Here is a 53268-nt window from a genome sequence, read left to right on the forward strand (position 1 = left end):
AAAATCGCCCTGGACGACTAAAATATCAACTTCAGCAGCTGAAAATTTCACCATGGGCTAGTCTCACCATGTGTATTAAAATGCCAAAATGATATGGGAAGTTTTGGTATGCGACCTGCGCTGACTATTTTTGCTCAGTTTTTCAAAATTGCTATGTGAAAATCGAAAAATTGCTCTGAAAACTCGAAATATTAACTTCAGCAGCTGAAAATTTCGTGGTAGACTATGTTCGATGTCTCCTATTCAATGGTGCAAGAATCATTGAAATCGGTGCATGTCACCTGGGGCACCTCCGTTGTCAGTAAAAACTTCATTAATTAGTTGAAAAATATCACAAGTGCAAGCACTGCCGCACGTCGTATCAGTTATCTAGTTTGTTAGCTCAAACGTATAAAAGATTAGACATAACCCATAATAAAGTAAAAATTTCAAACGAATAAATTACTCAACGTAGTTTAAAAATATCACAAGTGCAAGCACAACGTAAACAACGTGTATTAAGTATAAGTTTACTACGATAATACTTTTCGTTATTTGTTCATTTTGCAATAATGCAATTTCAACTCAACGATAGCTATGTAGTAAGTAGTATGTATATTATCTACCTACCTATGCCTTTTGTTTGTTTCAGGGCAGTTGGAAAAATTTCGTTCCGTTCCGTTTCGTTTTCACAGCCCTGGTTTATTTACTAACCTAAGTTATTCAAAATGCATAAAATTTGATAAATTTCATGTATTTTTATTATGTTTATAGGACAGGAATAATAGCTTTTCCATAGACTATAATAATAACATACTAACAGGTTTCGATGAGCAGTTCGTGCATACACATGATATTGGTGAAATTATTTTAAATACACTAAATAGCAAGCCGGATCATGTCGCTCAGGTTGGTATACCTAATATGTACATATTTACGTACCTAACTTAATTCTTGCAAGTTTCATTCAAATTCGTTGTTTACAAATTACAAATCATTTTTAAAAAAAAAAAATCAACTTAGATTGATGCAGCAACAGGAAAACAAACAACTTTTGCCGAGATGCGTGATGTCAGCGTGCGTTGCGGATTATGGCTAAGGAAGCAGGGAATCGGCAGTGGTGACCTGGTGACTCTGTGTACGCCCAATCACCTGGAAGTTTACGCTCCATTTCTGGCCATCTACTACAACGGCGCCATTTATAATGCTTGGAACCATGAAATCACTTTAGGTAATAGCCTTTCAAATAATTTGAAGTTAATTCAATCATTATAAGCGTAGGTGGGACTAAAATTTGCAGAGTCAGCGAGACACTTCATGCAACTGCTGCAGCCAAAAGTGATATTCGCCTGCGAAAGCGCCATTGAGACTCTGCTCGAGGCCGCAAAACTTGAAGGCGTAAACACTAAGATCATAGTTTTTGGCAATTTCCCGGGTATCCAGTCCCTACATGATATAACTCAGCAGCAATTCGAACAGGAAGTTCGTGAATTCTGTCCACGTGTGGTTGAGGACTCGCGTGAGACAGGGTTGGTCATTTTGTCGTCGGGCAGCTGCGGCATGCCTAAAGGTGTCATGCACTCCTATGGTAACATTCTGAAGATGGTTCAGTGTTCGCAGGATTCCATGACACAAGTGGCGTTCTGGTACACGCCTACCCATTTGATATCCGGTTTCGTATTCACCTTACACAGCATCCTGTCGCTGGGTACGCGTGTTTTACACTCAAGCACCGAGATTGAGGATACTTGCCGCATGATTGAAAAGTATAAGGTTCGATTACCTACCTACACTCGCTCATTGTTAAATAATGTTCTGTTTTTTAAAACCCATAGGATTTTAATCAGTTTTCTTCTCGTTTTAGATTAATAGATTGTATTTGTCGCCGATAACGATAACTCTCTTGTGCAAATCCCAAGCTTACAAAAAGTTTAAACTTGATTCAGTAATGTTTGCATCGACCGCAGGCAGTAAAATAAATATTAAGACTTTCGAAGAGTTAAAACAGATTATACCAAACGCTCTAGTGTTGCAAGTATACGGTGAGTTATTTGAAACGTAGCATTGTCAGGGCCAGCGAGAGCCAGTGCGGGCCTGGACACACCCACCCCCTGCTCCCCCTTCTTGACGGGCGTGATTAGGGAACCTCTTGAGGTGTCCGCCTCTGATTTGAACGGGACCGCGATTTTTGGAAAGAGCATGTTCTAAAACTCCCAAATCCAAATTTTCAGCTGCCCAAGTTCATTTTTCGATTTTTATTTTTTTGGACGTTTTTTTGCGAATTTTTGAAAATCCAAAATTGACTATTTTGGTGATTTATGCTTTTTTAAATAAAGTACGTAACTACATGATCAGTAAAAATGTTCAAAATAAGTCCTAAAACTGATATTAACCCCCCAAATCCAAAGTTCGCCATTTCCAGCCACTCTGGAGCCTGCAGTGCGATTTTTCAATTTCTCCAGAATTTTCAATTTCTCCAGAAGTTTCAATTTGCTCCAGAAGGTGTGAATATGAAGTTGGGCAGCTAAAAATCGAGTTGTGTGTTATACTCGATCTGTTTAACGAGTTTATTCACATTTGAGCCGATTCTGGAGTGGACACCTCAAGAGTGGGTTTTTTGACCAGTTTTTTTCATAATAAAAATACCCAAAAATTAAAGGGAGGCCCAAGAAAGGCTGGAAATGGCGAAATTCGCTCTCGTGTGGTTAATTAATGACAAAATACTGCGATTCGCACAAATTTCGAAAATTTTCTCGCAAACGGTAAAATTTTGATTTTTATGGATTCTTATAATGAAAAAAGCTGGTCAAAAAATAACCACTCTTGAGGTGTCCGCTCCAGAATCGGCTCAAATATGGATAAATTCGTTAAATAGGTCGAGTATAACACACAACTCGATTGTTAGCTGCTCAACTTCATATTCACGCCTTCTGGCCAGAGCACATTCAAAATTCTGGAGAAATTGAAAAATAGCGCTGGAGGCTCTAGAGTGGCTGGAAATGGCGAAATTTGGATTTGGGGGGTTAATATCAGTTTTAGGACTTATTTTGAACATTTTTACTGATCATGTACGTACTTTTTAAAAAAAAGCATAAATCACCAAAATAGTCAATTTTGGATTTTCAAAATTTCGCTAAAAATCGAAAAATGAACTTGGGCAGCTGAAAATTTGGATTTGGGGGTTTTAGAACATGCTCTTTCCAAAAATCGCGGTCCCGTTCAAATCGGAGGTTGACACCCCAAGAGGTTCCTTGTGAGTATTGTGATTGTGCACTGAATTTTTTTTTTTTTTTGCAACAGGAATGTCGGAAACAGGTTGCTGCATCACGAAACAAACCAACTTTACAAAAAACCCTAATTCGGTAGGTTTTCCTGCATCTGGCATACAATTGAAAATAGTGGATCTGAAAACTGGTCGAGCTCTCGAGCCCAACATGCCAGGTGAACTGTGCGTCAAATCACAGATTATGATGCTTGGCTACTACAAAAATCAAAAGGCGACAGAGGAGGCTTTCGACAACAAGGGTAAAACTACTTGGTACTATTCTTGAATTCACGAATTGCTTGGATCGCTGTTGTTACGGTCTGAAAAATGAAAAAGGGATACTGGAGACCATTGGCCAATTTGATTACAATTCACAACACAAAAATTAATAATCTAGTGGCTACAAATTTTTTTCTTCACTCAAAGACATCAAACGACTCTTTTTGCTGATGTACTATTTTCTCATTTTTGTTTAAAATACGTTTGCAAATTATTTCTGGCACCATACATTTTTTCAATCAAGTACCTACTCAAATTCGAATCATTTAGTTGCAAATTTGAGTTGAAAAATATTCACAATGGGTCATTCCACGTCAATTGGACCAAGAAGTGGTAGGGGGTTCAGCGATTTTTTTGAAATTTTTCCTGTGGAAAGACCTTTTGAAGGGATGACCCATTTCAGTAGTGGATTACTCGATAACAGCGATACTCATCAAAATAGAACATTTACTCCTCACAAAAAAATCAAAATTTGAAAAAATTCAAAAAATGAACAATTTTTTTTTGTTGTTGTGAGTGTAATTTTCATCAACTTTTCCATAAAATACGTCGGAATAGAGGTCAAAATAAGACAACTGAATAAATTCAAACTTTTTTTGATGTTTGAAATTGAAAATTGAATTTTTTTCGAATTTTGTTTTTTTTTTGTGAGGAGTTCATTTCATCGAGTGAAAGCGTTTTATCAACTTTTACAACAGATACGTAAAAATAGGGGTCAAATGGGTCAACTTCAGCTATCAAAACTTTTTTTCACGTTTTAAATAAAAAAATCGCATTTTTTCCGCAAACATTAAATTTTTTAAAATCAATTTTGCAACATGTTACCATCACAATTTTTTAATATGTTGTACAGCATGAAAAGCTGTCCATAATATATTTTTTTCAGAATTGTTGAGAGTTGGAACGATATAAAAACTACGTTTCAAAACTTTTTGAGCTAATTTTTTGTGCGAAAAAAAGTGGCAACACTGATTTTTATGATATCACCAAAAAGCCTTCCAAAACTCTTAACTATGGGAAAATGTTCCATTTTGGTAGGTATCGCGGTTATCGAGTTATCCACTGCTGAAATGTATGATATTTTAGGTCCACTGAAAACTTTGACACCCCCTGGCTGCCTTTAAAAATAGGCTGGAGGGCTGCGATTTGTGCCATTGTTCATCCCTTCGGAAGGTCTTTCCACAGGAAAAATTTCAAAAAAATCGCCAAAAACCCCTACCACTTCTTGGTCCAATTGACGTGGAATGACCCCATATAAAAATGTCTTATCACAATTGTGCACAGTATCCCCTTTTCAGAATTTATGCGAAAATCCGCCAGATGTCAGCCACTTTGCATGAATTCGCGAATACTTGATCATAGTGAACATTTTAGGTTGATTATTGACCTGATAATTTCTAATCGATAGGTTGGTTACACAGTGGGGACAAGGCATATTACGAGGATGGCGAGATTTTCATAGTGGACAGAATGACGGAAGTGATAATGTATCGACACAATGAAGTTTCCCCAAGCGAAATTGAGCAGGTTCTGCTCTCCCATCCGGACATTATTGAGGCGTCGGTGGTGGCGATCCCCCACCAGTATGACGGAGAATGGCCGGTAGCTTTTGTTAAAAAGTTTCCAGAATCCAAAGTTAGTACCTTGCCAATAGTTTCTACATACATAATACGTATGAGCTTGCAATGTGGCATTCATTTTTTCGTGTGTGCTTCAAGGTTACGGAAGATGAACTCGTGCAGCTGTCTTCGTCGACTCTTGGAGATGTTAAAAAATTGCGGGGAGGAGTCAAGTTCTTAGATAATCTACCAAAAACTTCACCTGGAAAATATGCTAGACCGATTCTAAAAGAAATGGCTAAAACATTGTCCTACAAAGAAATTTAAAGCATTGTTTAAGAAAAAAAAAAAATATCGACATGGACAAACTGTACTAACAATAAGTAAAATAAATATCTGTAGAAATAATTAGCTTTGCTTGCATTTTTTAAAAACTATGCACATTTAGGCGCTTAAATTATGTGTAGCTGGTATTTGAAAAAAGTAAGAAATTGGCTAGCTCCTAGCTCAAATTCAAATTCATAAATAAACTTGAAATTTGATAGTGATATTTATCTATTTTTCCCATTTGAAAAAAGCACTACACGATTTTGAAAAAAATACAATTGAAAAAAAAACAAGGCGAACTTCGAAAAAAAGCACAACGCGATTTAAAAAAAAAAAACACAACACGATTTTGAAAAAAAGCACAACATGATTTTGAAAAAAAGCACAACGCGATTTTGAAAAAAAGCACAACATGATTTTGAAAAAAGCACTACACGATTTTGAAAAAAAGCACAACATGATTTTGAAAAAAGCACTACACGATTTTGAAAAAAAGCACAACATGATTTCAAATAAAAAAAACAATTCGGAAAAAAACTCACAACGTGATTTTGAAATAAAAAGCTCAACACGATTTCAAAAAAAAATACAATTGAAAAAAAAGCACAAGGCAAACTTTGAAAAAAAGCACAACGCGATTTCAAAAAAAAAACACAACGCGATTTTGAAAAAAAGCACAACGCAATTTTGAAAAAACAGCACAACGCCATTCCGAATACAATATGCTATTCTGAAAGCGCCAGAGCACAATGGGATGTATCATGAAAGCCTTATGCGACTCCAAAAGCACTACAGTACTGAGTGAGTGAGAGAACCTCTTGGGAGCACAGCAAAATCACAAATGATGGGTGGGTTTTGATTCAGAAAGGATAACCACCTGCTTTTGGCATCTAGGTACTAAATGTGTGTAAATGAAACACCTGCAGGTGTTCTAAAATTGAACAATGGGAAAGATAACACTGTAGATAAGAATATTTTAGGACCCCTGCAGTGTTACAACAAGCATTGCCGAAATGTTTGGTCATTACGTACATGTGTTATCAATAAAATTGCATGTAATGTATTGCCTCAGTATTTTGAAAAAACTATAGGTACTTTAGTTGAAAAATATCACAAGTCCAAGCACAGAGTGTACATACTAAGGATATTACTTTTTGTTAGAATTTGTTCATTTTGCAACAATGCATTTGCAAATCAATGACAGCTATGAAGGAGTATGTATACCTTCTGTTTGTTAGTTTGTTTACTACCTATTCAAAATAAAATTTGAAAAGGTAAATTTCATGCATTTTTTTCATTTTTAGGACAGGAATGCGTTTGTCATAGATCATAATAATAACATTTTAATAGGTTTCGACGAGCAACTCGTGAATACACATAATATCGGTGAAATTATATTAAATACACTGAATAGCAAGCTCGATCATGTCGCGCAGGTAGGTAATACCTATTTTAATTTTCGCAAGTTTCATTCAAAATCGTTGTTTACAAATCATTCTTTTTAAAAAAAAAATTGACTTAGATTGATGCAGCAACCGGAAAACAAACAACTTTTGCCGAGATGCGTGATGTCAGCGTGCGCTGCGCATTATGGCTTAGGAAGCAGGGAATCGGCCGTGGTGACCGGGTGACTCTGTGTACGCACAATCACCTGGAAGTTTACGCTCCCTTTCTGGCAGTTTACTACAACGGCGCCATCTTTAATGCTTGGAACCATGAAATCACTTTAGGTAATAGCCTTTCAAATAATTTGAAGTTAATTCAATCATTATTTTATAAGCATGGGCGCGACTAAAATTTGTAGAGTCAGCGAGACACTTCATGCAGCTGCTGCAGCCAAAAGTGATATTCGCCTGCGAGAGCGCCATTGAGACTCTGCTCGAGGCCGCAAAACTTGAAGGGGTAAACACTAAGATCATAGTTTTTGGCAATTTCCCGGGTATCCAGTCCCTACATGATATAACTCGGCAGCAATTCGAACAGGAAGTTCGTGAATTCTGTCCACGTGTGGTTGAGGACCCGCGCGAGACTGGGTTGGTCATTTTATCGTCGGGCAGCTGCGGCATGCCCAAATGTGTCATGCACTCCTACGGTAACATTCTGAAGATGATTCAGTCCGCCTCGCCAAATTCCATGACACAAGTGGCGCTCTGGTACACAACTACCCATTGGATATCCGGTTTCATACTCACCTTACACAGCATCCTGTCGCTGGGTACGCGTGTTTTACACTCAAGCACCGAGATTGAGGATACTTGCCGCATGATTGAAAAGTATAAGGTTCGATTACCTACCTACACTCGCTCATTGTTAAATCATGTTCTGTTTTTTAAAACCCATAGGATTTTAATCAGTTTTCTTTTCATTTTAGATTAATAGATTGTTTTTGTCGCCGGTAGCGATAACTCTCTTGTGCAAATCCCGAGCTTACAAAAAGTTTAAACTTGATTCGTTAATGTTTGTAGCGACCGCAGGCAGTAAAATAAATATTAAGACTTTCGAAGAGTTAAAACAGATTATACCAAATGCTCTAGTGTTGCAAGTATACGGTGAGTTATTTGAAGGTCCATTTCCCCAGAAAGACCATTTTTAGGTAGGGGGTGAAAGTGGTGTCAATCGTTTGTGCTTCGTTTGTGTTCTTTTGTGCACTTACTCTTTTCTTTTGTGCTCCCCCCGCCTCTCAATTTTTAAAAAAACATTTTTGTCGACCTGGCGAAATGAAAATTGATGAAATCGACCACTTTGCGTTAGGGGGGTGAAAATGGTGTCAATCGTTTGTGCTTCGTTTGTGCTTTTTTATTCACGTTCTCTTTTTTTGCTCCCCCCTCCCCTCAATTTTAAAAAATCGTTTTGGATCGATTACACAAGATTAGCATCGAATAGGGAAAATCGAGGTGGCAAACTGATTTTTGGTCTACAGGTCCATTTTGATGTCCTAAAAATGAATCTGAGGAGTCCCCTACTGTCCCGTAGGAGCTTTCTCCGAATTGGAGAATTTAGCCCAGTAAATAAGGTTTTGCAGTCAATCAAATATGGGAATTTTTGAATATGAATCATGACAGATAATCATGAAATATTTTCCTTAAATCATTTTTGACCTCACTCAGGCGTAGTAAAATAGATAATTACATCAGTCGCAGTTACCGAACGAGTTAGCTCAATTACAATATTAATACATAGACATACATACATCTTCTGTGCAGTTTTCAGCACTTTCTTGACCATTTTATCTGACATGGGAACCTCTTGACGTGTCCGCCTCCGATTTGAACGGGACCGCGATTTTTGGAAAGATCATGTTCTAAAACCCCCAAATCCAAATTTTCAGCTGCCCAAGTTCATTTTTCGATTTTTGACTGTTTTTGACGATTTATGTGTTTTTTAAAAGAAGTACGTACTTGACCAATAAAAATGGTCAAAATAAGTCCCAAAACTAATATTAATTTCCCAAATCCAAATTTCACCATTTCCAGCCATTCCGGGGCCTCCAGCGCTATTTTTCAATTTCTCCAGAATTTTAAATTTGCTCCAGGAGGCGTGAATATGCAATTGGGCAACTAAAAATCGAGTTGTGTGTTATACTCGATCTGCTTAACGAGTTTATCTACATTCGAGACGATTCTGGAGTGGACACCTCAAGAGTGGGTTTTTGACCAGCTTTTTTCATAATAAAAATATCCAAAAAGGCGTGAATATACAATTGGGAAACTCAAATGTAGATAAACTCGTTGAACAGATCGAGTATAACACACAACTCGATTTTTAGCTGCCCAATTTCATATTCACGCCTTCTGGAGCAAATTCAAAATTCTGGAGAAATTTAAAAATCGCGCTGGAGGCTCTAGATCGGTGGGAAATTGCGGAATTCGTTCTCGGGAGGTTAGTTGTGGACAAAATACAACGATTCGCGCAAATTTTAAAAATTTCCTCGCAAATGGAAAACTTTTGATTTTTTTGGATGTTTTATTTGAAAAAAAAAACTGGTCAAAAAACCACTCTTGAGGTGTCCCTTCCAAATTGTTAAACAGATCGAGTATAACACACAACTCGATTTTTAGCTGCCCAACTTCATATTCGCGCCTTCTGGAGCATACCTATTCAAAATTCTGGAGAAATTGAAAAATAGCGTTGGAGGCTCCAGAATGGCTGGAAATGGTGAAATTTGGATTTGGGGAATTAATATTAGTTCTGGGACTTATTTTGACCATTTTTATTGGTCAAGTACGTACTTTTTAAAAAAAAGCATAAATCGCCAAAAACAGTCAATTTTGAATTTCCAAAAATTCGCCAAAATTCGAAAAATGAACTTGGGCAGCTGAAAATTTGGATTTGGGGGTTTTAGAACATGATCTTTCCAAAAATCGCGGTCCCGTTCAAATCGGAGGCGGGCACCTCAAGAGGTTCCCTTGTGAGCTGTGTACCTCTACCTATAACCCTTGAGCTGTATCCTTCTCCTTCCTGGCGTTTTAAAATACGATGTCAAATTTTAAATACAGTTGGTCCTCGTCACTTGAATACTTGGTGACGACTATTTGTATTGAAACAAAGTCTTCTATTCGAAGCAAACCAGTTACCCTACCTACTTACTTACTACCCAGCGTGAACTCACATCATCAACTTACAAAATATTAATAGACTTACAATAAATTATTTATTGATAATTTACTAAAAATTATAACTTGCAGTCAATTCACCAAAAATTATCATTGAAAATTACTCAAAATTGCCACCAATTTGTCAAAAATTAAATAACCAGTAATTTACCGAGAATCACGCAAACTCGCCCTTAGGAGCATGAGAAAAAAATTTGGCGTGGAACAACTTTCATAGACCCACTATTGATCAATGGCTCATCTGATAGGAAATTTGATGTGGAACAACATTTGTTCCAACCATTTTTGTGCTAAAGTCAATATTTTTTGAGATTTTGGGGGTCAAAGATCCACAATTTGGGGGGAAAGCTCATCCGAGACAGTAGGGGACTCCTCAGATTCATTTTTAGGGCATCAAAATGGGCCAGTAGACCAATAATCAGCTTGCCACCTTGCTTTTCCTTATTCGATGCTAATCTTGTGCAATCGATCCAAAACGATTTTTTAAAAATTGAGGGGGGGAGCGAAAAAAGAGTACGTGAATAAAAAAGCACAAACCAAGCAAAAACGATTGACACCATTTTTACCACTTTAACGCAAAGTGATCGATTTTCATTTACCCAGGCTGACCAAAATGATTTTTAAAAAATTGATGGAAGGGGGGAGCACGATAAAAAAGAGTACGTGCACAAAAGAGCACAAACGAAGCACAAACGATTGACACCATTTTCACCCCCCTAACGCAAAGTGGTTGATTTTCATTTCCCCAGACCGACCACCAAAAATTGAAGGGAGGGGGGAGCACAAAAAAATAGCACGTGCACAAAAGAGCACAAACGAAGCACAAACGATTGACACCACTTTCACCCCCCTAATGCAAAGTGGTCGATTTCATCAATTTTCATTTCGCCAGGTCGACAAAAATGTTTTTTTAAAAATTGAGAGGCGGGGGGAGCACAAAAGAAAAGAGTAAGTGCACAAAAGAACACAAACGAAGCACAAACGATTGACACCACTTTCACCCCCCTACCTGAAAATGGTCGTTCTGGGGAAATGGACCTGTTATTTGAAACGTAGCATTGTCAGGGCCAGTGAGAGCCAGTGCGGGCCTGGGCACGCGCACCCCCTCCTCCCCCCTCTCGCCGGGCCTGAGTATTGTGATTGTGCACTGAAATATATATATTATATATTTTTTTTTGCAACAGGAATGTCGGAAACAGGTGGCTTCATTACGAAACAAACAAACTTTACAAAAAACCCTAATTCGGTAGGTTTTCCTGCACCTGGCATACAATTGAAAATAGTGGATCCGAAAACTGGTCGAGCTCTCGAGCCCAACGTGCCTGGTGAACTGTGCGTCAAATCACAGGTTATGATGCTTGGCTACTACAAAAATCAAAAGGCGTCAGAGGAGGCTTTCGACAGCGAGGGTAAAACTACTTTGTTACTATTCGCGAATTCACAAATTGCTTGGATCGCTGTTGTTTTTGTCTGTAAACTGAAAAGGGGATACTGGAGACCATTGGCCAATTTGATTACAATTCACAACACAAAAATTAATAATCTAGTTGCTAAAAATTCTTTTCTTCACTCAAAGACATCAAACGACTCTTTTTGATGATAATTGATAAGTATACTATTTTCTCATTTCTGTTTAAAATACGTTTGCAAATTATTTCTGGCACCATAAATTTTTTCAATTAAGTTGAAGTGCTCAAATTCGAATCATTTAATTGAAAATTCGAGTTGAAAAATATTCACAATATAAAAATGTCTTATCACACAATTGTGCACACTTGCACAGTATCCCCTTTTCAGAACTTATGCGAAAATCCGCCAGATGTCTGCAGCCACTTTTCGTGAATTCGCGAATACATTGATCATAATGATTAATGAACGTTTTAGGTTGATTATTGACCTGATAATTTCTAATCGATAGGTTGGTTACACAGTGGGGACAAAGCATATTACAACGAGGATGGCGAGATTTTCATTGTGGACAGAATGACGGAAGTGATAATGTATCGACACAATGAAGTTTCCCCAAGCGAAATTGAGCAGGTTCTGCTCTCCCATCCGGACGTTATTGAGGCGTCGGTGGTGGCGATCCCACACGAGCACGACGGAGAATGGCCGGTAGCTTTTGTTAAAAAGTTTCCAGAATCCAAAGTTAATATACTTGCCAGTAGTTTCTACATACGTATGAGCTTGCAATGTGACATTCATTTTTTCGTGTGTGCTTCAAGGTTACGGAAGATGAACTCGTGCAGCTGTCTTCATCGACTCTTGGAGATGTTAAAAAATTGCGGGGAGGAGTCAAGTTCTTAGATAATATACCACATACGTTACCCGGAAAATATGCTAGACCGATTCTAAAAGAAATGGCTAAAACGCTGTCTTACAAAGAAATTTAAAGCATTGTTAAGGAAAAAAAAAATATCGATACGGACAAAAAACTATGCACATTTAGGCGCTTAAGGCCCTTAGGTAAGTACCTATTTAATCTTTACACAATGCGACAAACTCATCTCTAAACGATGCCACCAGTTATCTTAATTTACAGGAGTGCGCCACCATCATTCCCGGCTAACCGTAAGGTATATCTGATTGAAATTAGTTCTGGACATCCTAAAAGTGCTTGCTCCTTTATTACCTAGAATACATAACTCAATTTGAAAATTGGTGATATTCAATCTAAAAAAATTTACCCTGGAAAATAAATTGCAATTTCTCACTTCGTTTTTTGGGACCTACCTATGTTAAACTAATTTCGAGTGAAAAATAGCGAAAATTTTTCAAGTACGTGAATTACGAGTATGTAGTAATTTTCAATTTTTAAATAAAATATACATTATGTAGGTACTTAGAGCTAGTAATTTATTTCAAAATGTATAGCAAAAATTACTATAAGAGTAGTTAAATTTATATGTAATGGTAGTAAAAATCGTTAAGTTATCAGACTACATCCAAAATCTCATCATTTATAATAAAAACTGCGATGCATTTTTCTACGTGTGGTTTCGACTGAATGTTTTTTTCTCACATAGCACCTGACACCCACCCAACTACTTGTACCTATCATCAACCTGGATTGGTTTAAAATTTGTCAATTTCTTCTATCTTTTATAAAATATGTTGGGTAATAAAATTGAATTGCGTTTTCTCTTCTCAAAAATTAGAATAAAATGAAAATACTTAATATCTAGATAAAGGGTTGGTTCGTGTTGTGATTTTATCAATTTTATTAAGTAGGTAGTTACGTATTAAAAAATTTAAATAGGCCTCGATATAGGTATTGGTATACATATGTATTTTTTCAGTTTATTTGAAAATTTAAGCCCCCTTGACGCCAGCGATTGGTTTGCCATTCAGGCGAGGCAAGGGCAAGGGCACATTTGTTCATTGGCATTTCACTTTCGTAGATTCTCGATTGTTTGATTATATTATCAACGTGGAATCGTAGAAAACATGGTTTGTTTAATGAACCTTTTTTAAACCTTTAAATTGAAACATGAAAAAAATCATAAATGATCTGCACATGTGGAGGGTATCACAAATCATTCCCAACCTACACTAGCAAAAAAAAATATTGAAGTTTATTTGTCTAAAAATCTAATTTAACCATAACCTATGTTATTGAAATTAGTTCTGGACATCACAGAAGATCTACCTCATTAGAACAACTTAACTTGAAAGTTTGATTTAAATCTAACATTTTTTTTTGCTCCGGAAAATAAAAAATGAAATGGGGGATACTTCATATTTTTTTAGTCTATTTTTTTGGAAACAATGATCGACTGATTCCTTCTGAAAAATGACAATAATTTTCTCGTCAAATAACAAGCAAAAAATATTGCACAAGAAATAACAGTGATCAGAAAAGCGATGACGTCCAATAGTAAGTATCGATATAAGGGTAAATCTACAGCAGGAGAACGTAAGTGACGAGCTCCTTCGTGTCGAATTACATATATTCGATCCAATAAATTGCGGTATCCATGGCAGACATAGGTCTATCTTTGTATCTTCTCGACAATTTTTTCATATTTATTGCGTATCTGAAGAAAAATAGTCAAGAGAATCAATTTTAAATAAGTACCTATGAATTACTTAAGTGTCAGGTATGGTGCCTGCTTTTTAAATACTTATCCAGTTTTTGGACTTGGATACGTACTTAGGCTGTAAAACTTGTGTAATTTTATCGAGTACTGTTTCATTATTTATGTCAGAATAATCAAGAATCTCAGCTGCTCCGTGAGATTGTAAAAATTGTAAGTTGAGCATTTGGTCGGCAAACATTGGAATTCCCAAAACGGGAACCCCTTCGTGGATGGCTTCATTCGAGCCCAGAGCTCCACCATGGGCTATGAATAATTTCACTTTGGGATGTGCTTGAAAAAAAAACAAAAAAAAAACGAAAAATTGAGGTAAATAAAAAGCTTACTCAGATGGAATTTTTCAGACTGTGTTATTTCAAACACTGGCAGATTCAACAAACTAAATGTCAACTTACCTAATATATCTCTTTGAGGCAACCACTTGGAGGTGAAAATTTGATCAGTTTTACCTTGCAGGTCACCATCATATTTCCATACCACCCTTTGGGGTAGTTTACTGAACGCTGTCAAGAAAGCGACTCGTTTTGATTCGGACATGGTCTCCATTTTCAACAACGATCCCATTGAAAAATATATCACTCCATGTTCAGATCCATCAATGAATTTTTGAATGTCCTACGGATCAAACTCTTGGAGATCATTTCACCACTTTGAATTTTTTTGAACTGGTAAATATGTATACTTACACGTAATTCAAAGTCCCATAAATGATAAATTCTTACCTCAGGTAAAGCTTTCGCTGTAGAAATCTGTATTCCAGCTATTTCCACCACACCTGGCACAAGAGGAAGAGGAGGATTGAAAGTGAAATGCGAATACGATAATATTAGACTGGTATTCTTTGCTATTTCATCGAGCCTCGAGATATCAGTGCCAAATACATCTCTGGCAACAGCTTCCATTTCATAGGCATAATTCAAGTATAACATCTTGGCAAATAAGTAACAAACAGTGTTGTAAAGTCGCTGATAAAACGTCGGATGAAATCGATCAAATTCTTTGTCAGTGAAAATATACGGTAGATAAGAAGGATTGCTGGGATTACCCATACGATCGGCTGCCCATGGATACAGGGAACCTGGACAAAATGCAATATGATGTGCTTTGAATCTATCCACAAATCCCAAAACTGCATCACCGTTGAATACCTCAGTAATGACTAAATCGTAAGAAACGTTCGTCTGCAAGAATTGCTTTAGTTTTTCACATTGTAGCATTCGTCTAATTGGTTCGACACCGTCTGAAATCACTAAATGTGTCAAACGAAACGGGTTACTTAGTATTATTTGTACGTCATCCATAACGATATTAGGTTGCAAGTAGAAGCATTCCGATGTATCGATATCAGTGAAATTCTGTTGACTTGTATTTATTGGGAATGGATTAATCACCGTTACATTATGTCCTCTTCTAGCCAGCTCCATCATGACCGGTTGATATATATTGTAGTGGCTTCTGGTTTTCAAAGGAAATACTCCAAGAATATTTGCACATTGTGATTCGGCTAACAATGCTAATGAAATGAATACTGTCCACAACACTGGCTTCACTTTCATTGTTTTAAAATTATATATTTTAGGTACCAACGTATTGCAATAAACTCGCTGCGTTAATGTTCTAAGCATGTAAAATCGTTACTGTTTTATGTAGGTACCTACCTGTACTTGATAAGAATGAAATTGGTCATATCAAATTCACATCGATAAACTCTTTTATTTGAATGACGATATTGATAAATTTGATGTAGGCTATGTACGTACCTGAATTTCTTCATCACATCCATATACCTACCTATTTCATTCAAGAGGAATACATTTTGTAAGCCACTTAATCCTATAAGCTCAGGCGGCGCCTATATGTTCATTCTGTCTACAAGGATACAGCTGTTCGTTTAGCATACTTGATAAATACAATTGAAAAATTGTGAACCTTGAAGTCCCCCTTCCCTTAGATATTTTGTATAGGCAACCAAGCGTGTACAAAAGCACAATTACTTGCATTTTTCAATTTTTTTTTTTGCTAATCATCGAATTTAAACACCTAGTCAAGGTAATTAGGAAATTTCGACGTTATAGCTTGTTGTCTTTGTTTTTAAAAACATTATAGTAAATTAAAATTATCTACGTGATATAACCCAAAAAAATCTAGACAATTTCTCCTACAAGGCTCAGCATTCAAATTGCAGTCCATTTAATCAAACAGCACGATCGGTAAAAATGGCCAAGAGGCTTCATACAGCGTCTACAGCGACGATTTTGAAATTAACGAGTTGAAGTTGGTTCGTGTAGTCCTGAACCAGATTTCTATATCACCCTTCACCCCTTCACACATGGTGAAATTGACATTTCAGTCTTTGGTAGTTTCTTCTTGAAGGCACCAGATTCCATGGAAATGAGGAAATTGAGTTTTTGAAGCCAATTTCAAATGAATTCCTGACTTGACCACTTTTAAATATTGTAATGGATGTCCCAAATACGAATCCGTTGTTAATTAACCCAATACGACTATTTCTTGGGCTCCAGGAGTTCTCTAAGTTGTGAATAAAAAATAATTTTCAAGAACCACTGAGTATTATTTTCAAAAACTTGAGTTTTTTTGGGTCAAATTCTGAGATTTTACTTCGTTGAAAACCGTTGAAAGAACGTTAAAATCACGTTTTCACGATTTCAACGAAGTAAAATCTCAGAATTTGACCCAAAAAGCTCAATTATGAGAGTTACAGGAAAAATTAAATTAAAAATTATCGAGCACTTGCTAGTCTGTTTCAAATGTCAATTTATTTGAAGAAAAAAAAATGCATAAACGCTTTTTTTGGGGTGCCTAAAGTGGGGGGGGGCTCTATAAATAGGGTTCACAATTACAAATATACAGGAAGCATAATCAAACTTTTTCATCTAGATACTTGAATATATACCTCATAATCGTTGCATTTGGCAGGTTTCTAGTTTCCCAGGGGTTCCCAAAATATAGAAATTACGAAAAATTGGAAAATTAGATTTTTGAGTACCTGCAGCGGAAAATTTAATTTAGCTCAAAAATTAGTAGGATGGCGGTATTTTAAACACTAATAAACTATAAAAAGCTTTTTAGCGGGGTTCAAGGGTAGAAAATAGGAAAATTACCTCGCATAACGCGTATCGAGTTCAAACAGACAATTTACGCTAAAAAAGTTTTGAAAATAATACTCAGTGGTTTCTAAAATTCTTATTCTATTCACAACTTTGGGAACCCTTGGAGTCCAAAAAATGGTCATGTTGAGTTAATTAACTACAGATTCGTATTCGGGACATTTATTACTACATTTTAAGAGTGGTCAAGTCGATAACTGTCTGGTGCCAAAAATGACCCTATTATGATACTACTCCTTCAAAAAATTACCCACCTATATACAGGAATTCTGAGTTCTTTTGTTAAAATTTAAAATGAATTAAAACTCAAGTCTTGATGGGTGAAGTTGACCCGTGGACTTGACCCATATTGTTAAGATACCGTACCGTTGAAAAAGTTGAAGAAACCCTTTCACTCGATGAAATGAACTCATCAAAAAAATCAAAATTTGAAAAAATTCAATTTTCAATTCCAAACATCAAAAAAAGTTTAAATTTATTCAGATGTCTTATTTTGACCGGTTTCTGACGTATTTCATGAAAAAGTGTAGATAGGTATATATTTTGCACCTGAGTGCTTTACTCAATACATCAGCTCACTGTCTACTTACTTCAAGGCAGTGAGCAGTACCTAGCTTCCATGAGCTTCCTAGGTACCTGGCGAGTTACCAGCTCGTTACCTATTTTTCGGACACTGTTATTTGTTTACGTAATACACAACACAGAGACAATTACTTTATAAATAAACATTCAATTAGGTACTCTTAGTATACTGTTTATTGATGAATAAATCAATTAAGTAAATCAAAAAATTGAATTTTTTCGCAAACTTTCAATTTTTTTAAATCGACTTTACGATAAAATGTCATCTCAATTTTTCAATATGTTGTTCAACATGAAAAGTTGTCCATAATTATATTTTTTTCAGAATTTTTAAGAGTCGGAACGATATGAAAACTACGTTTTGAAACTTTTTGAGTTAAGTTCACTGAAAACTTTGACATCCCCTAGAAGACTTTTAAAAAAGGCTAGAGGACTGCGATTTGCGCCATTGGTCATCCCTTCGGAAAGTCTTTCCATAGGAAAATTTAAAAAAAAATCGCCGACCCCCTTACCACTTCTTGGTCAAGTTGAAGTGGAATGACTCTGCAGCGAACAACACGTATCAAAATTATAACTTATAACTTGAGAGGGCGATTAATAATCCGTTTTGATAATTATCGATTTTTCAACTTGATGCCTTAATAATATCTTCAATTATCTAGCTCGAGCATTGATAAAACATAACCCATCTTTAGTGGACGTTTTAAACGAATAAACTATAGGTACTTTATGTAGTTGAAAAATATCACAAGTGCAAGCACAGCGTGTACTAAGGATATTACTTTTTGTTAGAATTTGTTCATTTCGCAACAATGCATTTGCAAATCAATGACAGCTATGTACGAGTATGTATATCTTCTGTTTGTTATGTTTGTTTACTACCTATTCAAAAAAAATTTGAAAAGGTAAATTTCATGCATTTTTTTCATTTTTAGGACAGGAATGAGTTTGTCATAGATCATAATAATAACATTCTAATAGGTTTAGACGAGCAATTCGTGAATACACATAATATCGGTGAAATTATTTTAAATACACTAAATAGCAAGCTCGATCATGTCGCGCAGGTAGGTAATATTTCATTCTCGCAAGTTTCATTCAAATTCGTTGTTTATAAATCATTCTGTAAAAAAAAAATTGACTTAGATTGATGCAGCAACCGGAAAACAAACAACTTTTGACGAGATGCGTGATCTCAGCGTGCGCTGCGGATTGTGGCTAAGGAAGCAGGGAATCGGCCGTGGTGACCTGGTGACTCTGTGTACGCCCAATCACCTGGAAGTTTATGCTCCCTTTCTGGCAGTTTACTACAACGGCGCCATCTTTAATGCTTGGAATCATGAGATCACTTCAAGTAATAGCCTTTGAAATAATTTGAAGTTGATTCAATCATTATTTTATAAGCATGGGCGCGACTAAAATTTGTAGAGTCAGCAAGACATTTTATGCAGCTGCTGCAGCCAAAAGTGATATTCGCCTGCGAAAGCGCCGTCGAGACCCTGCTTGAGGCCGCAAAACTTGAGGACGTAAACACTAAGATCATAGTTTTTGGCAATTTCCCGGGTATCCAGTCCCTGCATGATATAACTCGACAGCAATTCGAACAGGAAGTTGGTGAATTTCGTCCACATGCGGTTGAGGACCCACGCGAGACAGCGTTGGTCATTTTATCGTCGGGCAGCAGTGGCATGCCCAAAGGTGTCATGCACTCCTATGGTAACATTCTGAAGATGGTTCAGTCCTTCTTGCCGATTTCCATGGCACAAGTGGCGCTCTGGTATTCAACCAACTATTGGATATCTGGTTTTATATTCACTTTACAAAGCATCCTGTCACTGGGTACGCGTATTTTACACGAATTCACAAAGATTGAGGATACTTGCAAAATGATTGAAGAGTATAAGGTATGATTATACTTACTCATCGTCGAATTACGGTCTGCTTTTTAAAACCTACCTATAGGATTTTTATCATTTTCATATTCATTTTAGATTAATAGATTATTTTTGATGCCGATAATGATAACTCACTTGTGCAAATCCCAAGCTTACAAAAAGTATAACCTTGATTCAGTAAAGTTTGCAAAGACAGGATGCAATAAAATTAATATTAAAGTTTTTGAAGAATTTAAACAGATTATACCAAACGCTATAGTGTTGCAGACATATGGTGAGTTATTTCAAGTTATTTGAAACGCAGTACATACTTAGGTAAGTATTGTGATTGTGCACTACAAATAATTTTTTTTCCAACAGGCATGACGGAAACAGGACGCAGCGTCACGAAACAAACCAACTTTACAAAAAACCCTAATTCAATAGGGTTTCCCGCATCTTGCATGCAATTAAAAATAGTGGATCCGGAAACCCGTCGAGCCCTCGGGCCCAACGAGCCCGGTGAACTGTGCATCAAATCGCCGTTTATAATGCTTGGCTACTACAAAAATCAAAAGGCGACAAAAGAAGCTTTCGACAACGAGGGTAAAACCACTCGGCACTCGTTCTTACATTATTATTATAAATAAATAATAAATCTTAGTTTAATAATTTGATTTGATATCATTTCTAATTGATAGGTTGGTTGCGCAGTGGAGACAAAGTATATTATAACGAGGATGGCGAGATTTTCTTTGTGGATAGACTGACCGAAATGATCAAGTATCGACACTATCAAATTTCCCCGAGTGAAATCGAGGAGATTCTGCTCTCCCATCCCGATGTTCTGGAGGCGTCGGTGGTGGCCATTCCCCATGAGTACGACGGAAATTGGCCTGTAGCTTTTGTTAAAAAGGTTCCAGAATCTAAAGTAATATCTTGCCAATAGTTTCTACATTATAATTATAAAGCTTTGCAATAGGGCATTCATTTTTTCTTGCGTGCTTTTACATATAGGTTACGGAAGATGAACTCGTGCAGCTGTCTTCATCGACTCTCGGAGAAGTTAAAAAACTGCGCGGAGGAGTCAAGTTCTTGGACAATCTACCAAAAACTGCATCCGGAAAAATTGCTAGACCGATTCTAAAAGAAATGGCTAAAACGTTGTCTAACAAAGAAATTTAAAAAAAAATATCGACATGCTCAAAATGTACCAAGTAAAATAAACACTGTAGACTCGCTAGGTACCTACTATGGGTTGTGTATTGTAGGTATTTGAGAGAGAAATAAATCGACTGGCTTAAATTCGAATTGATAGATAAACTTGACATATACCTAACATTAAAAATTGTGTCAAAACGTGAAGTACGAGTAGGTATCAAGGTGTCCGTGAATTATTCAAGTACCTACATAATATTTGCTTCAAGATTAAAGATTTTATGGATACAGATAGATTTTAGATAGGTAGATACGTAAGTAACACTAGGCAACGGCATATTTGTGTTCGGGTTGAAAATGGGCTTAATCGATAGTTTAGACCCTAAAACAAAAAACAGAGTGGGGTTTTTCAATTTGAGTTGTTTTTGTAGTCAGGAGAGATGATCAAAGTATCGCCCTATTTCAAGAGTTTTTAGTGACATCAGTATTGTTTTGCGAAAAAAACCAAGGTCATTTTCGGATTCTACGCACTTTTCTAAGTAAACTACTTTCCCCGATTTTCGAATTTTGAAGTTTCAAGCGCATACGGAAGATTTTTATTTGTATAATATTTTAAAACTAAGAGCGCGCGACGCTGGAGTTACTCCGCCACGTAATCGTGGCGCGAAACTGTGTTCACCCGAAGTTCAAATTGAATTTTTCATATTCAGAAAAATTAGTCTTATGAGCTTGAAACGTCGAAAATCAAAAATCCGGGAAAGTAGTTTACTTAAAAAAGTGCGTAGAACCCGAAAATGACCTTGGTTTTTTTCGCAAAACAATACGGATGTCGCTACTTACTCTTGAAGTAGGACAAAAACAGCCATTTTCGTAACTTTGACTACCCATCTCTCCTGACCACAAAAACAACTTAAATTTAAAAAACTCACTCTGTTTTTTGTTTTAGGGTCTAAACTATCGATTAAGCCCATTTTCAACCCAAGCACACAAAAAAAGTTCAAAATTCCTTTAGGTAGGTACCTACATAATATGTATTGTGGAGCGTATTAACTAAACAAAGTTTCAAATCTCACAACTCATTTTATCTAAAAATTTAATACCACCCGAAACCCACTCAACTACATACCAGCATCATCAACCAGAATTAGCTCAAGTACCTATTTGTCAGTTTTTTCCATGTTTTATAAATAAAATTTAATTGCGTTTTATCCTGTGAAAAGTTAAAATACCTACATAAATTAAAAATAATATAGGTTCGATTGTGTTGTGATCTTATCAATTTTATTATTTAAAAATTGAAATAGGTCTCAACAAATTGTACCTACTTATTTTTCAGTCTATTTTTTTCGAAGCAATGATCGGCTGATTCCATCTACAAAATGACCATAATTTTCTCGTCAAATAACAAGCAAAAAATATTGCACAAGAAACAGCAGTGATCAAAAAAGCGATGACGTCCAGTAGTAGATATTGATAGAGAGGTAAATCTACAGCAGCAGTTCTCAAATGGCGAGCTCCTTCATGTCGAATTACGTATTCAATCCAATAAATTGCTGTATCCATTGCAGACATAGGTCTATCTTTAAATATTTTTGAGAGTTTTTTCATATTCATGGCGTATCTGTGGAAAATCATAGAGTGATTGCTGTGATTAGGTTCGTTAATTAATGTGAATGTAGGTACACTAATATCTGAGCTTACGCACTTAGGCTGTAAGACCTGAGTTATTTTGGCAAAAACTGTATCTGCATTGATGTCAGAATAATCAAGAATTTCTGCCACTCCATTGGCTTGTAATCGACGTAAATTGAGCGTTTGATCGGCAAACATTGGAATTCCCAATACAGGGACCTGTTCGTAAATGGCCTCATTCAAACCTAAAGATCCTCCATGGGCTATGAATAGTTTCACATTGGGATGAGCTACAAGAGAAAATAATTGAACGATGATCATTCAAAATTATTGTCTTATTTCGAAGCACTGCACACAATTTACTCACCAAGTATATCTCTCTGAGGCATCCATTTGGAGATGAAGATTTGATCAGTTTTGCCTTGTAGTTCACCATCCCATTTCCATATTATTCTTTGAGGTAGTTTGCTAAAAGCGCTCAGAAAAGCTAATCGTTTTGGCTCGGGCATAGTTTCTGATCTCAACAAAGATCCCATGCAAAAATATATTACTCCATGTTCAGATCCATCAATAAATTGTCGAATGTCCTTTGCATAATTGACAAAGTTTTACACAATTACCTATAGTTTAATATTGGTGATATGGAAAAAGCTCCATGACCACCGCCTCTCCTGTGAAGTTCCAAATTCAAAATATTCTTACCTCAGGCAAAGGTTTCGCCTCTGCAATTTGCAACCCGGCGACTTCAACCACACTTGGAACCAGTGGAACGGGAGTATTGAAACTGAAATGCGAAAAAGACAATATCAAACTAGTGTTTTTTGCTATCTCATCGAGACGTGGAATATCAGCACCAAAAATATTTCTGGTCACATCTTCGTCGCCATATGATAAATAGAAATTTATTGTCTTGACAAATAAATCAAGTAGAGTATTACGCAGTCGTTGGTAAAACGTCGGTCGAAACCGATCAAATTCTTCGTCATTGAAAGGATACGGCATATAGGAAGGGTTACTAGGATTACCTACACGATCGGCCGCCCACGAAGGAAGAGGATTTGGAGATAATGCAATGTGATGTGCTTGGAACTTATGCACGAATACCAAATTCACATCACCGTCAAATAATTCGGTGATCACCAAATCGTAAGAATCGTTTGTTTTCAAGAATTGCTTCAGTTTTTCACATTGAAAAATCAATCTTAATATTTCGCTAGTTTCTATGGACGCTTTGTAGGTTCGTAAGAAAAGATTACTATGTGGATCTACATTTTTCAAATCGAAGTCATCCATTGGATAGTTGAAGCATTCAGTTATATCTATATCAGTATAATTCTGTTGTGCTTGGTTCATTGGAAATGGATTAATGACTGTTACATTGTGACCTCTTCTAGCCAACTCCTTCATGACTGATTGATATATAATGTAGTGACTCTTGAAGTTTAACGGAAACACTCCCAGAATATTGGCACATTGTGATTCGATCACTAACACTAATAAAATAAACACTTTAGAAATAATTTGCTTTGCTTTCATTATTTAAAAACGATGCACGTTTAGGATGTTCACAACACTACGATATATCACCGGCTAAATACGAACTGGCGATCCACGAAAAAAAAAAGAAGAGGCTCTAAATATGGGTACTTGGGTATTTAATCTTGACGGAATTTGACAAACTCATCTCTAAGCATGCGAAGTAGGTAACTACTGAGTACTGTGTTGAAGGTATTTGAAAAGGAAAGAAATTGGCTCGCTCAAAATTCAAATCGATAAACTTGACGTAAGTACGTATAATGCATTAATTATTGTCCCATACATGAAGTAGGTACCGAGGTGTCGTGAATTATTAAAGTATTTGCTTTAAGATTGGCGATTTTAAATGTATAGAGAGATAGTAGGTAGATAGGCATATGTAAGTACCTAATTGAAGATTTAAGCCTCTTTGACGTCAGCGAGTGGTTTGCCAATCAGGCAAGGCAAGGGCAAGGACACATTTGTTCTTGTCATTTCACTTGTAAATTCTCGATTGCTTGATTACATAAACTTAAAATCGTAGAAAACATGGTTTGTTTAATGAGTCTTTTTTAACCTTTGAAATGAAACATGAGAAAAATCATAAATGAATCTTTGGGTACATGTGGAGGGTATTACCTATCTACTAATCATTCTCAACCTACACTATCAATAAAAAAACTGAAGTTTATTTGTCTAAAAATCTAATTTAACCATAACCTAGTCTAACAGAAATTAGTTTTGGACATCATAGAAGAGCTCCCTCATTATAATAACTCAACTTGAATGTTGATTTATAAATCTAACAATTTTTGTTCCGGGAAATGAAAAATGAAATGGGATCAGACACTTCATATTTTTCAGTCTATTTTTTTGGAAACAATGATCGGCTGATTCCATCTACAAAATGACCATAATTTTTTCGCCAAATAATAAGCAAAAAATATTGCACAAGAAACAACAGTGATCAAAAAAGCGATGACGTCCAGGAGTAAGTATTGATAGAAAGGTAAATCTACAGCAGCCGTTCTCAAGTGGTGAGCTCCTTCATGTCGAATCACGTATTCAATCCAATAAATTGCTGTATCCATTGCAGACATGGGTCTATCTTTAAATATTTTTGATAATTTTTTCATATTTATGGCGTATCTGTGAAAAATCATCAAGTTAATACAGTATGCCACAAAAGTAGTGCTGGGTGGCTTTCATTTCTAAGTAGAAACAGCTAGCGAGATGAATGAAGCGGCGTTGAGTAGGGGAAAATGAGGGCTTTCGAAAGTGACCTTGAAAATTTCAGGTCCACGCACACTGTGCCCACAAATTGAAAAACCGGTTTGATCAAAAAATTCAAATTGGTTTTTATTGGCGGAGTGTATTTTACACTCTAAGGCGACAAGAACGTGATATGAATTTTATGAAACCGGTTCATTAATTTGCAAACCAGTTAACAAAAAATACCCAAAAATTGTAGGTAGAGAAAAAAGCTTGGAACAAAAGTTGTAAAGTGTGAAAAATTACACAATTCTGTTTAATCACATTTTGAAACCGGTTCATTGGTTCGCATTTAGCAACCAGTTTTTGACAATCACCTAAAAATTGAAGATCGAGAAAAAAGTTTGAAACAAAAGTTGTAGAGCGTGAAAAATTGAACTATTTTTGCTAATCAGATTTTGAAACCAGTTCTTTAATTCGCTGCAAGCCATCGAAGATTACCTGGTTGCATATTATAATTAGCCATTTTCAAAATCCGATCAGCAAAAAATGGTTCAATTTTTCACGCTGTAGATACTTATACAATTTTTGTTTCAAGTTTTTTTCTCTATCTTTAATTTTTAGGCGATTGTCAAAAACTGGTTGCTAAATGCGAACCAATGAACCGGTTTCAAAATCTGATTAAACAGAATTGTGTAATTTTTCACACTCTACAACTTTTGTTCCAAGCTATTTTCTCTATCTACAATTTTTTGGTATTTTTTGTCAACTGTTTGCAAATTAATGAACCGGTTTCAAAAAATACATTGCGCCAATAAAAACCAGTTTGAATTTTTTTTGACCAAACCGGTTTTTCAATTTGTGGGCACCCTGTGCTTGGGCCTGAAATTTTCAAGGTTGCTTTTGAAAGCCCTCATTTTCCCCTACTCAACGCCGCTTCATTCATCTCACTAGCTCTTTCCATTTAGAAACAAAAGCCACCTAGCACTACTTTTATGTCATACTGTATTTTTTTATTGAACCTGGATGTAGATAGGTATCTAATTATCTGAGCTTACGCACTTGGGTTGTAAGACCTGAGTTATTTTAGTGAAAACTGTATCTGTATCGATGTAAGAATAATCAAGAATATCTGCCGCTCCATTGGCTTGCAATCGACGTAAATTGAGCGTTTGATCGCCGTACATTGGGATTCCCAAAACAGGGACCCCTTCGTGGATGGCCTCATTCAAACCTAAAGCTCCTCCATGGGCTATGAACAGTTTCACATTGGGGTGAGCTACAGAAAAAAATAATTAAACAGTGATCATTCAAAATTGTCAGATTCAGAATAATTGCTGATGATGTGACGAGGTGAATACTGCATATACTTAATTTACCTACTACTCACCCAGTATATCTCTCTGAGGCATCCATTTGGAGATGAAGATTTGATCAGTTTGGCCTGGCAGATCGCCATCCCATTTCCATATGACTCTTTGAGGTAGTTTACTAAAAGCTCTTAAAAAAGCGATTCGTTTTGACTCGGGAAAAGTTTCCATTTTGATCAAAGATCCCATGCAAAAGTATATCACACCGTGTTCGGACTCATCGATGAATTTTTGAATATCCTTTACACATGCAATCAGTACAGATTTTTATATTAGAACCTAATTAAATTTGTATCTCGAAAGGTTCTCTGGTTAGTAACATTTTCCCAAAAAATGGACTTGACTTGGATTCACCTATCCATGATGCTTGATGAAATCGTCATGCATAATATCTGATTCTTACCTCAGGTAAAGATTCCTCCTGAGTGATTTGCAATCCAGCGATTTCAATCACACCTGGGACAAGAGGAACGGGAGCATTGAAACTGAAATGTGAAAACGACAACACCAAACTCGTATTCTTTGCTATCTCATCAAGTTTTGAGTTTTGAGTACCAAATACCCTCTGGGCAATATCTTCAGTTCCATACGAATAATGAAAATATAACGTCTCAGCAAATAAATAACAAAGAGTGTTGTACAATCGTTGATAAAACGTAGGATGAAATCGATCAAATTCTTCATCAGTGCGAACATACGGTATATAAGAGGGATTGCTAGGATTACCCATACGATCAGCTGCCCAGGGAGAAAGTGATGCTGGGCAAAATGCAACATGATGCGCTTGAAATTTATCTACGAATCCTAAGGTGACATCACCGTGAAATATTTCTGTGATTACTAAATCATAAGAGTCGTTTCGGCTCAAAAATTGCTTTAGTTTTTCACATTGAAACATCCGTTCAACTAATTTGCCTCCCTCATGAAGAATTTCATAGGTTTTCAGAAAAGGATTACGTTGCATGTGAACATCATTGAATACAAAACTGCCTGCTAGGTTGAAGCATTCCTTTATATCGATATCAGTATAATTCTGTTGTGCTTCGTTCATTGGGAATGGATTAATGACTGTTACATTATGACCTCTTCTAGCCAACTCCTTCATGACTGATTGATATATAATGTAGTGACTCTTGAAGTTCAGTGGAAAAACTCCCAGAATATTGGCACATTGTGATTCGATCACTAACACTAATGAAATAAACACTGTCGGAATAATTTGCTTTTCTTTCATTATTTAAGAACTATCATTTACGATTTTCACAACATTACCAATATATACATATACCACAGACTAAGTCCGGACTGATGCCCCCCGAAAAAAAAACGCTCATAAGATACTTGAGGTCTGTGAATTATTCAAGTACTTACATATTTGCTTTGGCATTAAAGATTTTATACGTATACGTATAGATATAGATATGATAGATAGGTAGTTACATTTATATGTAGGTAATTGAAGATTTAAGCTCTCTTGACGTCACAGCGAATGGTGTGTCAATCAGGCAAGGCGAGGGCAAAAAATCGCAAAAAATATTGTTTGCTTGAAGAGCCTTTTTTTATTTTTATTGTTTTAAACCTTTGAAGTTTAAAATGAAACATGAGAAAAATCATGCAAAAATTCGAAGCTTAAAAATCATTTCCATCCTACACTACCATTGAAAAAATTGAAGTTTATTTGTCTAAAAATTTAATTCAACCGTTAGGTAGGGTAGTTATCTAATTGAAATTAGTTCTGGACATCATAAAAATGACAATCAAGGTATGTCTCATGTGCAATCACAACATCATACATATTTTTTTCGGAATTCTTACCTACTTAGATGCAAGACTTTCAAAAATGCAAAACAACCGATTCATTTTTTAATTTTTCGTTTTTACAAGTCGTCATAATATTGTAATTTTGATTGATTCTTTTTCACACAGTAGGTACCTACTTATATCACAAATCCCACCTAAACTACCTGCATCATCAACCTAAATTGGCATAAATGGAAATATGCCTCGATAAGTAAAATTTTTTCAGTTAATTTTTTTTGAAACAATGATCGGCTGATCCCATCTGCAAAATGACCATAATTTTCTCGCCAAATAACAAGCAAAAAATATTGCACAAGAAACGATAGTGATCAAGAAAGCGACGACGTCCAGTAGTAAATATTGATAGAGAGGTAAATTTACAGCAGCAGTTCTCAAGTGGTGAGCTCCTTCATGTCGAATTACATATTCAATCCAGTAAATTGCTGTATCCATGGCAGACATAGGTCTATCTTTATATATTTTTGATAATTTTTTCATATTCATGGCGTATCTGTGGAAAATCATCAAGTGATTGGGTTTATTAAAAATGCATGTACCAAAGGTATCTCGTAATATCCTGAGCTTACGCACTTGGAGTGTAAAACCTGGGTTATTTTGGTGAAAACTGTATCATTATTGATATCAGAATATTCTAGAATTTCTGCTGCTCCGTTGGCTTGTAATAGACGTAAATTGAGCGTTTGATCGGCATACATCGGAATTCCCAGTACAGGGACCCCTTCGTAGATGGCCTCATTCAAACCTAAAGCTCCTCCATGGGCTATGAATAGTTTCACATTAGGATGAGCTATGGAAAAAATAATCAAACAGTGATTATTCAAAATTGTCTTATAGCAAAAGATTTAGAATAATTATTGCTGATGAAATTGATGAGATGTGATCAAAGCAAATCATTCAAACAATATAACCTATAAGTACAGTAAATGTAATGGTACGCAATATACAGAAATAAAAGATGAGAAAAGATGAGCAGAACCACTGCATAAATAATTTACTCACCTAGTATATCTCTCTGCGGCATCCATTTGGAGACAAAGATTTGATCAGTTTTTCCTTGCAGATCACCATCCCATTTCCATATGATTCTTTCAGGTAGTTTACTAAAAGCTCTTAGGAAAGCGATTCGTTTTGGCTCAGGAAAAGTTTCCATTTTGAACAAAGATCCCATGCAAAAGTATATTACACCATGTTCGGACTCATCAATGAATTTTTTAATATCCTTTAAACATACATAGGTAGTATAGATTTTTACATAATTATGATTTAGCAAATTAGATCTAGAGAGAGTCCCTTTTTAGGAACGTTTTCCCAAAAAATAAGACTTAAATCTACTTGTTGCTAGGTACCTACACCTAGGTATCTAATTCTTACCTCAGGTAAAGATTCCTCCTTATTGATTTGCAAACCTGCGATTTCAATCACGCCTGGAACCAGAGGAACAGGAGTATTGAAACTGAAATGTGAAAACGACAACACCAAACTTGTATTCTTCGCTATCTCATCAAGTCTTAAGGTCTGAGAACCAAATGCCCTCTTGGCGATATCTTCAGTTCCGTACGAATAATAAAAATATAACGTTTCAGCAAATAAATAACAAAGAGTGTTGTACAGTCGTTGGTAAAACGTGGGATGAACTCGATCAAATTCTTCATCAGTGTTAACATATGGTATATAAGAAGGATTGCTAGGATTACCCACACGATCGGCTGCCCAGGGATACATGTGAACTTGGACAAAATGCAACGTGCTGTGCTTGAAACTTATCCACGAATCCTAAAGTCACATCACCGTGAAATATTTCTGTGATTACTAAATCGTAATAAAGAATCGTTTCTGCTCAAAAATTGCTTTAGTTTTTCACATTGAAACATCTGCTCAACTAATTCGACCCCGCCTTTGAGCAATTGATAAGTTTGCAGAAAAGGGTTACGGTGTATGTAAACATCATTCAATGCGAAACTGCCTGGTATGTTGAAGCATTCCTTTATATCGATATCGGTGAAATTCTGTCTAGCTTTGGTCATCGGGAATGGATTAATGACTGTTACATTATGTCCTCTTGTAGCCAACTCCTTCATGACTGATTGATATATAATGTAGTGACTCTTGAGGTTTAATGGAAACACTCCCAGAATATTGGCACATTGTGATCTGGTCATCAACACTAAACAAATGAGCACTTTCCACATTACTTTTTTCACTCTTATTATTCAAAAATTGTATTAGGTATTAATAACACTGGATTTTATGAAGTCTTTACGTCAACTGTCTGTACTTATGGAACAGTTAGGTGCTGTACCCCTGTACCTACCTAACTACATACTACAATAGAAACCGAAACTTACGAAATGAAATTCAAGTTCGAATTGATAAATTTTTCACGATGAGTCTGCTTCACGTAATCGTTCACTTTTATCTGAAAACTCAATTTCATACGTGCGAATGTGTGAATTTGCATTCGTACATAGGCAAGTAAATAAGTAGGTGCGTTAATGTATTATCAGCATGGCACCAATTAGTTCGATTTAACCGACCTTTTGAAAATTTATCTAATAGGTACTTACGTTTTGATAATAGGTACCAATATTATGGATTAGTTTCAATACGCTAATACATGTATACTCGTAAGGTACACATAATATGCGTCATAATTTTAGTAGATCATTTGTTGAACATGAACAATGGTAGTACCTATGTGTATGTAGGTAGTAGGTACCTATATTAGGTTGGATTATGTGAAAAAAAACGTCTGAGGATTTCTACCAAATTCAGCATACTTTCATTTTGAGTTGAAAACCACTCAGAAAAAATTATCTCCGAAGATGCCTCTGAAGAGGAAATATAAATCCTGAATGAAGGCATTTAAAAATCTTGTAGTATACTGTTAAAATCAAAGAATAACAAGTAGGATCCTACTGAGCGAGTCGGATTTTTCAAATCACTCATTTCTGAGTAAAATTCATTTTTTGAAAATATTTTTAAAATAATATTGTAGTGGGAGAAAAATATTTTTATCCGTCACCTATAGGACTGGGAGAAATTTAGTTAACTTGCACATGAAAAGTTCGTTCGCCTATAATGGGAGAAAATTTCCCTATCACCTAACTGGGAAAAAAATTCCCAGTCTCTTTAATGGGAGAATATTTTTCTACCCCCTAAGCGACAGATTTGCGATCATTTTAGTGACCAGTTATGAAGTCAGTGACCAAGCCGCGGCATTTATTACATCCTACTTAGTGGCGGTGGCGCTTATGTCCAATTATAATCAATTAATTATCGAATATGGCCGATTATACTCGAATATACATAACATCGTTTTTTAGGTGGTGGCGCCAAGCTGTCCACCATTCTCGCGATTATAACCAATAGAAAACAAGTTTATCATGAATATCGCTGAGTATAGTTGAGTATGACGTAATCTTAGCCCCAGCCCGCGAGATAATACCGCTAGAAGCGTTTGACCCGTCCGCCACTTACCGGTCACCCATTTCTCACCTAATTTTCATTGTAGGTAGGTCATAAAAACTGCGATCCGAGACAGAACTTTAGAACTGCAGACATCGACGCCGCCAAGTATACTTCCAATGATACTTCCATCACCCTGTGATGGGCAGGAGCCCACCCAGCAGAAGATACCAATAAATCCATCTCAAGTTCCAATATTTTCAACTTTAGATACTACTGTTTCCAGCTTTAGTTTCCTACAGTTCCAGTCATATTGGACTTGGATGAATTTTGGCGTCTGTAGCCTCGGACTTTGCCATCATCTGCGATGACATTGGATCTCAAGTTAAGTCATTATGGGTCAATTAGTGCATCTGCATCTGTCTCGGATCACTTCTTGAAATGCACAGAGATAGGTTTTAATTCCAAATGACTTTGGCTCACATCAATCATTTTATTTTTTAAGTTCAAGACCTTGGCTCACATTGTCTTCCTTTATTTTCCTTTTTGTTTGAAAATGGCGTTAGCTTGCATCGTTCGTTTTAGTTTTCAAGTTCAGGCTTTGGTTCGCAATTCGCATCGTCCTCTTTATTTTCCTTTTTGTTGCTCACGACTTTTAGTCAATCCCAACAATCCAGGGTTTACGATCCTTCTTATTTATTTTTGCTTTGTCCTAAATAATTATGAAGAATAAATGTCCTAAATGTGAATTTGTCTTGGGACTTTCATTCAACATTCACAACTTTGAAACTTCAATGAATATTTCCAACTTTACCACAAATATATCATTCCGTTGAAGGTTCAATCATTGAATAGCGCCATCTTTAATTAATAAATCCAACTTTAATTTAACCCCAGGTATTATAAATTAGTAAATATTGGGAGGGAAGCCTATCATTACGTCCGCGATTCTTACGACCTTGAGATCATGCTGAGCTATAGCACAAGATGAAGAATCGCGAGAGATATCATTTTACATCACTATATTTCCATCACTAATTTTCCAACAGAACGAGAGTGCATGACAAGATATCCAGAATGACAAAGAAGATATGAATTAGCATATATTTTCATATCTAAATCAAGATTCAAGAATTTTCAATTTTTGAAATTTTGAAAATCAAAAACTTCAAATTTAATTTTTCTATCTATTGTAGTTTTTGAATTTTTTCGTCGATTTCTCCCTCCACAATAATTATGTACTTACATACTTATAGGTATCTACCTAAATATTTATCAATTTATTTTTTTGAAATTCATGCTAAATTGCGTTTGAGTAAAAAATAGCCACCCTTTTTTCAAGAAATAACAAGTAAAAAATATCGTACACAAAACAACAGAGAATAGAAAAACGAGAACGTCCAGAAGCAAGTACTGATAGAGGGATAAATCTACTGCTGCAGTGCGTAAATGGTGAGCTCCTTTGTGTCGAATTACGTATTCAATCCAATAAATTGCTGTATCCATGGCAGACATGGGTCTATCTTTATACATTTTTGATAACTTTTTCATATTAATGGAGTACCTGCAAAGAATAAATGAGAGGATCAGATTTGCACAACTTTGAAGAGAAAAATACAACGGGTTTCTTTATATTATGTAGGTACCTATCCAGATTTTTGAGCTTACTTACTCGGGCTGTAAAACCTGTTTAATCTTAGTAAGCACCGTATCATTATTGATGTCAGAATAATCAAGAATCTCGGCAGCTCCATGGGCTTTTAATATTTGTAGGTTGAGTGTCTGATCAGCGAACATTGGGATCCCTAGCACAGGAATTCCTTCGTAGATGGCTTCATTCAAACCCAAAGCGCCACCATGAGATATAAATAGTTTCACATTAGGATGAGCTATAGAAGAGACATATAAAAAAAAAATATATGAAAAATGAAAAATATTGCGATGATTTAAAATTGTTGTTAATTAACATGTTGTTTAGGTAATCGTGACAATTTGTAAATTGAGTGATAAGGCAGGGCTCAAGCAATTCAGTCACCAACCTAATATATCCCTTTGAGGCATCCACTTTGATGTGAAAATTCGATCAGTCTTGTGCTTGTCTCGCAGGTCACCATTCCATTTCCATATGTGCCCGCGTCTAGAAAAAGGGTACTAAGGGTAATTTTTTCAACATTTTTTTTATTTTTGATTTTTATGTAAAATTTCGTCAAAATTCGAATGAGACCGGTCCCAGACCCGTAGAGTGCTTTTTAAGCGCGCTACACGCGTTTTAAGTGAGTAAAGTCGAAAAATAAATTTTTAAAAAAAATGAAATTTTAGGGTTTTGATCAAATTTTATTTTTCTTTCAGGGTAACTTGGTTGAAATATTTTTTTTTTTGATTCCTATGTAAAATTTCATGAAAATTTGAATGAGACCAGTTCATTTTTCATTTTCAATTGAAATCATTTTTAATAATTATTAGTTTGCACAAAAATTCATTATTCATTGTTCAAAAGCAAAAAAAAAATGATTAAGTTAGATTTTCTATAAAAATTCAACTCGTAAAAATAAAAATCGCAAAAAAAAATTTTGAAAAAATTTTGTGCCGGAGGCGGGATTCGATCTCGGTACCTCTTGCTCCGCGAGCGGGTGCCTTAACCAAGCGGCTAGCGGTACTGCAAGGCAAACTGCGTTTTTCAACAATATACATATTGCTAAACAGCGTCGAAAACTACATCACCACGCGAAGTTTCACGTTTTTACACTCAAATTACGTGAAAATACAAACGTAAACTTTAAACCGCTCTCCTGTAAAATTTACGTTTTTACCCTTAGTACCCTTTTACTAGACGTGGGCACATATGACTTTTTGAGGCAGTTTGTCGAAAGCCCTTAGAAAAGCTTTTCGTTTGGGCTCCGGGATAGTCTCCATTTTCAACGCTGTCCCCATGCAGAAGTATATCACACCGTGTTCAGACCCATCAATGAATTGTTGGATGTCCTTTGTCACATTAACGAATTTATTACAGTACACTCTCGATAACTCGAAATCCAAGGGGAATGGTCATTCATTCGGCTTATAGAGGTTTTCGAGATAATCAGTTTCGAGTTATGCAGGTAAGATTTTGAGAGTGTTCGAGTTATAGAGGTCTTACGAAATGAATGACTTAAGAGATATGTAAGTGCATAAAAGATAGAAGTATGAATTGAAATATTCGAGTTATAGAGGTAAACGCCAGACAACGTACGACTTATAGAGGCTTTCTCACTATTTTTGGCAAAAGTTTAGCTTGGAGTTACAACTGAGTTATTCAAGTGCATGAAAGATAGCAGTAAGAGTGGAAAAATATTCGAGTTATAGAGGTAAACGCCAGACAACGTACGAGTTATAGAGGCTTTCTCGCTATTTTAGGCAAAATTTTAGCTTCGAGTTACGACTGGTTTGTATAGTCAATTTCGACTTATCCGAGTAAAGTTAACATTGAGTGTTACGGAGATTTCAAGGGGAATGGAGGTTGATTCGGCTAATAGAGGTTTTCGAGTTAAAGAGTTTCGAGTTATCGAGAGTGTACTGTACTAATTACTAATTAGATATAATATGGTATTTGAATAGGTAGTAGTACTAAGTATAGAATTTTTTCAAAGGTTCAACTTATTAATGACTTTTACACTGCATTTAATATACCTATGGATACCTATGAATTTTGATTTTAATTCAATGGAACCTCATAGTAAATAATTACTTATCCTATTAAAGAGTCCACTGCGTGTTCATTACACTTGGTTCGAATTACCTTAGCTATTCACCATAAGCAACCGTGCTTGCACGAAAGTACAACTAATTGCATTTTTCAAAAATGTTACCGAAATCTTTGAATCAAAATACTAACTAAGTGCATAAATTATTACTTTTTGCTTAATTCATTTTTGAAGGGCTTACCTATACCTACCCACAAATTCAAAGTTACTTGGCCCACTAAAAAATCGAGATATTTTCTCTCACAAAGTCCATCATTCAAATTAGGTATCCATTTAACTAAATCTTTTCAAGTTGAAATTCCAAAAAAATTCTAACATTAAAATTTTTTATCAATAAAATTGATGTAATAATTTCTGTATTTTTCATCTGTTATTGAGCTTTGAATTATTTCTAAATAAGTAAATCTACCTAGACCTACCTCAGGTACAGGTTTTGCTTCGTTAATATGCACCCCTGCAATTTCAACAACTCCTGGAACCAGAGGACGAGGCACATTGAAACTAAAATGTGAAAACAACAACATCAAACTGGTGTTTTTCGCAATTTCGTTAAGTCCTGGGGTATCTGCTCCAAACACTTGTTTTGCAACGTCTTCGACCCCAAACGAATAATAAAAATATACCATCTCAGTAAATAAATAGCAAAGAGTATTATATAATCGTTGATAAAACGTAGGATGACTGCGATTAAACTCTGCATTAGTATTCGGGTACGGTATATAAGAAGGATTATTCGGATTACCCATACGATCAGCTGCCCAAGGAAACATGGAATTCAGACAAAATGCAATATGGTACGCCTGAAACCTATTCACAAATCCTAAGGTCACATCTCCATGAAATACTTCGGTTATTACTAAATCGTAAGAATCGTTTGTTTTCAAGAATTTCTTCAATTTTTCGCATCTAAACATTTGTTCCATCAGCTCGACACCGCTTGAAAGCAGCGAATAGACTTGTAGAAAAGGATTACGACTTATGTCCTCGTCATTCAAAGTGAAACCTTCTTCTGGAAAGTTAGAGCATTCTGTAATATCGATATCGGTGAAATTCTTTTCCGATTTGTTCGTTGGGAATGGATTAATCACCGTTACATTATGTCCTCTTCTGGCCAACTCCTTCGTGACTGATTGATATATGATGTAGTGGCTTTTGAGTTTCAATGGAAACACACCCAGAATATTGGCACATTGTGATCCGGTCACAAACACAAATAAAATAAACACTGTACAAATACTTTGTTTTACTCGCATAATTATTAACAGGACACTTAATTTACAAAGTAACTTGTAGCGTTGTTATAATATGTATTAACGAAATAGAACGTACTAAGTACCTATGTATAGGCATAAAAAGTAGAAGGGTCATATCAAATAATCCACCGAGATAATTTTCAAAAAGAAATCATTCAAAAAGGTGATATTCTACTTCATGTATCTAATTTTATAGGTATGTTTTTTGAAACGTGAAGTACCTAGGTACCTATTACCAATGAATTGGGATTGAGATTAATGGATTTCGTGAACATAAAAATTTAAGCCACTTTGGCGTCATTGCGATTTATTTTGATTTTTTTTTTTTTAGAATCACCGACAATGACTGCAGGTTTCGAGTGAAAAAATAACCATAATTTTTTCAGCAAATATAAAATGAAAAATGTTGCGCCAAAAATGACAGTGATCAGAAAAACGATGACATCCAGTAATAAATATTGATAAAGAGGCAAATCTACAGCAGCAGAACGTAAGTGGCGAGCTCCTTTATGTCGAATTACATACTCAATCCAATAAATTGCGGTATCCATAGCAGACATGGGTCTATCTTTATATATTTTTGACAGTTTTTTCATATTTGTGGCGTATCTGTAAAATAAACGAGAGGTTTGGTTTGTATAAATCCCACCAAAAAAATATTCATCTGCATATATCAATACTTTATGCAGTGTTTTTTACATATACTTAGGTATCTAATCTTCAAGCTTACTCAGGCTGTAAGACTTGCATAATTTTGGTGAGCACTGTATCATTGTTGATGTCAGAATAATCCAAAATCTCGGCTGCTCCATAGGCTCGTAATGATCGTAAGTTGAGCGTTTGATCATGAAACATTGGAATCCCTAAAACAGGCACGCCTTCGTAGATGGCTTCATTTAAACCCAAAGCTCCACCGTGGGCTATAAATAGTTTTACTTTGGGATGAGCTGTAGAAGATCACGACAATTTTACTGAAGATTTAAAGAAATTTGAGATTTCGATAAGTATATGTATATAGGCGTGTTAGAAGATTCAAACCTCGCAATTCAACATGAGCTTTCGAATTTTTCATAGGTAGGTATACAAATACTGTCAACTGCCCTAATTTTGCACTCTTTTTTTTAAACGTTTACCGGAAATTTCTTCGTTTCCGAAATTAGGGTAGTTGACAGTTCCATACTGATTAAGAAAAGAAGTTCTCTCAGATTGCACACAACTCACCTAATATATCTCTTTGAGGCATCCACTTGGAGGTTAAAATTTGATCAGTTCTTTCTCGCAAATCACCATCCCATTTCCATATGACTCTTTGAGGTAGTCTTCTAAATGCTTTCAAGAAAGCGACTCGTTTTGATTCAGGCATAGTCTCCATTTTGAGCAAAGACCCCATACAAAAGTAAATCACTCCGTGTTCAGATTCACCAATGAATTTTTGAATGTCCTTTATGTGTGATCGGTAATGGTAATAAATAGGTAGATTGGTACAAATAAGTTACGCGATTAATTGCAAATAAAATCAAATAAATTCTCAAAAGAGCATACCTATTCGGATAAAATAGAATGAAATGGATTTTCCCACAGATTTTGAAATGCTAGCTGGTAATATTTTTTTTGAGAGGAGGCCAACTAGACTAAATTCTCCCATAATTTTCACTTTACTATAGTTTTTTCAGTGCGACGCAAGTTGTTTCTCATGGTCGAAAATTCACGCGATGAAGTTTTTAAATCACTACCTTATTCCTAAATCCTCCAAAAGAGATGGAATTATAAATTCAGTTGAAAATTTATATTTTTGGCAGTTTCCAAATCCAACTTTTCTTTTTCAAAATTGTTTAAAAAAAACGATTTGTGCCATAATCAAAATTACTATACCTATTTTTTAATATTAAAAAATTGCCAAAAAGTCTGCTCTTTTTTTTGTCAAAATTCCCAAAAGTTTTGTTTTGTTTCTAAAATTTTAAGAAATTCTTACATTTTTCGAAATCAAGTTTTTCGGAAAAAATCATTCCGGGAATATTAATTTCAGTAGGTACCTACACTACGTTAATCGAATTCGAGAATTCAGTAGTGGGTAATATTTCGGAAAAATTAAATTTCAAGTTCTATTCTCCTGCCGCCTTCTTTAGAGTTTTCACTTAAGATGAGTAGACAGCAGTCGTTAAGTATTGAACTTTCAATATTATAGGTACCTAATACTCACCTCAGGCAAACGTTTCGCTGGGGTAATTTGCAGTCCAGCAATTTCAATCATACCTGGAACTAAGGGAAGAGGAGCATTAAAGCTGAAATGCGAAAACATTAATATCAGACTTGTGTTTTTTGCTATTTCATCGAGTCTTGGAGTATCCACTCCAAATATTTTTCTGGCGACATCTTCAGTTCCATACGAATAATAGAAGTATAAAGTTTCAGCAAATAAATAACAAAGAGTATTGTACAATCGTTGATAAAATGTAGGATGAAATCGATCAAATTCTTCATCAGTAAGCGGATACGGTATATAGGAAGGATTACTCGGATTACCCATACGATTACCTATCCAAGGAAAAATGGAATTTGGACTGAATGCAATATGCTTTGCTTGAAATTTATGCACGAATCCTAAGGTAACATCGCCGTGATGTACTTCGGTGATTACCAAATCGTAGGAATAATTTGTTTTTAAGAATTGTTTCAGTTTTTCACACTCAAACATCAGTTTAATTATTTCAACGCCACCTGAAAGCAATATATTGGTTTGTGGGAATGGATTACGATATGTTAGTTTGTCATTTACAACGAAACGCCCCGGGAAGTTGAAGCATCCTGTTAGGTCGATATCAGTAAAATTCTGCTGAGCTGGGTTCGTTGGGAATGGATTAATCACTGTTACATTATGTCCTCTTCTAGCCAACTCCATCATGACAGATTTATAAACAATGTAATGACTTTTGAGTTTTAAAGGAAACACACCCAGAATATTGGCACATTTTAATTCCATCACAGATATTGATAAAATAAACATCGTACACATTGCTGGTATTACACTTACACTCATGTTTTTAAAAAACAATATAAAGTTACATTACATGCACTGAATCACTGTATGAATTATGAAGTAGTCCTCGGAGTAAATTTTTCTCGAAAGGAACATCCACTGACTTGATTCAATGTCAGTGTAAATTTGAAGTTTTTCTGTGCACGAAGCAATCACAAATTATTTACTTAGCTATAGGTACTTTAAAATTGACAATTTCGTGTCAGTATAAATTCATATTTTATATCTCGTTATGTAATCTGCTTGAAGTGCGATTAGAAAATATCGCGATTTACTACACAGTACATACTTAATATACCCAAACAAAACATGAAGTGCCTGCTTATACATTATCTGCCTGCGTATTCTACCTAACGAAATTAAAATTTCATTCACGTGGAAAAAAATCGAAATCATTGGAATCGCTGAAATAGGGAGCTCTACGTGAATGGTTTTAATATGCGAACCCAAAGTTCCATCATACACCAACAAGTCAAATACCAAGTGCCAAATTTCATTTTTTTTTAAATTTTTGGCGAATTTTTAAAAATTTAAATTTGACACAAATCAAAATAATTTTGTGAAATTCAAGTAGAAAGATGTTTAGTTTACACTCAATTTTTGGAATTTCAAATTCACTGATGGTGATTTCGAACAGTTTATATCTGAACCCTGTATCTCGATCTGCAGATTTTCTAGTCAAGGAAGAACCCCATGTGAATAAACGCCTAGTCTCAAGTTCAACACCTATGACTTTAATAATCGTCTTTTTTATGGTCTTTCAAATCGATTCAGAGAGATTTTTTTTAAACCGTCTCTTTCACTTTAAATTCAAATTTTTATTCGTGATCTTTTTTGAATAAATAAATTGTTGATCCTGAATCCGTCAGCATTAGAAACTGAAAGGCTCATTTAGGTACTTCGGTGCACATCTTATTTTCCACCTTGCCAACTGATTAGTGGCGTCAGTTTATTACGTTAAAAGAGAACATCTCGCAAAAATCACAGGTCTTATTTTTTTGCTCAATACCAAATTTTGTTAGTGACTTTTGGTACGTTTAAATTTTTTTAAAATTGCACAGCCTAGTTGAAAAGAAATGTTCCTATTTTGAATCAAGCATTCGTTTCCCTTCTTCTTCAATGACCACTTTTTCTTTTTCTAATCTTTGACTAATAAAATATGACACACTGCAACAAAAAAAATCCAAGAGGATCACATAGGTTAGTACAATCATATAAAAACCTACATTCGTTTAAAATTAAATATTTAAGTAGGTACATAATATACATACCTATATGTAATGCAATAAGTTCAAAGCATATTTACCAATATAATAAGACGACGATTGTATCTAAAGAAATGCTCGATAAAAAGAAAGCTGAAGGAAAAGTATCCAAAGTAGCTTCGAAAATCCCATTATAAACCGGATGACATATTGGAATTAATAACGTAAACATTCCAGTAACAGAACTCAAACGACCTGCAATTGTACATAAAATTATTAGTTTCTCCATGAAAATAAAAATTAACATCGAACTGAAATTTTACAAAAAAACCATCTGGTTTGTAGAACTTACCAAGTTCGTCACTTTTGTAAAATTTACTCAAGAATGATAAGCTAACTGATAAGGCGGTGCCGTGAAAAACATCAAAAATTGGAACTGCGAGTAAAAAAAAAGACAAAAATGTAACAAAAAGGTGGACATGGGCTCTCTAATTTACTGGTATCCATAGTGATAATTATGCAAGAATTGGAAGAGCGAAATAAGTGTTACACTTTACCTGCATAAAGATGCCAAGTTTTATAAGCAAAAAGGTATCCAATAACTGCGATCGTGTCCCATAATCCAGCAAATACGCCAATTATTCCGTCATGTATTTTTAAAATCTTGCTCAGAATAATGCTACAAAAAACGCTTCCTAGAACATAAAAAAATAGAACATACAATATTGTAAGTATATGTACAATTATTATACTCAGGTACCAATTCAATTTGATGATTTTCATTTCACAAGTACCTAGGTACATTAATCACGACTTAATTTAAAGATGGCCAAAAGAGAGAAGAGGGTAATAAGCAATCAAAATGTTATAATATGTATTATACCTAATGGGGGAAAATATGGGTAAAAAGCTGAATCTAAAACATCTCGATTTATTGTTATCGTGTTTAGAGTTACCTTGGCCAGAAATTGCACGAGTCCTTGAAAATTAATGGTTCGCGAAATAAAAAAAATTGTGAATTTTGACCAACTTCAGTAAAGATTATTTGAGTTGAAAGTCATTCGAATAAAATTTTTTGCTTTGGAGGTGCCTCCGAGGGGAGATATGTGACCTCAAATAGGGCATTGGGAAAAATTGTTCAGTCCCAAAAGATGATATCGAAGATATTAGACCATTGCTATCAAAATTCGAGACCACCTTTATGGTTCTACTGAACGATTAAAAGTTTGTAAATTAATTCCGAATCACTTGCTTACATTTAATCAAAAAAAAAAAAATTGAGAAAAAAATCTAAAATTTAGTTGATAGGTTCTTATAAAATTAAAAAAAAAAATGAAAATCAAAAAATAGAAATTCCAATCTATTAAAATTTCAAAAAAATACTGTGCAAGAAAATTCAAGAAAATTTTTACAAATTGCAAAATTTGAAAGTTTAGAAAACATTGAAGATTTAGAAAATCTTAATCAAGCCCCTAGAAATCTAAATATTTTTGGACCAGAGTAATCTAAATTAAAAGAACATGTAAAAATAGTTCACTAACCAAATTTTCAGCTGTCAGGAGTGCATTTTTCGATTTTTAGTGAGTTTTTTGGAAATTAAATTCCAGTCAAAAATTCAAAAAAATCAAAATTTTATCAAATTTCCACCTAAAAAGTTGATGTTTAGCAAAAGTACCATTTTTGAACTCCTTAAATCGATTGAAAGCAGTTTCAAACCATTTTGAACAGTTTTGGAGCCTCCAGTTGGTTTGGTGGATATTCGAAAGTTGAACATTCCACAAAACTATACCCAATGAAGTTATACAGCTAAAATTGAGTTTATACCACAATTTTAACATTCTGATGAGTCGATTTGTGATAGTTTAAACCTATTTTAGAGCCTCCAGCAACTTTTTAGAAATTCTAGTTCTCCAAAAAAATGTCATAAAATCTTTCAAAGAACTGCTCAAAACGGTTTGAGACTGTTTTCAATAGATTCGATTCGAATGGACGAAAATGGGATACTTATAACATAACATATAAAGTTTCAGCTTTTTATATAAATTAGGTCAAATCTGGATTTTTTTTTACATCTTTGGGGTAAATTTGATTTTCAAAAATCTACCATCAAACTTGAAAATTGTTTTATAAAAAAAAATTATAATAAAAATAAAAAATTCTGAGAAATGTAAAAATGTTTAGGTATAGGAACTTGAAATAAAACTTAGACGTAGGTATCCAAAAAACCTAACAATTCAAGACGTCTAAAAAAATAAAAAGTCTGAGAATGTCTGAGTCATTTTACGAATAATTATAAAAAACCCATTCAAATGAATGACGGAGAAAAATTGCTGCAAAAATTGAGAAAATTTGTCAAGTAAGTCAAGTATAGCTTTTAGCTTACCCATCTGTGATGTGGATACCTACACACCCTTCTCTCCAAAAAGATTTTCTCTAGCATGGAGTTTGAAATTTTTCCACTTGTAAAAAAATGATTTTTTTCTCAGAGATTTACTTTAATTCGTTTATTTTCTCAGATGCGGGCTCATTTAACCGAATCTTTTAAAAAAGAGCCAATAGTTATCTGAATATCAAATCAAATCAAATTGGCATACGAATTACCCAAAAATACTTTTTTCTTACATTATGGCTCCTATTTTCCAAGTCATTCTCATACGGTAAGATTTATACCTATTTTAAAATTACCTAATCGATTTAATTTGCATAATGACTCACCTATGGCAACGCCAATGTATCGATATACAATATAAGTGCTGAATTCACGTTCATCCCAATGAAATTTATACCTTAGAAATAGGTACAAAATGGCTTTTTCTCCTGAAATCAAAAATTAAAAATTAAAATCATTTTCATAATTAATTTCTACCTTCCAGTGAATAAAATTATACTTTCAAACGAATATGCAATTTAAATTACCTTGAGTCGCGAAAGATATCAACGTGTAAATACTCAGCAATATCACCACCACAATCCTGCCCCTGCCGAGACTCTTTTTAAACACAACTTTGAAACTATCCACGATTTTCATCACGCTGAATATTTTACTAAAACTAAGCTTTTTATCAACTTGTACCGAAATATCGCGAACAAAAACCAGAGCTAAAATCAAAGCTGCGATAGAAGACACGAAACAAAACAAGTAGGTGTAAAAGAACCCAATTCTACGCAAAATAAATCCACTGCCACCGTATCCCATTAAATCAGCCAACGTCCTGGCACCCAGCAGCATTCCCATTCTCATGGTACGACTTTCTACAGAGGATACATCCCAAATATACATTTGACCTGCCAAAGACATCAATATAATTCCTCCAGACATCATTTCAACGATAATATTCGAGTACACAGCTGTTTGAGGCATCCAAGACCAGAAATGAGAATGCAAGCAGCCGAATAAAGCTTGAATTATTTGGCCAATTATTGGTAGGAATATCAGAGGTCGTCTACGTCTGCCAGCTTCGTCGCTCCAGGAAGTTGCGAATATTGAAAAAAATGTACAAACGAATAGCATTATGAAGCGATAGAACGAATTCATTTCGGTGGCAAAAAGGACTCCTTGTTTTTCATCGTCGCAAAGGGTGTTCAAATCTGGCTCGAAAGTGGCATTGAAACGACATTTCTTCTGTAGAAGTAGATTGGTGTTTGTACCATCCAAGATTATGTAGATGGCCCAGTACAGAAAATACGCAGGTTCGACTGTTATCACTTTTAAAAACCGAAGTAAATTTTTCGACATGTTTAACACTCTCGACACCGGTAAAAAAATAATAAATTGGAAAAAAATTAAATTATCACGTCGCAGACAAAAAATAAATCACGTTTGATCGATTGTGAATTTTCCAAGAATATTACAAATTCGAATAGGTACTTTCAAAATCTCAGACTATTTGTAAATCGATTAAAAAAAAAAAAAAAACTATTCACGACCGAAAATTGGTATGTAATAAAAATCCACAAGTCACGAGAACATTTAAAAATAAAAATACATTAACTTTGTTCAACGATTTCACACTCGCGGCCAAACACATTTAACTATATCTTAATAGGTTAGAACACTGTAATAGAATAGATTGAAATACAAATGAAACACACTTTAAACTAAGAATCATTTGAAATTCGCGCAAAAATTATTCGCACCGACGTAAATTACGTGACTGGTTGGGAAAATCATATTTTCTACAAGCACCAATGGAAAGAAAAAATTCACCAAGTCACGATAAACCAGTACCTACTTGTCAATATTTCACATCCACGAAACCAGTTAGGTACAAAATATGTAAATAAACTGGAGACATTTCTATTTAATATAATAATTTGACTAAAAGCAAACGACCGAATGGTGATAGAATGAATGGGTACAAATTAGATCATCGAAATCGGATATTCTACCTGTATAGTTTTAGACAAAAAAAAACCCATTGAAGCGGAGTATTCACGCACATAAATATTGGCATAAGGTATTCCCACATGGTAAGTCTGAGTCTGACAGGTGCCTGGTTTTTTTTGAATGAATGAATGGCTGAGATTAAAAAACAAGTTTCAATACTTCCGCAACGAGAATAATAATTGTGCGTTATGAAGTACCTATTGTGAGCCTATATTTAGCTTTTAGGCGTAAATTATTGCAATGTGTTATTGTTAACTTACAATTAAATGTAATTACATGAGAGATACCTATATGCGATGTATCTAATAATAATTTATCGATACGCAGATTAGTAAATTGTTTTGCATATCGAGAGCTTAGAAGGAAGAATCGAGTGAATCATCGATCAGATTTTTTGTTATTTGAAAGTTTGATCAATAGATGATGATTTTATGCCCGATTGTGACAAAACGAAAATTTTACCGGGGTTCGTGGAAAATGAAATACGTATCTATCATCAAATTTACGTGTGTACCTAACTACCTATAGTCGATTTTTCTGACTCATTTAGGTACTTGCATCCGGATTCACATTTTTGATTTTCTCTGTTTTCGATTTTTTTTTTCAAATTCCCAATATAATGAACAAAACCTTTTTTAAACACAATAAATAGCTTCACATCATTTACAAAATCTTTTCATTTCATAAAATAACAAGTACCTATGCTAGGGCTGTTGTTACTTAATCTTTAATCTAATGTTCATTTTTTGTTTTAGGTCTTGTTTTTGTATTTTAAAATGTTACTTTTTTCAAACTTTTGAGAAATTGATTTTAAAAAACTTAGGAATATGATCAATCACATTACAGGAATGAGGAATGGTAAAAAAAAACTACTTTCTGACAAATCAAAAATAGAATTCCAAAAGGGGAAATACATATTTTTTGCACGACGAAAAAGGGCGTCATCACGACAAGCATTTTTTCGTTCATAAAAGATGAATGAACGACGAAAAATTATGAAGTTCCACGCCAGATGAAGCCCGACAATAAAGTATTTATGAACGACTACGATTTAATAACGGGATAAGCAGTATTCACGACAAAATAATTTCATTCACGACAGAACATCAGTTCAAATACAATAATATTTTGTATAAATTCTGACAAATAATCAACTGAGGGTTTCTTTCAAAAAAATTTGAGTGAAATTGTAACTCAGTAGAAGAGAACCAAATTGGCCTATGCAAAGCGAGGGCAAAATCTTAGGGAAAAAATGAAAATTTTGAGGATAGATCGGCGATTTTGTCGGCAAATGAATGATAATTAAATACATGATTGTAAAAAATTTGAATTTTTGAAAACTAAAACTAAAATATTGTTGGAATTTTTGTATTTTTCTAACTTTCTTGAATTTCTCATAATTTCCAAGTTTTTCCTACTTTCGCGAAACCGGAGGGGGGGGGCAAACTGTCACCCATCAGCCCACTTTCATTTTGTCCCTGAGGTCAAAAGAGGAAGAGGGGTTGCCCATCAAAGCCCACAAAACATTACTTCTATAAACAGCAATTTTTTACATACCTACTTCGTTTTTTTGGCATCATTTTAATATTTTTTGAACATTTATTTCTATCGGTGAAATGCCTGTTTTTGATAGAAAAATTTTGTCGTGCATTGCCTTATATAGCAGTTGAAAGTAATAAAATGTCGTGAATTTTTTAATTCGTCGTTTGATACATTATTTTGTCGTTGGAGTACCTTTTATGTCGGGGTAAGCTCTTTATTGTCGGGAATTTCCAATTTAGTCGTGGTAATGATTTTTCTGGCGTGAAAGTGCCTATGCTTGTCGTGCTGACGCCCTTTCTTGTCGTGGTATTAAATCACACCCATTCCAAAATAATGAAAACAAAAATTTTAAGAGCTGAAGTTGATATAGTGCATACTGCCTTCATCGCCATAGGGGATGATTACTTTATGAACCCCTTAAACTGAAAAGTTTGGTAATGTGTTATTTACAAGTGGCAGATAGGCGAATATGTCATTAATTTTGTCCGCACTCACAGCCCGGCAGCGAGCTGTATATTTAAATAGGGAGAAATGCAGACAAAGCCTTTGGTATGTGATCACCTGATGATCACAAACAATTATTATGTAGGGGTGTTTTGCCCATTGACTTTTTAGATATGGACTGCTAGCGGCCCATAAGCTTAACATATGGCTATTGTCTTGAACATAGTAAGTCGAGGGTTATGATCTGCACATGTGCCAGCTCTGTTGTGACGTTATACCACCCAGGTAAAGTTACACAGAGGTGCGGGAGGTATAATGTCGTCACCTGGTACTAGGGAACTACATATAACCCAGGTATGTCAGACGGCCATTTTGTTCCTGGTTTGACGAACTTAGCATTGCAGTATATGGGAATTCGGCAAACTTTAACCACGTATATTCAAAACTGTGCACTTTTACAACTTTATTGAATGAGCTTTCCAATGGTATGCTACATGTATCAATTGAAATACATTTAATTGTTTTGAATTTCAGTCATTTTTCAGCACTTCATTTTTGGGTTAAAAATAGTTTGAAATTGTGTGAAATTCACAGCATGTGCTCTAATTCAATGATTACTTTCATTCTATGCCAGAAATTCCATCATAAAAACCTTGAATCGAAAAACAACAATTTTTTTTCGTGAGGAACAAAATGGGAGTCTGACATACCCGGGTTACAGTACCTTCCTGGTACGACATCATTTTTCAGATTCCGGCATGTGCAGAAGCCAAACCTCGACTAACTGATGAACTATGTTCAAGACCATTGGCTTATGTACTGCTAGCAGTCCATATCTAAAAAGTCAATGGTTTTGCTGCTATTTCTCCACTTAGTCTCATTAGCTGCAGCAAGGTGGTACTTCGTCATCCTAGTAATAAGTTTTTATTTGTTAACACCTCAAGTGTGAAATTTTTTAAAATTTGATTTAATATAAATTATTTTATTCATCTGATGATGAATTAAATAGTGATCTTTTTGGTAATTTGAGATGTATCCAGACATCATCAAATTATGGGAAGTGTTACGCGAGCCTCCTTTAGTTAGATGCCATCGAAGTCCTTACTCCTTAGTATTAGGGGGACAACTGAAAGAGATGGTCAATGTGGAAAGTGTTGTTAGGTAGATGTTAGAGCGCATTTACTACCCAGGTAATTAGCTTATTTATTACTAATTATTGTTATATGTAGGTAGGTGTATTGAATTGGAGAATTCTATGCCTACCTATCGTCTTTATTAATGGTGTTTGCATGACTTCATCATGTGTTTTATGTATATTTCTTGTTTTTCTACTCCTAAGTGATTCCACACAGGTGAATCGCTACGAGGAAATTAATTAGCTGCATCAAGTACTAGTTTTATATTATGCATTATACCTACTCCCTTATGACGGATCTTAGTAGACTGATACTATCGAAAGATAGGATAATGTCCTATGTATAAATACGTTATAATAGGTTCTATAAATTGTAGTGTAGGTTGAATTTATTTCCTCATTCATTACATATTTTGCGTAGTTAGGTCGAATGTATTGGTAGAAGTGAGTTCTTTGAGCTATCTTGGCAACTAGAAGAATTATTCACTCCCTTAGGGAATAATTCTGAAACCCAATAGCATAGGGAAATACATATTAATATCCTTCTCACCTTCAGCTACAGCTAGTAATTCCGGCCCTAACTATGTCAAAGTTGGGTATACTTTTTTAGTAATGTTTCATTTCAACAATTAAAATTTATTTCCTTTCGAATTCTCAAAAAAAAAAAAAAACTGTTCTCTCAAATTTCAATTTTTTAAAAGAATTAAAATAATTTTGAAAAAATGTCAATCCAATTTCAATGATGAAAATATGATTGATACAAAACTTCCTGGATTTTTTCCAAGTTTTCAAAAGTCTAACAAAATGTTAGTTGGATGTGGTATTTCATTAGGTAATGTTATTTCCAAGTTCTTGAAAGTCAAATTTGAGATCAATCTAAAAGTCTACCTCGACGTTTCTCAATTTTTTCAGAAATTGATCATTTTTTTTCAGTCTCGCATGTTAAAAAGTCTGATTTAATTTATTTTTAACCAGGCTAAACATCGTTTTGGGTTCTTGAAAATTCATTATACATCCTCACTCCAATAAAGCAGTTTTTAGCCAAATTTTTGTAAAAAATGATGGCTATTGCGGTAGGCCCAACTTTGGATAAAAAGGTCGGGGATGAAAAATTTTGATAGTTCTCAACGTTTTAAGCTCAAACTAGACGATTCCCGGTGTGTCAGTTTTTATATATATATATATATATATATGGACCTAAGTATCCTCGACGTCACCGTACATAAACAGTACCTTTTCGTCACCAGGCTTTAAAATGCCTCCGGCGGTGTATTTATAGCATATTCTTAACCAGCACAGTTGTAATAGTGATTATACTCTTTTCCCCACTTGATTTACATGCTTTAAGCTTATACAAAAAAAATTTACGAGAATGGTACCAATTTGCCTCCGACTATAAACTGATCTCTTCCGTGACCTTGTGTATTTAAAAAGATATTGACTATACCAAATTGTCACCTGCTGCCTTGCCTAATAGACTGCAACTGCGCTGGCTACGAATACGAAAATATAACACAACTGGAAGCATTTAAAAAGCGGTGACCAAAAGGTACTGTTTATATACGGTGACGTCGAGGGTATGTCTGTGTTGATGGAAAAAAATTTTTAAAATCTGTATACAGTAGGTGTATACATGACCTTTTCGTCACCGGACAAAGTTTTGCCCTTTTACGTTTCAGGGGAAAACAAACCGTTTGAACTTGTTATACACAGGGAAACGTCTTCGTCACCGGCAAAACGCCTCCGTCACCGAATTCGGTGACGAAGAGAACGCGTGAGTATATAAAAGGTGACGTAGAGGTACCGTTTGCATATCTATATTTATATATAGCCGCATACAGGTAAACTCATAACGTTTTGTATAAACAGCAATCTCAAGACCCCTCTGTAACTTCGTTGCTGTGCATACGCTCGACGCGTCACCCCATAGGCCTGATAGTACTCGATGTTAGGCCGCGTTATATTCGTTAACTTGATTTTTGGGTCACCTGTGGAAAAGTATTTCATTGCCAAAACATCAATTTTTCAGAAATGCTTTTTTTTAAAAGTCTAATACGTCTCTGTTTTTCGCAAATGCCTTTTTAACAAAGCATCCTACAGAAAAATAACCAGCTCTGAGCAGAAAGGAAATTTTATGCTCTACAATTTCCTTCATTGCATTTTTTTCATAGGATGCATACTTTCCTTGCAAAATCACTGTTAATGTTGAAAAACACGAAAATTCGGAGCTGTATAATCAACTTTAAATTGAAATTGAGCAGTCAAAAATTCATTTTAGACGATTTTTGACCACGCCATGTGAAAGAGGAGACCTTCAACCACCAGAATCACCAAACAGAACGTAAAAAATGAATAAAATGATTCTTGGCAATAAGCACCTTTTTCTCATGTCCTCGTAGATAATAATTAGGCTATGCACTCATTTGAAAATTGAGTAAAATGTGAAAGTGTATAAACAGCAATCTCACGTCCCTGCTCAAACTTTGCCAGTAGACTCCCCACACCTTGTAGATTCATATGGCACCTCATCGAAAAGTCACGTCCTAAAAAGGTTACGAGTTTGTCAAAACGTTATGAGTTTGCTGTTTAATTAAGAAAAAAGTTACGAGTTTACCCCCTAGAATATTTATATATTTATATAGATATAAGTTTCACCGAAACTTGAATTTTTACATTTTATGACCTGGAACCTGTTCTAATTGATCAAATAAAGTCAAACTTGGGAAATGGGGTTCATTTAGGACCTAGAATTGACCCCCGAAGTTTCAAGGGTCAAAGTTGAAAATTACAGAAAGGTCATTTTTTTGGAGGGGCATAAAAAGGCCCCAAATGAACGAAAAAGGTCCAAAATCATACCATAGGTCAGTACCTCCATTGTGATCAACATATCCAAATTTCAGCTTCCTAGGTCATCCCCACCCCATTTTGGTTGGGAAAAACCACATTTTAGCCCTATTTTTGACCCCCTCACCCCTAAAATTGAGCTAGGGGGTCCAAATTTTCAGCATACAATAAGAGGATGCCCCTTGACTGCTTTTTGCAGGATTCAACCTACCAACCTCATTTGACCCCTCTCCAAGGTCAAAAAAGTGGATTTTTGCGTGTTTTTTTACGTTTAGCCAGACCTACAGCCCCTCCAAATTGACCTAGAGGGTCCAAATTTTCACAGTACATTGGGAGGGTGTACCCGAAGAGCCTTTTGCAGGTTTCAACCTTCCAACCCCATTTGACCCCTCTCCAGGGTCAAAAAAGTGGATTTTTTCATCGATTTTACGTGTTTTTTGAAAATTTTGACATTTAGCCAAGCCTACAGCCCCTCCAAATTAACCTACAGGGTCCAAATTTTCACAGTACATTGGGAGGGTGTACCCGAAGTGCCTTTTGCAGGTTTCAACCTTCCAACCCCATTTGACCCCTCTTCAGGGTCAAAAAAGTGGATTTTTGCGTGTTTTTTGTCGTTTAGCCAGACCTACAGCCCCTCCAAATTGACCTAGAGGGTCCAAATTTTCACAGTATATTGGGAGGGTGTACCCGAAGTGCCTTTTGCAGGTTTCAACCTTCCAACCCCATTTGACCCCTCTCCAGGGTCAAAAAAGTGGATTTTTGCATCCATTTTACGTGTTTTTTGAAAATTTCGACATTTAGCCAAACCTACAGTCCCTCCAAATTGACCTAGAGGGTCCAAATTTTCACAGTACATTGGGGGGATGTATCGGAAGTGCCTTTTGCAGGTTTCAACCTTCCAACCTTATTTGACCTCTTTCTAGGGTCAAACGTGTTTTTTTGACGTTTAGGAAAGCCTATAGCCCCACCAAATTGACCTAGAGGGCTCAAATTTTCACAGTACAGTTGGAGGGTGTACCCGAAGTGCCTTTTGCCAGTTTCAACCTTCCACCCCCATTTGACCTGTTTCAGGGTCAAGACAGGTTTGTTACCACATTTTTTGAAGGCGGAAGAAGAGAGTTGGGCGAAGCCCGAGGGGGGTGCAGGGGGTTCGCCCAAGGGGGGTGCAGGGGGGACAGAGTCCCCCCGCTAACATAAGAAAAAAATTGCGGAAGGAGGGAGTTGGGCGAAGCCCAAGGGGGGTGCAGGGGGGACTCTGCTAACATAAGAAAGAAATCGTAGAAGGAGGGAGTTGGGCGAAGCCCAAGGGGGGTGCAGGGGGGACAGAGTCCCCCCGCTAACATAAGAAAGAAATCGCGGAAGGAGAGAGTTGGGCGAAGCCCAAGGGGGGTGCAGGGGGGACAGAGTCCCCCCGCTGACATAAGAAAGAAATTGCGAAAGGAGTAATTTGGGCAAAGCCCATGGGGGTGCAGGGGGGACAATGTCCCCCCAAAGGTAGGCGAAGCACAGGAGCGAAGCGAGGGTGCGAGTAGCTCAAGAGAAGCGCAGAACATGAAAATAAGATGTTTGTAGGACGTAATTGGGCAAAGCCCAAGGGGCTGCAGGGGAGACGAAGTCCCCCCAAACACAGGTGAAGCACATGAGCGAAGCGAAGGTGCGAGTAGTTCAAGCGAAGCGCAGAACACGAGAAAAAGACACCAGCAGGAGGTAATTGGGCGAAGCCCAAGGGGGGTGTCGGGGGGACAACGTCCCCCCCAAACACAGGCGAAGCACAGGAGCGAAGCGAGGGTGCGAGTAGTTCAAGAGCCCTCAATGTTTCTGGCACAAAAATTTGGCTCTTACGTAGCGGCAGACTGCTACGACTT

The 53268-nt window shown here is 35.6% G+C and overlaps 8 protein-coding genes across 8 annotated transcripts; 3 read left to right on the top strand and 5 right to left on the bottom strand.

The window, feature by feature from the left end:
* The first annotated feature begins 335 nt into the window (after positions 1–335).
* Positions 336–5490, top strand: LOC135844655 (uncharacterized). The gene is made up of 8 exons (XM_065362915.1): positions 336–581; positions 754–888; positions 1003–1210; positions 1280–1752; positions 1844–2021; positions 3280–3504; positions 4932–5158; positions 5242–5490. The coding sequence occupies exons 1-8, from the start codon at positions 552–554 to the stop codon at positions 5407–5409; spliced, it is 1644 nt and encodes a 547-aa protein (XP_065218987.1). The 5' UTR covers positions 336–551; the 3' UTR covers positions 5410–5490.
* Positions 5491–6932: 1442 nt separating this feature from the next.
* Positions 6933–12888, top strand: LOC135844657 (uncharacterized). The gene is made up of 6 exons (XM_065362917.1): positions 6933–7139; positions 7214–7689; positions 7781–7958; positions 11207–11431; positions 11941–12170; positions 12248–12888. The coding sequence occupies exons 1-6, from the start codon at positions 6971–6973 to the stop codon at positions 12413–12415; spliced, it is 1446 nt and encodes a 481-aa protein (XP_065218989.1). The 5' UTR covers positions 6933–6970; the 3' UTR covers positions 12416–12888.
* A 974-nt stretch (positions 12889–13862) lies between these two features.
* LOC135844659 (UDP-glycosyltransferase UGT5-like) lies at positions 13863–15801 on the bottom strand. The gene is made up of 4 exons (XM_065362919.1): positions 14842–15801; positions 14515–14734; positions 14176–14392; positions 13863–14059 (listed from the first exon to the last, which is right to left on the bottom strand). The coding sequence occupies exons 1-4, from the start codon at positions 15742–15744 to the stop codon at positions 13966–13968; spliced, it is 1434 nt and encodes a 477-aa protein (XP_065218991.1). The 5' UTR covers positions 15745–15801; the 3' UTR covers positions 13863–13965.
* Positions 15802–18521: 2720 nt separating this feature from the next.
* Positions 18522–21014, top strand: LOC135844654 (luciferin 4-monooxygenase-like). The gene is made up of 8 exons (XM_065362914.1): positions 18522–18674; positions 18765–18896; positions 18976–19183; positions 19258–19733; positions 19821–19998; positions 20085–20309; positions 20405–20634; positions 20721–21014. Exons 1-8 carry the CDS (start codon positions 18642–18644, stop codon positions 20886–20888), a joined length of 1650 nt encoding a protein of 549 aa, XP_065218986.1. The 5' UTR covers positions 18522–18641; the 3' UTR covers positions 20889–21014.
* A 747-nt stretch (positions 21015–21761) lies between these two features.
* On the bottom strand, positions 21762–27894 carry LOC135845124 (uncharacterized). The gene is made up of 8 exons (XM_065363587.1): positions 26994–27894; positions 26611–26830; positions 26283–26499; positions 24877–25157; positions 23196–24022; positions 22861–23080; positions 22567–22783; positions 21762–22482 (listed from the first exon to the last, which is right to left on the bottom strand). The coding sequence occupies exons 1-8, from the start codon at positions 27822–27824 to the stop codon at positions 22194–22196; spliced, it is 3102 nt and encodes a 1033-aa protein (XP_065219659.1). The 5' UTR covers positions 27825–27894; the 3' UTR covers positions 21762–22193.
* A 722-nt stretch (positions 27895–28616) lies between these two features.
* Positions 28617–30600, bottom strand: LOC135845125 (UDP-glycosyltransferase UGT5-like). The gene is made up of 7 exons (XM_065363588.1): positions 30342–30600; positions 30106–30244; positions 29783–29864; positions 29411–29630; positions 28982–29198; positions 28712–28901; positions 28617–28652 (listed from the first exon to the last, which is right to left on the bottom strand). Exons 1-7 carry the CDS (start codon positions 30598–30600, stop codon positions 28617–28619), a joined length of 1143 nt encoding a protein of 380 aa, XP_065219660.1.
* A 2491-nt stretch (positions 30601–33091) lies between these two features.
* On the bottom strand, positions 33092–39846 carry LOC135845126 (uncharacterized). Its single transcript, XM_065363590.1, has 8 exons — positions 39010–39846; positions 38031–38250; positions 37540–37756; positions 37100–37418; positions 35976–36842; positions 33856–33967; positions 33489–33705; positions 33092–33380 (listed from the first exon to the last, which is right to left on the bottom strand). Exons 1-8 carry the CDS (start codon positions 39844–39846, stop codon positions 33092–33094), a joined length of 3078 nt encoding a protein of 1025 aa, XP_065219662.1.
* Positions 39765–45726, bottom strand: LOC135844660 (probable peptidoglycan muropeptide transporter SLC46). The gene is made up of 6 exons (XM_065362920.1): positions 43968–45726; positions 43767–43868; positions 41609–41746; positions 41404–41487; positions 41153–41306; positions 39765–41013 (listed from the first exon to the last, which is right to left on the bottom strand). Exons 1-6 carry the CDS (start codon positions 44785–44787, stop codon positions 40929–40931), a joined length of 1383 nt encoding a protein of 460 aa, XP_065218992.1. The 5' UTR covers positions 44788–45726; the 3' UTR covers positions 39765–40928.
* Between the last annotated feature and the right edge of the window lie 7542 nt (positions 45727–53268).

This window comes from Planococcus citri, chromosome 4 (assembly GCF_950023065.1).
Source record: "Planococcus citri chromosome 4, ihPlaCitr1.1, whole genome shotgun sequence".
In the NCBI taxonomy this organism is placed as follows: Eukaryota; Metazoa; Arthropoda; class Insecta; order Hemiptera; family Pseudococcidae; genus Planococcus; species Planococcus citri.

Bases quoted from the DNA above. Each gene is read 5' to 3' on its own strand.
- LOC135845125 (XM_065363588.1), bottom strand. From the start codon at position 30,600: ATGTGGAAAGTGCTCATTTGTTTAGTGTTGATGACCAGATCACAATGT. The intron at 29,631-29,782 runs GTAAGAATTAGA...GTATGTTTAAAG, and splicing joins AGGAGGAATCTTTACCTGAG to GATATTAAAAAATTCATTGA. The intron at 29,199-29,410 runs GTGAGTAAATTA...TTTTTTCCATAG, and splicing joins GCCGCAGAGAGATATACTAG to CTCATCCTAATGTGAAACTA.
- LOC135845126 (XM_065363590.1), bottom strand. From the start codon at position 39,846: ATGAGTGTAAGTGTAATACCAGCAATGTGTACGATGTTTATTTTATCA. The intron at 37,757-38,030 runs GTGAGTTGTGTG...GATCTTCTACAG, and splicing joins GCCTCAAAGAGATATATTAG to CTCATCCCAAAGTAAAACTA. The intron at 36,843-37,099 runs GTGGCTTAAATT...CAACGCTACAAG, and splicing joins TAAATCGCAATGACGCCAAA to TTACTTTGTAAATTAAGTGT.
- LOC135844657 (XM_065362917.1), top strand. From the start codon at position 6,971: ATGCGTGATGTCAGCGTGCGCTGCGCATTATGGCTTAGGAAGCAGGGA. The intron at 7,140-7,213 runs GTAATAGCCTTT...TAAAATTTGTAG, and splicing joins GAACCATGAAATCACTTTAG to AGTCAGCGAGACACTTCATG. The intron at 7,959-11,206 runs GTGAGTTATTTG...TTTTTGCAACAG, and splicing joins TCTAGTGTTGCAAGTATACG to GAATGTCGGAAACAGGTGGC.
- LOC135844654 (XM_065362914.1), top strand. From the start codon at position 18,642: ATGCATTTGCAAATCAATGACAGCTATGTACGA. The intron at 18,897-18,975 runs GTAGGTAATATT...AAATTGACTTAG, and splicing joins AGCTCGATCATGTCGCGCAG to ATTGATGCAGCAACCGGAAA. The intron at 19,999-20,084 runs GTGAGTTATTTC...TTTTTCCAACAG, and splicing joins TATAGTGTTGCAGACATATG to GCATGACGGAAACAGGACGC.
- LOC135844659 (XM_065362919.1), bottom strand. From the start codon at position 15,744: ATGCTTAGAACATTAACGCAGCGAGTTTATTGCAATACGTTGGTACCT. The intron at 14,735-14,841 runs GTAAGAATTTAT...TTTGATCCGTAG, and splicing joins CAGCGAAAGCTTTACCTGAG to GACATTCAAAAATTCATTGA. The intron at 14,060-14,175 runs GTACGTATCCAA...ATTTTTCTTCAG, and splicing joins ACACAAGTTTTACAGCCTAA to ATACGCAATAAATATGAAAA.
- LOC135844660 (XM_065362920.1), bottom strand. From the start codon at position 44,787: ATGTCGAAAAATTTACTTCGGTTTTTAAAAGTGATAACAGTCGAACCT. The intron at 43,869-43,967 runs GTAATTTAAATT...TTTTGATTTCAG, and splicing joins GATATCTTTCGCGACTCAAG to GAGAAAAAGCCATTTTGTAC. The intron at 41,747-43,766 runs GTGAGTCATTAT...TTTATGTTCTAG, and splicing joins ATACATTGGCGTTGCCATAG to GAAGCGTTTTTTGTAGCATT.
- LOC135845124 (XM_065363587.1), bottom strand. From the start codon at position 27,824: ATGAAAGAAAAGCAAATTATTCCGACAGTGTTTATTTCATTAGTGTTA. The intron at 23,081-23,195 runs GTAAGAATATTT...AATTATGCAAAG, and splicing joins AGGCGAAACCTTTGCCTGAG to GACATTCGACAATTTATTGA. The intron at 22,483-22,566 runs GTGCGTAAGCTC...GATTTTCCACAG, and splicing joins ACTCAGGTCTTACAGCCTAA to ATACGCCATGAATATGAAAA.
- LOC135844655 (XM_065362915.1), top strand. From the start codon at position 552: ATGCAATTTCAACTCAACGATAGCTATGTA. The intron at 3,505-4,931 runs GTAAAACTACTT...TCTAATCGATAG, and splicing joins GGAGGCTTTCGACAACAAGG to GTTGGTTACACAGTGGGGAC. The intron at 5,159-5,241 runs GTTAGTACCTTG...GTGTGCTTCAAG, and splicing joins AAAAGTTTCCAGAATCCAAA to GTTACGGAAGATGAACTCGT.